Genomic DNA, 59,133 nt, shown 5'->3' on the forward strand with positions numbered 1-59,133 from the left:
CCTGTTCTGAATTTCTTCAGAGTATTTTAATAAAGATTCTGAATGAACACAAATGTCAGATTTGTGCATCAGATGTTGCCAACAAAATTTTTTAAAGGCTTCAAAATGTCCTACATATTCCCAAATTTATTGACAATAGTTTAAGTGAGAATATGGCTAACAGTAGAAAAGTATTCCTGAAACGTTCCTGTTCTTTAGTTTATTAGATTTGAGAGACTCAGACCTGCTATTTGTTGGGGAGTCCTAAGCATTGAGAAGAAAGTAAAAGAATAAGAGTCTGTACCTTGTGAAAAATTGTCCTTTCTGTGGTTAAGAAAAAGATAATATTTTAATTTCATGAAATTAAATCATTTAAATCAATTAAAGAAGTCCAGTTGAAAAAAAAGTCTTCTTTTGTAGAAGATAGTTAAGTCAGATGTTTGATAATGAATAAAATTGTTGAATCCTATCAAGAGAGTATTTTGGGATCTGAAAAACTATGAGCTGAAAATGAAAAATAGACTCATTAGGTCACCAAGAGGAATTTGTTGCTTTCCGTCTTCTAACTAAAGCAATGCTATAAGCAGTAAGGCTCAGAATCTATATGATTAAGCCCTGCCTTTTGAAATTGTTTTAAAATACATTTATGTTTAATGAATTTCAGAGTAGCGTTTTTAATTTCATGAAAACTGACATTGTTTTCATTTTGAAAATGTCCTTGGTTTCCCAGCTATATGAAAATGACAATTAAGGTGGCCAATTCTCAAACATGAAAATGTCAAGCTTCACTTTACATTTGAATGGTATATTGGTACAGAAGTTAGTTATGCCCATAAGATAGCCAGAGCAAAGTGTTGTGAACTTTCATAACACAGACATTTACTTGGAGTTTGTGAGGCCTTCCCCAAATATTAGTCACTTCAACTTCCCAATCTTGATGTTCTAATTGCATCTACACTTAAACTCTTTGAGAGAGATGAGCATTAGGGGACAATTGATCACTTTTGAACCTATGATATCAATTTCCCATAGGGAGCCAAGCAGGAAAAGACTTTATTAAATCAATGATTATAGATTTTTTATTAAAAATAAGCAAAAGTCTCCACAGCCTCTCCTGCAAGCCCCCATTGAAAAATATATATGAAATCAATTTTTTTTATTCTCTGTGATTTTCAATGACTCTTCCTATAGGTTTTACAAAAGGAAATGATCTTCCTAATTTAAATGCTGTATAGGAAAAACTACTTAATTATTATATTAGCTAAAGAGTGAGTTGCTTATGTAAGGGTCCTCTTGCGAGTCAGTACATAATTCAATACCTACAACATAATAAAGGGTGAATATGATGTAGCAAAAAGTAAACAAAGAATTGCTAAGAGGCAATAAATTAATAACTGGCACAGTCCACTCCACCAACAATTCAGCTTCCATATGCACCCTTATACACATGTTAAAACTCCTGAATATCAACAAAAACAACCCTATTTCCACCAAACAAGATACAGCTATCTGTCTTACAGTCCACGTCCTTCCCTCAAAACGAGACAACTGAGATTTCCAACAGTTATTGTATCATCTATGGTTAGGTGAGAACATAGGTACATATTTAGTTTTACACAAAACTGCCAGAATTTGTTCCAAAGTAAACATACAATTCTATACTCCTTCCAATAATGTATGAGAGTTCTAGCTGCTCTATATCCTCACCATCATTTAGTGTTGTCCTCCTGTATAGTATAATCTAAATACAAATATGTGTTTAACAGCTATGCTTAGCCTCAGAACAAGGACCAATTAAAATGAAATGAAATATAATAGTGGGTTTCATTTGCATTCCTTTCACAACTCAGCCCTTTTTAAATAACTTCCTGTATTTCACCCATTTACCGTATGGAGAAATGGTGGCCCAAAAATATATGTAGAGTGGAAGTCAATGGGATTTATTGCTAGAGCCAAGAAGCCATAGTCTCTTGGAATTCATACTCTACAGCCTAATGACTAGGAGATTCTATATAAAATACCTTTATAATGAAGTCTGTGATTTTTCCATATTTTTTTTGTCTTCTGTCAGGTGCTAATGGCTTTTAGGGATATACAAGAGGAGGTGAGATTAAATTTTAATTTTCTAAATTCCCTGACCACATCAATTCCCCTTGCTCCCATTTTTTCTATACTCTACTGTGATGTTGACTCTAATCAAGGTTTCAGTTTCATTTCTTTATCTAATGATTTCTCCCTTTATCTAGTGATTTCATTTCTTTATGTAGTGATTTCTCCCTAAAGAGTAGCACTGACTTGTCAGTCCAGGAAGCTAAGGCAAGAATATGCCTAACAATTCCCTTGTGGACATATGATCATATACAGAGAAAATTGTATCTACTAGAACTTCTCTCAGCAAAAATCTCTATATGGCTATATAAAATGCCGATAAGTTACCAAGTTGGAAGGAGCCCCCAAGTAACATGGTAAACTGCCTTATCAGGCGAGTTTGTCTATTAACAGCGAGGAAGTGCAAATTAGAGGCCAGAGTTCAATTTCTTTGCTAAATGGAAACAACCCTCCTCTTCTGCTCTTTCTCCATGTGGATTTCAGTCTTTCTTCTATACAAATACTGATCAAATATTTAAAAATAGAGTCAAAGTGCACTTTATTGTTAGCCTGCCACAGAGACTGTGTTATTGTATTAGCTTGTTCAAGGTGTTGATATGTCTGTGTTCTACCAAGCCTGCTGTCCCCCCTTAGTTTTTTGAGGTTTGTTACAGCGAAGAGCAGCAGGCACTATCTACACAATTATTTATCGACAGACTATTTAAATAGGCAAACACACATATAAATTAGAACAAGTGTGGCTATAAAACCAGGGCAAATGGGAAACTTCTGCACAGATTTCTTACCTTTTGTTCCTCTGAGTAAAGATGTAGTTTCATTCAAATTAGAATCTAAATATAATATGAGCCCTGTGTGATCTTAAAAACAGTTAGCGCTCTCTTCCTAATTGGAGAGAAGTACTGGGTAGAGAGACAGAGAAGGCATCGAAAATAAACTTCCTCTATTTCACTACCTGGACCATTCTTAGCCTTACAACTAAGCCCCATAGTCCAAGAAGCCATGTCTTTGTATCCTGCTGCAGTGTCTGGGACTCACTCTAGGGGAAATTAGAGCAGTCTTTGCCTACATCTCACTGCAGGTAAAGAGGGCGATGGGTAGAGATGAGAAGCTTCATGTTTTCACCCAAGTTTTGCCTTGAGGTCACGGTGCCTCCACCCTACCCAGAACTTTAGTCCCCTAAGGCATGAGTCTCCCCCAGGAAGGACTTGAACTAGTGACAGGAGGAGGCTTGTGCCTGTGGGACTTGTGTGTGTTGATTCTACCCTCTCAGGGCCTGTGTAGAAGTGACAAGTCCCACCTGACATCCTCTGCGCTGACGCTCTCTCCTAGTGTTTCTTCATGGAGTTCATCAGACACAATCCCTGCCCTCATGGATCCCCCAGGCTGGTGCAGACAAAACAAGACACTCTAGTCCAGCATTTGTACTTAAATCTTGAGAAAAAGAAAGTCAAGCAAAAGATAGCAAGGAAAGGTAGAATTAGAATATACTAGGTTGGTGCAAAAGTAGTTGTGGTTTAAAAGGTTAAAAATAATTGCAAAAACCGCAATTACTTTTGCACCAACCTAATATTTTCTTTCTCATGAGGCAAATGTTAAAACCCAGCCCCAGAGCACTGTTATATAGAAAGACCATCTAGTGGCTCCTAGGGGTTCAGGGGCCCAAAGTATATCATCAGCAGCTATTTACTTTGGGATGAATAAGGAGAATTTTTTTAAAGGTCCTTCACAGATACTTAAAGGTTTACCTCAAAGAACCACTGAAGACTCAATGGGGAGGGTGAAAAGGGCCAGAAAAGGGACAGCAGAAAGGCCAGAAAAAGCAAGAGAAGTCACTGTATAATGAGTAGTTATGACTGTAAGTAATGAATTGTGTGTCTCCCACCCCTAGAGGCACAGCTTCTTCCTACCCTTTTATCCATCATTCAACAAACATTTATTGAGCATATATTATATGCAGAGCATTAAGTTAAGTGGTTTGGTATGAGAGATACGAAAACAACAAAAATTCTGCTTTCAGGAAACAGAATTGAATTCTATTCCCCAAAAGCCCGTATTTCCCACATACACATCCCTATGTTTGACCAAGACTATAGCTGATTTACTGAAGGCTCAGAGAAGAATGGCCCCTGAATCTCTAAATCCTCTGAATTCTCATTATTTTTCAGCTGCAGGAAGATGCCCGGATTCGAGGTAAAAGAGCAGTACTCCAAGATTTGGATAAGCCAAGAGCAGTGGGAGGGAATAAGGATTTCATCCCCAAGTCTCATCATGGGATCTTCCATTTGCTCAGAGCTAGAGTCCAGGTCCACTTTTCCTTTCCCCCTTCAGCCAAATTAGGCATTGGCTTTCCTTGAACTTCCACGAGCACTGCCAGTCTCTCTTCTGTTCAGTCCCATTATGTGGACAGTCTCCCTTGGGATGGCTGTTGGGGGCTTGAGGACATTCTTAGCCCCCAGTCAGACCTGGCCCTCTTCAGTAGAGAAGAGACAGCACACACAGAGGTGAGCAGCTTCCCAGCTGTGCTGTAAGGGCTTAGCAGAGCTGGCATAGGGATTGAATAGTGGGGAGGACAGAACGGAATGATTATTCAAGGTGGCCAAGTTTTAGTTGTCAAATGTCCAAGATGTAAATTCTAGTGTTTTAGGAAAACGCACAAAATGCCTCTGAGCCTAGAACTACAGCACAAAAGCCATATCTGTAACGTCTTCCTTCACCCATCCAAGAACAAACTTACAAATCAGGGCTTTTCAAACTTTTGCATGTATACAAATCACCTGGGTACCTTGTTGAAAAAGCAGATTCTGATGCAGCAGGTCTAGGGAGGGCCTGAGATTCTGACAGTCTATATGGTAACAAGCTCCTCTGTGATGCCAAAGAGGCAGAGCAGACTTTAAGTATCAAAGGTATAAACGATGGAGCTCAGTGGAATATCGTCTAATGTCAGAATGAAATAAGATTTCATTCAGGGACTTCCAAGTCCCATGGAATGACTGAGGAGACTTCAGATGTGGGTACAGGAATCAGAGGAGGGTGTAAATCAAAAGGAGATTCTGACTAGTCAGGGGTCTCTCTGGGAATTGGAACCACTCTGTGCTTTTTCAGCCCCTCCACAAAACGGAGCTCATAGGAGTCTGAACCTTCTTGAGGATTTTAAATAAAGCCAGTCCAGAGAAAATGCTCTCTGATCCTTCTCCAAGCCTGGTCAATCACCTCCACTCGTCTGGAATAAGGAAATATGGCCAGCCAAATCCATCATGAGATACAGAGGACAGTCTTCTTGGCCTCTGATCCCTAAGGATCAACAAGTCAAAAGAGCTGAGCTTACCTCAGCTTGGAGGATGCTCCTCTTTATTGAAGGAAGGATGATGTCTAAAGAGGTCATTGCAGGCCCTGGGTAAACCCATCTGATGACCGAGGATGTAAAAAATGTGGATTTAGGATCCTAGCTGCAGCTATTTCTTTTCCACTTCCTAAAGGAATGGGTGGGGAGAGAGATTCAGGATAAGATGAGGAGAATTCTAGGTTCATTGTATCCATTTTCAATACCCCCAAAAAAAGGAGAAAGCAAGGACCTGCTCCAATGGCAATAACCTGGAATTGAGGCATTTGGCAAATTCCTAATGCCCAGCATTGGTTAAACAGAGGTCTGGTGGCCATGATTCGCTATGCTTTGCAAGTGACCAGATGTCTGGCGCCACATTCTACAACTGCCTCTCTGAGAGGCCTATAGGTTTTCAGCTTCCCCATAAGTTCTGGCCTTTCCTCCTCTGATTGGCTATACTCCAAACTAAAGCTGTGAGCAGGGCTCAGGGCTCTTAGGGAGGCATTTCCAGACTCCTGTAACAGAACGACTCCTTCCTGTGTCCACCCCAGGAATGAGCAACTGCTCCATGACACCCGTCTCATCTGTATCCAAGACTAGGTAAGTGGCCTTCTTCTGATAGTCCCCAAGGGAGATGGCATCTACCCAGATATGGGAGTAGTGGCTAGGAATATAGCTGGCTCTGAGCCTTGAGCCTTCAGGAGCCTATGCTTCCAATATGTCTCTTCGAAAGGGGGAGGAATTGGCCCCCCACCACTCTCAACTAATGATGAACTACAGGGCCAGGGCTTCCTCCTCCATCCTCATCCCCATCAGAAATCCCTGGAATCTCAGGAGCACTCCTAGACCTCACCATAATAGAGTTTGGGAGATTCTCTTCATTCATTTGAGAAAATAAGAGAACATAGAATGATAGATAAGAAAGGAAAGCCGTGAAAAAGGAGTTCAAAATCAGGGACTTAGAAAGACAGGGGCTTAGAAGAAGAAAATCAATAAAAGTTTGAGAGTCCAGTGTCCCAATGTTGGGAGATGTCAATCTCTTTTTCTACCATAAGAAAAAGATTAGGAGAAAAAAGATCAGTCTACAACATCAGAGATTTAATGTAGACGTTAGGAATGACTTTCCAATTAGTGACAACTGAGAAACAAAGGCCTGGGTAGCCTCTAAGAAAGACGGCAGCACCATGTTCTGTGGAGGACTTCCAAAATACTTTGTTAAAAAATCAGGCTGACGCGTTTCAGGTATGGTCCTGCCTGAATCAGGAAATGGAGAAGGTGAACCCCCTGGATCCCTGTTTGAATCAAATTCAATTCTATCTTAAGAGTTGGCCCTACTGACTGAAAACCATTCCTCTTTTTTTTTTTTTTTTTTTTTGCATATTCTATTATTCTTTTTTTTTTTTTTTTTTTTATTAATTAGTTTCAGGTGCACAAGACAAAGCAAAACTTAGACATTTATCATTTATATCCCTCACACTGTGTGAACCCCCCTCCCCCCATCCACTATCCCTCTGTACGTTCCCAAAACCTCTCACCTTCCCCTTATCCCCACCCCCTCCTCTTTTTTTGAGGTAGATCTTTATACTTTAAATCGGTCAGTGCTAAAACCACGAGAAAAACAACTGACAGGTGACGTCATATTTACATAGATTTTAAATGTAATTGTTGTAAACCTCTACATATGAGGAGCACGTTTGATTAGTCAAAACCATATTGGATTTATGCTTTCATTTAATTTTAATATTCCTCTGAGGCAAGCCCGACAAATATTCCTGACTTTCCTAATGAAACCATAGTCTCTGATAAGTCACGACACTACATCTCCTAACGCCCAGCAAGGGCTCTTTCACTTGGGCCACATCACATTCTAGGAATTGCAGCTCCCAGAGCCAGTGACATTGATTCCTGCCGAAGCATGATAACAAGATCCCTAAGGACAGTGGAGGCCAGGAAGAGGAGCCCCAGGGATGGGAGCTCGCTCCCTCATTCACTCACAACCTCATCTTATTCGGTACAGAAGCATCACGCCTCCAGATCCTGGGACAACCCTAAATTTGGGAAGTTTGCTGTCAGGCACTGGAGACCAGGCATCAAGAGCCCAGGCCCACAACCTGAGAAACCGGCACTCTAATGACCCAGCTTGCTCCTCTGGACCCTAACCATTCAATCAAGGAAGAAGGGCTCCTCTGCTTCTGCCAGGTGTTTCACCCCGATGACCTTTCCCCTAAGCTCCACCCTGCCCATCGTGCTATAGTCAGGAACCCAGGCCCCACAGGTCCTCACTCCAACATGGCAGAGTGGCACCCCATCAAGCAGGTAAGGTCCAATACAAGAGACAGTAGGGTGACAGGGGGAAAGGCTGAGGGCAAGGCCAAGCCAGGATCTTTGAGGTCTCTGTGATCAAGATAAAGAGCCAAGCAGAGTATGTCAGGTGTGGATAGTTCTTTATAGGGAGGAGTGTTCAGGAATCAAAGAGAGACAATTATGGGATAGAAAGACGGAAAGGTAGACAGAATAAAAACACACTAAGAAATGTAAAACCCACTATTCCCTTCTGGAAATTGCTCTGGAAACTTACATTACCTTTGGGACTTAATTCAGAATCAAAAGTCAAACACAGTAGATCCCTAACAAACTCCATTGTCAGAATTTTCATCAATAAAGTACTTGAATATGCTGCCCTCAGAGGCACTGCTTAAATGACAGGCCATTTCCTCAACCTTTTCAACTCCCGTACTCCTTTACTTCCTCTGACACCGCATCCCATATGGAGAAGAAGACTGTCTCATATGCTCACCTGTGACATAGACCACACTCTCTCTCTAGCCCTAATTACGGCTTATTGGGAATTCTTTTTAAGACAGTCTGAGTGATGGGTGATGGAGAAAATTGGGCTCATCTGCATCGTCTAAGTATATTGACTCTATGTATTTTCTTGAATAGTCCCTTTTCAAAAATTTTATTCCATTTCCCCCACATATCAGCAAAATACACAAAATGTTTCAATATTTTTGCCATAAGTTTACATCTTTCTGAAAGAACACATATACTCACAAAACCTCATCATCATTTGAAACTCAGTTTGGGTTCAGAAATTAAGGCAGAAAGCTTCCTTTCTCTTCAGTACAACATAAACAACAAGTGCAGGATAACAGAGTGGACACTACATAGAAAATAAAAAGATGGTATACAATCAGTTCACCTCCTCCCTTGGACCATGTTGGAGATCTTGGGATAGGGCCCTGAGGGTAGAAGCATCAGGAGAAGTGTTATAAGGACTGCTTTTACTTTCAGTGCCACCTGCCTAGTAAACTAAATTTCTTTTATTCCCATCCACGTGACTATGACACCTATGGTGCAACTTTGGTGCCTGAAAAAGAGAGGTGATTAGGCAGACATCATCACTGACCCAGAAGAGGGAGTGATACTAATGGACAGATGCCAGGACCTGTGGCTGCAACCGGGAACTCGGAAGCATATCACAATTGCCAAGCAAAGAAACCAGCAAGCAACGGATAAAATAAATGTGATGTGAAAGACATTTACCCTGTGGGCTCTTACTGGGTAGTGGAATGTAGTGATCGAATGTCCAAGTATATTGCATTTAGTCCAGTGCATAGCACTGCAGATTAGGAGAAGATCTGAATTATAAAGTCATAAACCCATTTTGATTTTCCCCAAGTTATGCTGCTTTGTGGGCCTCAGTTTCCTCCCCTTGTAAAGAAGGAGGCATAACTGGAAAATACTGAAGGCTCCTTTCATTTCTTTTTTATTATTAACTATAGTCATCATGCTGTACATTATATCCCCATGACTTATTTATTTTATAACTGAAAGTTTGTACCTTTGATTCCCTTCACCCATATCATCCCCACCCCCATGCCTCTGGCAACCACCAATCTGTTCTCTGTATCTATGAGCATAAAAACACTGTTTTTCAAAGTTTCCCTGCCCTCTTCATGAAGTTATGTCATATGTTCTTAACACAAATCGATTCATTTATCATACTCTGCATTCCATCCTGGGATTGCTGACAACCAGGTTGATTTCTTAAAATTTGCATATAGTAATGTTCCTTCTTGGTGGTGTACCATTCTATGGGTTTTGACAATTATAGAGTCATGTATCCACACCACTATTGTAGAGCCCATTATGTACTCAACCCTTCTCTCACACTCCTTTCAGTTCTAATATCTAGTGATCTAGATGGTCTCATAGTCTGATTCCAACATACCCATCTCCCAGGTTGTGTAAAAGTCACCTAATCCAAAATATTTCCCACAAGAAAGAACTACTCAGGATATTTGTCAAAAAAGGTGACCTTTGCACACATCAATGAACATACATGTCAGGGAAGATTTTTTGTAACTCTTTCCTTTCAAAACAAATGAATATAACATATTAAAAGTTATACAACACAGAATTTAACCGCAGGAGTGAAAATTTGTCACAACACCAGTAAAATAATAAGCAGAATGAATTGTTACAACAAAATAAGTATTAAAAAATCATCACCTCACACCTGTTAGAATGGCTATCATCAACAAGACAAATAATAACAAATGTTGGAGAGGCTGTGGAGAAAAAGGAACCCTCATACACTGTTGGTAGGAATGTAAATTGGAAAACAGTGTGACTATGGAAAACAATGTGAAGGTTTCACAAAAAATTAAGAATAGAATTACCATATGACCCAGCAATCCCTCTCCTGGGTATTTACCCCCAAATCTAAAAACATTTATCTATAAAGATATATGTACTCTGGTGTTCATTGCAGCGTTATTTAATTTTTGGTTATATTGAAAACAGAAACTACACAAGGATGTTTTCTACATACTTTCATGCTAATTCAAAAGTATTAAAAATGCTTTCAGTGGTTTTCCAGTTCCAAAAAGAGCTTAATGTAACATGAAATCCTAGTAAAACATTTTATAGAAGTTGACAAATGGATAGCAAAATTGATCCAGAAGAACACTGTTGAAATGGGAGTTGGCAGATAAGCAAGGGGAGAAGGCTAGAATGATCCATGTGATAATAGATTAGAGTTGGAAACATCAAAATACACTCATGTTTTGCTTAATATAGGTACAGATGGCTATATAGACATATTTGTAGTTATGTGTAGGCACATGGTTAGTATACACACACATGTTTCCCTGCTATCAATTGAGAGGGCCTGAAGCAACAACACATCGGTAACAACAGTTATATCTACCACCCAGATTTTGGTTTCTAACACCATTCTTCAGTAAAAGGAACCAGGGCGTCTTGGAGAAATGGCTGATTCTAGGGCTAGGTCAGGGAATATAAAAGATGAGCTTGAAACATCTTATAACACATACATAGACACACACACACACACACACACACACACAAAATGATGGGTGTAGTCAAAGGAGCACTGGAGTCAACTGAAAGGTCTCAGTGACAAAAGCTGGAACAATTTGAGCAATAAACAAAGTAGTATTGGAGTATAACACAAAATGTAAAATATTTATGAGACCAAAATGATATAAAGGATTGAACAAATAAATGGGGAGAAACAAATCTCCCATGCAGAAGAATTCCAAATAATTTATGTAGATAATCCACTCTCAAAGAGGTGGAGAATAACTCTTTATTCCATAATTGTGAGCTGCACATAGTGACTCCCTTCCAAAGAATATAGTATGAAATAAAAGCCAATTTAGAGGAAAATTAGTAACATATAGTGAATAAATCTGACAAACACTACCTGAGACATGTGACCATGGTAGTGATAAGTTATATCGACAGTATGTATTGTTGATATGATATGATGAAAATGGTACTTCACTTCTGTGGTCTTCTTCCCAAAAACCTATAACCCCAGTCAAATCATGAGAAAAACATCAAACAAGCTCAAATTTAGTGATGTTTTTCAACATATCTGATCTGTACTCTTCAATACTGTCAAGGTCATCACAAACAAGTCTGAGAAACTATCAGTCAAGTGGATCCTATGGCAACATGACAAACTCAGTATAATGTGGTATCTTAGGGTCCTGGAACAACAACAACAAAAAAGACATTAGGTAAAAACTAAAGAAATCTGAATTTAAAAGTATGGAGATTAGTTAATAATATATTAATATTGGTTCATTAATTCGAACAAATATATTAATGTAAGATGTTAATAGGTGGAACTGGATGCAGGGTATATGGAAACTCTCCATACTATCTTTTCAATTTTTCTGTAAAAAACTATTCTAAATAGTTATTTCTAAAATAACTTCTGAAAAATAAAGTTTATTTAAATCCTAAAAGGTTAATAATGGTAAACACATATTGATAGCTAGTTAATAGTTTTCTCACTCTGGTATGGAACAAAAAAAATTTTTTTTTATTAGTTTCAGGTGCACAAGACAAAGTAATACTTAGATGTTTATCTTTTATATCCCTCACATTGTGTGAACCACCTCCCCCCATCCACTATCCCTCTGACATCGCACAGAGCCATTATATTTCCTGTCTCTATTCCTAATGCTGTACTCCGCTTCTTGTAAGTACATACATATATATGTGTATATATATATACATATATATACATATACACATATACATACAAACTTGTAGTTGACATTCATTATTGTTCAGCTTCAGCTTCAGGTGTACAGTGCAGTGATCAGGCATCTACACCATCCCTGAGGTGGTCTCCCTAATGAGACAAGTGTCCATCAGATACCCTACAAAATCTTTACAACATTATTGATTACATTCCCCAAATTAATTTTCAGAACGCTGTTGGGACAAAAATTTTGAAATGTCTATGTATTCTGGAATTTTACGAAGAGTATGGGAACAAATAGGAGCCAGGTTTCTCAGTGTTAGAAAACAGAATACCAAATATGGAAAGATACAAATATGGTAGAAGATACGTCTATGTATTATATAAAGGTGTTTATAATTATACATACACACATTTTTTTCTAGCTCTATCTGGTAAGAGGGGCTAGAGACAATGACATGAAGCTCACCTAGCACCCAGATCTTATTTTCTAAATACTATTTTCCATTTAAAGAAACCAGAATATCTTAGAATAAAGACTGATTCAGGGCTAGTACAAGAAAAGGACAAGATGAGTCTTTTTGTGCCATAAAGGGAAGTGATCAAAGAATAATGGAACATAGCAAAAGGAAAGAGGAGCCAACTTGGAGAGCATCCCACTGGCCACATCTGAGATAACTTGAGCAAAACAATAAATACTGATAGCGATTGATTGCAATCTATTGAATAAAATAAGAATTCATGAGTCTGTACTGAGAGAGAGAGACAGGAGACAGAGAGAGAGAGGCCCTTACTTGTAGAAGAATGTGAACTAATAAAGAAAGAATGAAGGAGTTAGGGAATTATCAAAGGATGCTAAAGCTAAGGGGTAAAAATTTAATGAGGAATAGATATTTGCATAATTTCAAACTACTCTCCACAAATTATTAATTACAAAGGGAAAAATTACAGTGAAGAAACTTGGTGCATAACATATTAAACATTTTTTCAGTCCTATATATACATATCATACTTACACATAGAATATGTATACAATACTTATATATATTTTATACTTATACAAAATTTATATTTTATATAATATATATTTTTAAATTTACACTAAAAATGCTCTTTTAAAAAACAAGCAAGGATATCATGAAGAAAAAAGAATGAATACATTCAGGTGCCTGAAATGAATAAACAAAGTTGATTTCAAGTTATGAAAACTGAGGGGGAAAAAACCATAACTGGTACATAAATTACCTTTTTGTAACTTATCTTTATGGTATACAAGTACTTTTCTCCCATATTTATATTAATTCTATCATAACATTTAAATTATGTATATTCGACAAGGATATCGAGTTATAAATAACATAGATTACATTCTATGCTAATTAGAGAGAATAGAAATAAGACTAATGTGGAAAGCTTGAGGGATCGAGTTTGGGCTCAATATTAGAAAGAATTTTCCAATAACAAAATGCTCTGCTTTACCTAGAAAACCAACAACAAAACACCACAAAAATAAAACATAACTCTACAGAGTGATCTTTCCAAAATTAAACATATTTAAGTAACTTCACAGCTTAAAGCACTTCAGTGACGCTCCATCACGCACATAATAAAGTCCAAATCCCTTTACATGGAATAAAGAACACTTGATTACCTTCTGGTCCATTCTAACTTTCCACCCTCATTATTTTCCACACCACTCTGTCAAAAATTATTCCCACTGCAGGCACACACCAGGCTACTTTCTGTTCTTGAAGTAAGTCACATTTTTCACCTTGAGATGATAGACAGTACTGTTACTTTACCCTCACTTGGAACTCGTCGCAGCTCAATCTGCCAAACCTTTTGCATAACTTTTATTCATCCTTCTAGTCTATCCCACATATCACTCTCTCAATGAAGCTGGTTTGACATTCAAATAGATGGGTCATAGCTGACTTTTTAACTACCGTCTTTATCTGTAACTTCGGCAAACCTATCACAGGTTTACATGTAATCACAGAAATCCCTTTTTCTTTTGGACATCACTCTCAACAAATCAAACCGAATCAGCCCTTTAAAACAAAGAAGTTAAGGTTAGAAGATCATATACAGGTTGATGAGTGTAATAGTTGAAATTGGCTGTGCCCGATGGCCATTTGAGATATTTTGCCTTTAAATAAAAAGTCTCCTTTCATCTGGTTATGCTCCCTTGCTCCATAGCTTGTTCCCAACACATTAATTATCTTTTGTTTGAGCTGAGCAATCAGTTGCTTGCATTATTTTGTTCTGGCCATGTCTGGGATGGGACATGCTATAAAATTGATGCATTTAAGAAGTGGAATTTTCAGAAGATGATAGGGTCCTAAAATGAGTTATTGTTATTTCACATTAGTGAAATAACTCAATTTAACAGGTTACAAACAAAAATAAAGCTGTTTCTCTCTATGCATTTTATTTTTTTAGAATGAAATAAGTACATGTTGCTGAAATAAAATTGCCTCTATTTGCTTAACAAGCCTGCCCCTGCCTCAAGCAGTGAATGCTTATAAACATAAGTAGAAAAAGCTAGTATTTTTATGACATAAAATAAATAATTTATAGCTCATCAGTTCTGTATTGTTGTCCAACACACACACACACACACACACACACACACACACACACACAAAACCCAGATGGATAATTATCTTCATAACTGCAAACGATGGAGGCTATTTTTGTTAAATCTACCTGAATTTGCTCAATATATTAATAATTATGTCATGTAGTCTAAATAATACAGTAATGGTCTTATCATGTTAGTTAATTTTTCGTTTATTTTGAAGAGCTATTGTATTGAGCAAACAAACAATTATTCGGGTAGAGCAACCAAAAGGAAAAAAGAACTACTTGGTCTCTCTGTCTATAGCCTGGCTAACAACTCTAAACATTGCCAATGTCCCCAGCTCTGCCTGATTTTGTGTCCCTTTTAGAGGCTTACATGTTGCACACAAGCATGGGACTTAAAACATTAGATTGAGTATTTTGTTTGGGATGTTTTTCCAAGGGCCTTTGCACAGAGGCATACCAATGAAATACTAGATATTATTTATGTAATGAAGGTGCCTTTTTGAAACAATAATACCCTTTCAGAAATTTCTAATTACTTTGTAACTGCATGACTTAACCTATTAATAAGTACAGTTATTAAAATTCTGCCTTTTCAAAAAAAAAAAGGGGGAAATTTTTTCAGACAAACAACAGCTAAAGACATTTGGCACCAGCATACCTGCATAACTGAAATACTGAAAATATTTTTTTATATAAAGGAAAAATGTTCCTAAATGGAAACATTGAAATAGAAGAATGAATTAAACACATCTGAAAATTTGAACACGTGGGTAATTTCAAATGAATATCAATCTGTATGGTAACATAATAATGTCTTGAGGCATTATACACACACATACATATATATATACACATACACAGAGGGTGCCAAAAATGTATGCATATTTTAAGAAATAAAAACACTGTATTAAAATTATAATACTTAATATATATCAATAACAAAAGATGAATACAAGTCACGTTTGACTTCTGCAATTACAAGAGGTGCTCAAAGTGGTTACCATCAGCGTCCAGACACTTCTGATTACGGCGAACTACTGCTTGAGCAATGTTGACCCAAGTGTCCACTTGTATTTGCTGCACATGCCTTTTCAATTTCTTTACACAGTAACATGCATCTCAAATTTATCAAAAATGAGTGCAATTGTTAGACGTGTTGGAGGTTAGATGTTTGCATATAATGAGCATAATGAAGTTAGAAAAACATGTAAGAAAATATTGTCCTAGCTCTGTTATAAATGACTGTATAACTTAGGGTCAGTCACTTCTTTCTACATCCAAGATATTTACTTGAATAATTTGAACAGGAAGTTGGACTGGATTATCTCTGAAAATGACTACATCAGTATTCCAAAACGTACCTCACAGGTCCTCATGAGCCAGTTCTTCACTGAACAGGCTCAGCCAGACGAGGCCAAGTTCGATCATTTGGAAGTTTCCAGAATCATTAAAGAGAAATAGCCATTTTGCGTAGCTCCCTTTACAAAGGTAGTACCATCTCCAAACTACCATTGCCAAATAATGTAAAATTCACATCAAGGTAGCATTTTTTAAAAAGACCAGGTATAGAAAATTTTTTGAGCTACACATCTCAGTCAATACTACGAGAAAAGTCAGACATTAAAACAGCTGATTTGGACTGAATTTATTAATATTCTCATGAAGAATACATTTTAGACATATAGGTAAGTCTCCTGCCTATATTATAAAATTTTCAGGAGCAAATAGAATAGTATCTTATTTTACTGAGAATGTCCAATTTATTTCTCAGTACTTAGAATTTATCAGGAAGGAAATAAATGTTTCTTTAGCTAACATTTAAACAATCTTCCATTGGTTCTCTTAAGTAATGACAGCCACCTGGTCTTGTGTGTTATTATGTATGAATATAAGTTTGGATCATATCAAATACATTTCTGCCATAAAAACAGTTATGTCAAAAAGTTCTCAAAATGTATTTTGTGCTGCCATGTAGATGGATTTTTTAGGACAATTCATTCCTTAAGATAAAGCTTTCCTTGAAAAGGAGTGTTAGCTTAAGGGCTGGTCTTCACACTAGCCTTTTTCAGTACCATAGTCTAGGCTGAGAGGTCACTGACTCCTCCCAAAAGCTATCCACATTTACAATTTTGTTTTTCCAGCTGCTTTACTCATTTTATCATCAAACTGTTTATGTTAAAAAATGCAGCTCATGTGAACACAGGAAAATAATATGAAAAATAGGAGTAATACACAGCAGCACAACTCCCAGGGAATTTACCCATGAAGTATCCAGCCACTAAGTATGGAATGTGGTGTCAAACTCTGGAAAGGGCTAACAAGGGAATCATGGGGTCTGGGGTTTCTGGACACACGCATCAAAATCCTACTAGCTATAAGCTTGGACTTCTGTGGGGATCAGTCCATCCCCCACTACAGCTGTGAGCTGCCCTCTCTCTTCCCTCTGTCCTGCTCTGATGTCTCCACCAATTTTATTGTTCTTCTCTGTTCCAACCTCCTGCGTGAGCTTGGAACTTATGTCCTAAGTGTTTATTCCCACACTCTCACTTTGCCCACCATCCCAAGCGTCAGCTCCTTCTCAGGTAGAAGAAAGATCTTCTCCACGTATTCCTCCCACCTAACTGTAGTACTCCTGTTTTATGGTGCAGCTTTCCTTAGCTACTTCATACCAAACTCAAGTTCACCATTGGAGTTTATCACCTCTGTACAGGGCAGTGTGGTCATTCCCTTAGTGGACTCCCTTATCTCTACCTTGAAGAGCAATGAAGTGAAAGCAGCTAAGAAAAGGACCTTTAGAAAATATATCCAATATTTCAGGTAGGTGTCCAGAGTCAGAAAATGATGGAGAATTAGTTTACTACAGCAAGATATTCTGGTAAATTAACAGTAAGAGAATTTCCTGATCGCTTCAGACATTGGAAGGAGAAAAGAATCTTAGAAATTCATAGAGCTAGCCAGATGATCAAGAGAGCAATATTAAGAAAGAAAGAAGGGAATTGTTTTTGTAGTGCTGAGTGGTATTCTACTGTGTGGCTGTTCCATGTATGGTTTGTTTATCTGTTACCAGATTAAGAACATTTGGGTTGTTTCCAGTTTATGTCTATTGCAAATAACACTGCTATGAATATTCATGTACAGGTTTTGTGTGAATTTAAGTTTTCAGTTCTTAAGTGTTAATACTCAGGACGGGGGTTGCTGTGGAGTATGTTTAAGTGTCAGTTTAACTTAACAAAAAACAAATTTCCAAGCTGTTTTCCAGAATGGTTGTACAATATTATATTCCCAGCAGAAATGTATGAGGGACTCAGTTAATCTACAACATTGCCTGCAATTGGTGTTGTATTTTTTAATGTATGTACATAATAAAAAAGCTTCAAAGTAATAAAGCAAAAACTGACAGAACTGAAGTATAAAAAGACAAACTCACAATTAGAGATTGAAACCCTCTTCTCTCAATAATGATCAATAGTAAAAGTAGAAAAACAACCTGTAACTTGACTATAGGAAACAAGGACATGAAGAACACTATAAAATAAATTGATCTGGCTGACATTCAGAGAACACAACCCAAAAAACAGCATAATACACATTCTTTTCAAACACACATGGAACAATCTCCAAGATGTTTTATTGTAGGGGAAAAATCAAACTCAGTAAATATAAAAGAAGTCATATAAAGTATGTTTTCTGACCACAACTAGAAATTATAGTTTATTCTAGAAATAAGCTAAACATCAACAACAGAAAGATACCTGGAAAATCCCCCAAATATTTATAAATTGAACCACCCTCTTATAAATAACAAATGGGTCACAGAAGAAATTACAAGAAACATCAGAAAATGTTTTCAATTGAAGGAAATTGAAATGTAGCATATAAAAATACGTGGAGAGAAGCTACAGCAGTGCTTACAAAGAATAGTGTTAAATATTTGTACTAGAAAACAAAAATCATCTAAGATTCAATTGTGAAAACCAAGGAAAAGAAGAACAAATTAAATCAAAAATAAGCAAACAATTGGAAATAATAATGAAAGCAGGAGAGGCATCATCAAAATGGCAACATACGAGTAGGTCGTTCCCAACTTCAGTTCTACTCACAAGAAGACGAACTAGCAACGCTCCATAGACAAGACACCATTATGAAAATTCCAGAATCCAAGGGTGAGGCCAAAGCACCCCTCAGGGCCTCAGAGACTGAGAAGGATAGAAGGGTAAAAGGAGCTACTACCCTCTGACCACATCATCTCTCCACCAGGCCAACACAGTACCACACCGAGAGGGTCCCCCTAGGCCTACAGTTTCTCCAGTGGGAAAAAGAGAGCCCCAGGTGGACATCCAACTCCCCGAGTGTTGTGGCAGGCTTCCTGAGAGGCCTGTCAGGTCTCACCTCCACAGGGTCACTGGGAGAATCTGTGTGGCTTGACCACTTGGGATCAGACAGAGACAAAGAAGAGGGTCAGTGGTATTCACATATTAGCAAAAATTTAAAAGGCTGGAACTACTAAGTGTTGTTGAAGCTACGAAACAATGCCACTGGTAGTGGGGATGTTAACTGGTGTAACTTCATGGGCCTGAGACTACCACACCACAAGTGGGCTGAAGCATTATAGCTTTATCAGTCTGGGATGGGCAAAATTGATTAGTCATATAAAAATATCTTCTCTGTGGGTTGACTCCTTTGATCATCACAATTTGTAACCCTGGTGTTTATATTCCTCAACTCATATGGATGGAGGAAAATAATTTAGAAGTAAACTGTGGAACCCTGCATAGCTTCCTTGTGATTTCCTAAATGAAGCGCCCAGTTCCTTACAGGTCCATACAAAACTGGTACCCAGCCTTCCACCTTTCAGAGTTCCTAGACATCCACCTAAGGGTCAAGGCCCTTGCTTTGATCCATAAATTCTGAACTCACTTAACTGGAGAGAATGTCCCATGGTTTTTACAAATTTCAACTCGTCCAGTTAACTAAAGTTTGGAATTTGGTGGTGACTTCAGGGAATTCAGAAAATGGGCACATTTGTCTTCTGAGTCGCCAAACTCAATTGGTCAATTTACTGAATGCCTTTTTGTTGGATTATATCCAGAAATTGCTTGTTTCACTGAAACTTTAGCCAAGTATTTAGAATCACAAAGGCAACCAAAAGAACAAATGCCCATGTGACTTCATCTGGATCAGATGAGAAGTTTCTCAGATACCTCTTATAAAAATCTGAGTGTTCTCAACATCACTAATCATCAGAGAAATGCAAATAAAAACCACAATGAGATATCACCTCACCCCAGTCAGAATGGCTATCATCAACAAGACAAATAGTAACAAGTGTTGGAGAGGCTGTGGAGAAAAAGGACCCCTCATATACTGTTGGTGGGAATGCAGATTGGTACAGCTGCTATGGAAGGCAGTGTAGAGGTTCCTCAAAAAATTAAGAATAGAATTACTATATGACCCAGCAATCCCTCTCCTGGGTATCTACCCAAAAAATCTGAAAACATTTATCCATAAAGACATATATGCTCCGATGTTCACTGCAGTTTTATTTACAGTGGCCAAGACATGAAAACAACCAAAATGTCCTTCAATAGGTGAATGCATACAGAAGCTGTGGTATATATACACAATGGAATACTATTCGACGGTAAGAAAAGATGAAATAGTACTATTTGCGACAACGTGGATGGATCTTGAGATTATAACGCTAAGCGAAATAAGTCAGACAGAAAAAGAGAACCATATGATTTCACTGATATGTGGTACATAAAACTGAAAACAACAAAAGAACAAGACAAACAAATGATTAAACAAAAAACTCATAGACATAGACAATAGTTTAGTGGTTACCAGAGGGTAAGGGGGTTGGGGGGGGTTCTACAAGAGGGTAAACGGGTCAAATATGTGGTGAAGGAAGGAGAAAAACCAAAAACCAAAGCAAAAAGATGTCTTCTGTGCCAGGAACGTGTAAGGAGCTGGGTTATAGCCTCCCTGATTTCTGTAATGTTCTTCACCACCTGCCACTCCAGGGGGAGACTTCCAGGTTATGTTTGTCTCTTACCTGGCCCTCTACTCCTGGCTCTGAGGCCTCTCTTCTCTACTGTGCCCTCTCATCACTATTTCCTTGTGCTGGAGCTAAGCTCTGGACTCTAAGCACCAACGACATCAGGGCTGTAAGGAGTTTTTCTCCATCAAGGACTCTGTCATCAGCTACTTCTACTATCTACTCAATAACGTCTCTGTATACTTCCACAGTATTGTTGAAAATTGGTTTTGGTGATTTCTTGCATCTTGCTACAATTTTTGCATTAATTGTAAATTTCAGGTTTAAGAGAAGCTGAAACAAGCAGCTGAGAGGTTCCTATTCTGGAGAGGTACGGGGGAAACACATCAGAGTAGATGGAGTGTTCCTGGAGGCCTAGAATCCCCCTCCTCTTCTAAAAGTATAATCACATCTGCTAAAGAGAGTTCACTGTTTTGTTCTTACTATCCTCCCTATCAAGTCTAGCTGCCAATAATATAGGCGGTGAAAGGAGAAAGACGAAAGGACAAAAGAATTTTAGGAGGAAATACTAAGGTATGTGAAGTGTAACTTTCATGAACACTGACTATGTCTCCCCATCCCGGGTACCCCCAAAATACCAGGGGCAGACAAACCCTGCCTCCCAGCACTAGACCTGTCTTTCTTCCTAACCTCATTACTCAGTTTCCTGGCCATTCCTTCAAATTACTAACATTTTCTGTATAATTATACTGGGCAGAAAAAGTGTTACACATGGAGTGGTCCTCAGCTACCTGCAATCTTTAGAAATGATAGGATAAGATTATTGGACATACAGAATTTAAGAAGTTGTAAGGTGTGATAAAAAATATGGTGACTGCTGCTGCCGAGTGCCATCCAACGGAAAGGCAGGGATCTTCAATATGGGAAGCATCGAACCTTAGTAACAGTGTGTAACAAGTTTCAGTTTGTTCGGTGCAGTCAGTCGAGTGAGCTTCGATTGAGAGAAGATGTGTTTTTAAGTGTGTGGTAAGTCATGGATCGTGAACAACGCATTAACATGAAATGGGCAAACAGTTTCATCCTCCATCATGACAACGCTCTGTGTCACACACTGCTTCTGGTATGGCCATTGCTGTCAAATAAAAACATTACAGTGTGTCCTCATCCACCTTATTCACCAGATCTGGCATCATCCGACTTCTGGCTCTTCCCCAAAGTCAAAATGACCATGAAAGGTAAATGTTTTGAATCGATTCAGGACATTGAAGCAGCCGTGACAGCACAACGAAAGATACTCCCAACAGAGAACTTCCAGAACTGCTTCAGAAAGTGGCAAGAACGATGGGATAAGTGTGTTTGAAGTGAGGGGGAGTATTTTCAGGGGGATTAATGGCATGGTGTCTTTTACTGTAAAAAAATTTTTTATTTAAACATTCACCATATTATTTGATCACACCTCAGACATGCAACGGATTATTGTTTGGCCATGAGAAAAGATGAAATACTGCCATTTGGGACAACATGGATGGATCTTGAGATTCTTATGCTGAGTGAAATAAGTCAGACAGAGAAAGTCAAGATCCATATGACTTCACTCATATGTGGGATATAAAACTGAAAGCAACAAAGAAACAAGACAAACAAAGAAACAAAAACTCATAGACACAGACAATAGTTTAGTGGTTACCAGAGGGTAAGGCAGGAGGGAGGTGGTAGAAGAAGGAAAAGGGGATCAAATATATGGTGACGGAAGGAGAACTGATTCTAGTTGGTGAACACACAATGCAATATATAGGTAATATATTATAGAATTATACACTTGAAACATATAATTCTACTAACCAATGTCACCCCAATAAATTTAATTTTTGTTTCAAGGTTTTTAATCTATTTTAGATTTTACTTGAATCGTAATAAATGAAAGAATTAATTTTGGTTGACATGATACATTTTTATTTTCTTTATCATTAAAACATCTTTTCAGTTTTAAAATATCTTCAATATTTTTTTCATTTTCAGTCTCTTATTATTACCTTATTTTTATAATCATAAATATAAATTTAAAACATAAGAAAATGGGAAGGAGGAGGACAGACAGAAAGAGGGAGGGAGGGAATTCCAAGCTTTAGAACCAGGAAACCTTAGAACTCTACATTTTTATCTTTAGAAATATTACTCAGCCATAAAAAAGAAGGAAACCTTGCCATCTGTGACAACACGGATGAACCTAGAGGGTACTGTGCTGAGTGTAATAAGTCAGACCGTGAAAGACAAATGTCATATGATTTCACAAATGTCACATGAATCTAAAGAACAAAACAAACAAACAAAAACAGAAACAAACTCATAGGTACAGAGAACATTTTGATGGTTGCCAGATGGGAGGGGGTTTGGGGGTGGGCAAAAAGGGAAGGGATTAAGAAGTACACATATGTTGTTACACAGTAGTCACGGGGATGTAGGGTATAGCATGAGGATGTAGCATTATTGGCCACCCTGCAGTCCCTCTTGTATGATGCAAGCCACTGAAACAAGAGTAACACATAGGAGAAAGAGTTGGCCCTGGAGAATTCATTCAGATTCAGAGCAGGCCTTCTGCTTAAGGGCCTCTCTCGAGACCTTCCTCACTCTCCAATGTCTAGCTGAGATCAGGTCCCTCTGGCCATTATTTTTGGGAGGCAGAGCCAAGAAGGCTTCCATTTGGACAGAAAAACTATAGGACTATTTCCTTGCTCAGAAGTTCCACCCCTGCCTCTTCTAAAGGAAGGACAAAGTTGAGGCATGCTCCACTGAGATCTCTTTTTGGCCTAGAGAGCCCAGGTGAAGGCAAATCTCTTTCTCATTCAAATCCATCTTCTTCTAAAACTATCCATTCTGGGAACCTGCGAGTGTACAAGCCATGGATAGGAATCATATCCTCATTTATCATCTTCCTGAGTTACCTATTAGGGAGGAGTGACCACTTCACCTTCTTCTGGTTTCAACTAAACCTTATAACTGTCCATTTTACTACGTATTCTGGGTGTTCTTTTATCTTTTGTCTCTCCTTTTTTTTTTTCCCATTTACCATCCCTGGGATGTACAGAAGATGGTTCAAGTTTGACTTGGCTTTTTCCAGATCTCCTGGCACCAACTCAGAGAATGGCCCAGTCTTCATGAACTCTCATATTAAGTCCTGAGATTACAGTGCAAACACATAGTGGACATTATAGATTCACAGAAACCCCTGAATGGGAAAGCCTTAGAATAACTCAGGTGAACAGCCCTCACTTCTCCTTTGAGGATTTCCTCCTGCCTGGCTTCCATGAAACCAGCACCCTGTGTGTCACTTCTGCTTGGGCTGACACAGAAGAGGAAAAGGAGTTTCTACTTATTGCCAACGATACCAGAAGATCATCCTCCAATCTTTAGAATTTCTAAGTGAGAATGAACTTTAGAAAACACAGAGTTTTCCCAATCTATTTTTTTAATAAGACTTTTCGTGTGTTTTTTTTTTTTTTTTTACTCTCAAACTTACAGTGGAAGAGGAAGGTCTTATACCATTATTAGGTATTACATTACTCTTATCAGTCATTCAGACATTCATCATGGTCTGTCAGCCAGATAGTTGCCAAAATGTTTATTGCGTACTCACTATGCCAGTCAGCCCTGCTATGGTTTGAACTCAGTTCCTTTTGAAACTGTAGAACAGCACTGTTCAGTGCTCTGGCGTCTGTTCCCAAGTCTCTTCCTTCCTTCTCTAGTCTGGATAATCTCCGTTCTCTTCTCTTTCCTTTCTAGGTCTAATTCACTACACTCCTCCTTCCCACCTCTCCACCTTGGCCAATAGGTTCCTGGCCTGCGCGGGGAAGGGCTGGTGAGAGCTGACATGCCAGGGGTGCCTCCGCTACATAATCTGTCCTGAGTCCGCCCTGAAGCTCTGCTCACAATGCCTCATCCCCACGCATGTTCTGAGACTGATAACCCGTTTGAGCGTTCATTTCTGTTCTTGTCCCTCTGAAGGAAAACGTAAACGCTCCATGGAAGTTGGCAACATAACCACAGTCACTGAGTTCGTTCTCCTAAGACTCTCCAACAACCCTCAGATCCAGGCTCTGCTCTTTGCACTGTTCCTGGGGATTTACCTCCTGACTCTCACAGGGAACCTGCTGATGCTGCTGGTGATCCGAGCTGATTCCCACCTCCACACCCCCATGTACTTCTTCCTGAGTCACCTCTCCTTCCTGGATGCTTTCTATTCCTCCATCATTGTGCCTAATCTGCTACAGAACCTTCTTTCCAAGTGGAAGACTATATCCTTCCTTCAGTGTTTCACCCAGATCTCCTTGGTCCTATTTTCTGGAGCCACTGAAGCTTGCCTCCTTTCAGTCATGGCCTATGACCGGTTCCAGGCTGTGTGCCACCCGCTGTTGTACATGGTGGCTATGGACAGGAAGGTATGTACTGGCCTGGTGGGAGCATCCTGGGCCATAGGAATAGGGACCAGCCTAGTTAACACCCTCCTCCTGGCTCAGCAGCACTTCTGTGGCCCCAACCTCATCCGCAGTGTCTCCTGTGAGCTTCCCCCAGTGCTCCTGTTGACCTGTTCTGACCCCTATGTGAGCACTGTCTCCATCCTGACCACCATGGTGGTCCTGGGCCTTGGCACCTTTTTCCTATTGCTGAGTTCCTACACCCGTATCATCATGACAGCCCTGAGGATCAAGTCTGCCACGGGTCGGGGCAAGATCTTCTCCACCTGCTCTGCTCATTTTCTTGTGGTCACCATCTTTTATGTTTCAGGAATTTGCAGGTATGTCATATATACTCCTGAATGTAAAGCTAGGATATCCATCACCCTAAAGTGGCCTTGGTCTGTAGAACAAAGCATTGGAAAGTAGCAGGGAAATAATCATACTGGGATTCAGAAGGTCTAGGTTCTAGTTCTGCCTGTGCTGTGGACTAGCTGTGTCAATTATGAAAAATCCATTTTCCTTCTGGGGCCTCAATGGTCTATCAGTGCTCTGAAAAAGGAGACTATACAGGGACTAAAGATTTTCCTACTTTCATTAACCTATGATTTGGGAGTCCTCAAAAGGAAATCACGGAGGCTTTGGTAGAGTTTTATTCAGTGTAAGACAAAAATAAATAAAACACATCATCCTTGAAACAGATACCATCTTTCTTTCCTGCTGGAAGATGATGCCTCCAAAGCCTATTTGTTATAACTATTTATTACCATGTTTCCCCGAAAATAAGACCTAGCTTGACCATCAGCTCTAATGCATCTTTTAAAGCAAAAATAATACAAGACCCGGTATTATATTATATTATATTATATTATATTATATTATATTATATTATATTATATTATATTATGTATTTAAGACTGGGTCTTATATTATAGTAAAATAAGTCCGGGTCTTATATTAATTTTTGCTCCAAAAGGCATGTTAGAGCTGATGGTCCGGCTGGGTCTTATTTTCAGGGAAACACAGTAGCACCTACTAGACACCAGCTGCTTTACGTGATCAATTTTAGTATATATCACACTACAAGAAAAATATTATTAACCCCATTTTCAGGTAAGGAATCTGAGTTTTGGGAGTTTCAGGTAATTTCTCGAAGGTCCCAGAACAAGCTAGTAATGGAGCCATAATTTAAACCAAGTCTCACTGACTTCAAACCTCATGCTCTCTCCTACCATGCTTATCTCAAGCACAAACAACTCTAGCTGGTGAGTCCTCACTTACTAAGAGACACAATAATTAATGGTCTGTCCTCTCTATTAGTAAACTGGAGATGCATTTGCACAAATTGTTCCATACTTTTCTCACCTGCTTGTGACTTGGAGAGAAGTCAGGGGTGGGAAAGGATGATAAGAAATGGTCTAGAAGAGCTCACCTGAGCCTGTGGACAAATCTTCTCATCTCCCTCTGTCTTAGTTTCCTCGTGTGCCCTAAGGGGACAATAATATTTCTCCTACCTACCTCACAGAAATGTTAGGTGAGATAAATTAGATGATGAAGAATGATAATAACTCTTTGCAGAGTCTCTGGGATGGGATGGACTGTCATGGCCATTGTCCTGAGCTCATTTTATTCCTTTGTGCGATTCCCTTGCAGATACATGACTCCACTATCCGACTTAGCCCTGGAGCAAGTGCTCTCCATGCAATACAGTGTGGTGACCCCGCTGTTAAACCCCTTCATCTACAGTCTGAAGAATCAGGAGGTGAAGGCAGCTCTGAGGAGGATGCTGACCAGGAAGCCCAGGCTTACCTTCTAACCCAGGCTCCACCACCTCACCAGGAGGAAGAGCTATGGGAAAGAAGAGGAGGTGGAAAGAGCTGTCACCACTCAGCTATCTCAGCACTCATTCTTTTCCAAAACAGAAGTCTTACTTCTTCTGATCCCAGTGCCCTTCTCCAGGCAAGCGAGATGGGGAAACTTCCACAGACCAGATGACAGTCACCCACAGGGGGCCTAGTCATCACACAGGAGAATCCTCACAGCTTCACTGGCCATTTCTACAGCACAGCTGTTTCCTTTCATTTCTTGTCCTTTCTACCTTACCCCTTTAAGCCTCTCCCTCTCTCTTTTACTTTTGTCCACACCGTGCACAAAGTGTAAATCAACCTCTTCAACCACCACAAAAGATCCTACTGCATTCTGGGAGAGTCCCATCTTGGTACTATGAGACCCAGTTTCTCCATCATTCCCATTTCAAACAATTCCTGGCAAGATCTGCAGCTCCATAATAACTTAGAAAGAAAATAACTGTGTCTTCTTCTGTCTTTGTTTTTAACAAGTAACATCTGAAGTAAAGCCTAGCAAATAACAAGTTCTCTATAACTATTTGTTGACAAATTAAGGAATGAATGAATGATGGATGCACCTGAAGGTCTTTTCTCTTGGATGCTCCTGGAAAATGGGAGGAGGTGAATATCCTCCTCTAAAGTGTAAGTCTTGAGAGCAAAGCCCCTGTCTAATAGCTTCTATATCCCCAGTGTCTAGAATAGTGCTGTAACCTAGCTGGTTTCCAATTAGTGTTAGATAAGTGGGGGAAAAAAAGAATGAATGAGAGACAGAGAAGGGAGAATGAGAGAAGAAACACATGAAAAGGAACATTTGATTTTACCCAGTAAAATTCCTGCATTCATATCAACATAAATGTCAGAGGTAAGTGGCAGGAAATAAAAATCAGGCTAGAAAGAGAGAAAGAGAATCCATATTTGGGGTCATTTTCCTGAGTCCTCCCCACACAGAGCTCTGTGAATGGTGTGCACGCTCATGGTCCCTGCTCACCGCCCACCTTAGCCTGGACCACTTCAGCTCCCTGCCTGGTTCAAGATGTTCCAGTTCTAAAGGAATGAGAAGGAGTTGGAGAAAACAGAACAAATGCTCAGCTGCCATCCCAGCTCCCATTCAGCTCCCAAATAATTTCTCAGGAAGAGAACACCAAAGTTTATTATTGATCTGGAAGAGTCCATAACCTGTCCTCTTTCTACCCAAAGGCCAGGCAAGAGCTAAGCATCAGTCAAGACTACCTCTCCAGCTCCCTGGCTTCCCTCTGTCCTTAATCCTCTGACCCTCAGGCTAAGATCTTCTCCACAAAGAAATGTATCGTCAGTTTCTTTCAGCAAAGACCTCTGAAGATTATAGTCTCGTATATGGTATACCCATAGGTGAAATTTCCTGATCTTCTCTGTAGGATGAAGGCCGTGCTATGGGGCTAAGCAAAACAGCCTCTGCTGTAGTAGCATTCCTGCTCTAGCCACACGATGGAGCTGGTCCCTTATATTTTCCAGAGCAGATGGCTTCATGAGGGCATAACCGAGACAGGGTAATAAGTAAGGATTAGAAAGCACAATCGGTAAGCACAAGATTGCCACAGGCATGCAAAAGTCAATTTGGGGAAGGTAATCAATAATGTTGTAAAGATTTTTTAGGGTATCCGATGGACACTTGTCTCATTAAGGAGACCACCTCAGGGATGATGTAGATGCCTGATCACTGCACTGTACACCTGAAGCTGAAGCTGAACAATAATGAATGTCAACTACAATTATATATATATATATATATATATATATATATATATATATATATATATATTTACAAGAAACGGAGTACAGCATTAGGAATAGAGACAGTGGAAATGTAATGGCTGTATGTGATGTCAGAGGGGTAGTAGATGGGAGGAGAGGGGTTATCACTGTGTGAGGGATACAAATGATAAATGTCTAACTATTACATTGTTTTGTACACCTGAAACTAATTTTTAAAAATGTAAAAAAAAAAAAAAAAAAAAAGATGTATCCCAAAAAAAGAAGTGGATGTGCGAGCTCAGTGGGAGGAACGGACCTCCAACCTGCCCTCCCCCACAACTCATATACAGGGGTTACTCCTAAAACCCTGCAGACTTGGGGAAAAGCCTTGTGTCTCATAATTAGAAAGGGAATAGCATGCAATATCCCTGAGAGATGCATCACGTTGTGTTTAAATTCACACTAAAATCATATGATCAATATCAAGTTATTTCCTGAGACTTTGTTTTAAGTAAGTGTAGAGGAGGGATGGCCTCTCCACCCCTTGCCTGGTCCTGTAGGTCCCTAAACAAGCCATGGCGGCCTTATTTGGGAGCTGCTGGTCTCTGAGACAAGAGAAGTAAGGTCTGACTGCCTGAAGCCCCAGTGGGTCTAGGGAGGTAGGAGGCATCTAATTAGCTGTATTAGACATCTTAGGAAAGCAGGAAGAAGAAGACAGGAATTAGAAGATAACTCAGCTAATTAAGAAATGTGGTAAATTAAACTGGAGTTTTGGAATGCTGAATTGTTAAAGCAGAAGAGATCTCAGGAAAACCATCTAGATCATAACCCTCATTTTAAGAGGAAACTGAGGTACACAGGATGGAGATGACCTGCCCAGGTCCAGACCATCAGTGAGTAGCAGAAACAGACGTTAGGACTCAAATCTCAGCAAGGAGGAGTAATGGAGTGTAGGATCCAAACCAGAAGCCCCCAGGTATCCGGATTCTTTAATTGCTGACCTGACTATAAGGTCCCCTGTTCTTATCTCTGGTTTTCAGACAGAGTTCCTCTCACAGCTTTTTGTGAAAGTTGTTTCCTTATCTCAAAGGTGAAAAAAAAATCCCTACCCCCCTCAAGTGACCCATTTCAGACTCTAGGCGCCCTTGTTGTCCTGTTCCCACCCCACATCTCCACCTGTCAAAATCCCACCCATACTTCAAAACCAACTTAAATGCCACTCCTTTCATGTATCCTTCCTTAATCCCCTCTTCCCCCTCACACACACCTAATATGAATGATCTTTCCTCTTATAAATGCTCAGGGTACATTTCTACCTCTCTCATGATGCTTATGACACTATTCCTTGTTTTATAATTATTTGTTCATGTTTATCTCATCTGTCTTACCAGCCCTTGAGGGAAGAAACCTTTTAGCCACTTTGGATCCCCTCTATAGTTCCTTGATGCTAAGTGATCCCTAAAAGTTTGTTAAATTGAGTTGGTGAAGAAAGTAAATCCAACTTTCTGTTATAAGTTCAGCCTATTTCCTCTTCAATAGACATGGAAGGTGGTTATGACCTATGGCTTCAGTGACTACCTACTCACCCTATTTCCTCCCTCTCCCTCCAGAAAGAAAACACAGCCAGCCTCTCAAAATCAGGCCCTTTATTCAGGACAGAGGTGGAAGCCATTGTTGTAATGAAAGGCTCATCAGGGGCACTGAGTAAGTGTCAAAAGTCCAGGGCACCAGTCACGCACCCCTGGAGAATAGTCCTCAAATGTCCAATGGTGTCACTACAGGGCCCAGATCTCAGAGACAAATTAGCTTCAAGGGAGTAGAAAGATGGGGACTGAGGTAGCGTTGGGGAAGAGGAGTTGCAGGAACATAAAGAGGGCAGATGCTCCAAGGTCAGCAGATGCTCACAACTCCTCGCAGAGCCATTGTTCCAGCTTCTCGGAGCAGAGTGGTTTATGGGCCAACCTGATAATGGAAAGGAGACAGGGCAAGTTGGCTGCCTGGATCTTAGCTCAAATTTCCACCTAGCATCATCCCCATGAGGGCTGAGGTGGAAGAGTGTGGATAAAAATTACAGAAGGACTTCCCTAGCCAGATGGCAAGAGACACGGAGCCACCTAATGGGGCAGAGTCCATTTCTAAAACTCTAAGAAATCTTTAGGGCTAGAAAAGGTGTGCAGTGGTAAGTACCAAGGGCTTGCTTTAGGATCTAGGACTAAACAAGTAGAACTAGATGTCCAAGTCTAGGTGAAAATAAGCTGGGCCTCACTCCACCCTCTATTAGGGAACCCTTATTAGGAAAATTGCCAAACAGGAGTAGAATGAGGGAGGCTTAAAAATTGGAAACCTGAGTCTGCTCAGTGAGTGTCGTTTTTGAGACTGTATTCTAGAGTAAATGAGCAGAAGATAGAGAGGGGAGGGAGTGGTGCTGAAACTAAAGGGGTGAGAAGGAGAAAGGGGAGGGGAAAATAGAAAATAGAATGGGGATTCACCAGTAATCAATTCCTTCATTATCCAGGATCTTCTTGGCACACATCATGTCATCAGTAAGGTCATCATCCAAGAACTCTGACAGGAGTTACAGGGAACAAAATGAGAAAGCTAAGTATTATCCAGACAGGTAATGAGTTTCCCTCTTCCCTGGATCTAGTAGGTCTGGCCCTTCTCTGAACGGGAGGCTGATGCCTGTTGCCTTTCAATATAAAATAGCCAATACGGTAGTGCCTCCCCCTAGATGAGGGGCACCTTGGAGAAATTATCAGCTTCATTAACTAACTGTCTCTAAAAATCACACTTCAAGACTCCCAGACAGCTCAGATCATCTACTTGTGAACTTTAGGGAACTATCTGGTGATTTGGGGATCCTAAAAAATTCTAGCAACCTCTTACTCAGTACTGTCAACTCAAGTCCCACAGTTGAATCCAGGGATGTGTTTGATACCAAAAAAGAGATTATCCCAGGGATAGGTTCCAGAAAAATAGAGAAGCAGGGCAAAAGGCTACTCACTATCACAGGAGATGTCACAGATGTTCCTTGACTGAAGTATCTGATTGTCCCTGCACCAAAGTTTATTACTGATCTGGAAGAGTCCATATTCTGTCCTGTCATTGTTATTGACCATGGTTTGTGTGTCGTAACCACTGCTATGAAATATGGTACAGATCCCTGAGGGAAAGATGAGAAAGGTATCACAGAGATGTCCAGGTATAGCATTAATGAGGACCTGTATTCGCAGGCAGAAAATGGCTCTACAGCAAATCTGCAAATATGACAAAGCACAGAGTATTCTGATGAGATGAAAAGAAGAGTTCCAAAAAGGATCAGACAATGGGAGAAAAGAAAGGAGAATAAGTGCATGAAAAGAGTGAACCGATAGGCAGAGAAGATAAGAGGATTATGAGATAATTGAATGAAAGTGGGGACAGAAAGGGGAGGAAAAGCAGGGTAAAGGAGAGACAAGATGAAGAATGGGACAAAGCAAGGCAGCAGAAAACTCACATTCAGGTAAAGTGATCCCTCCATAGCCATCCATGTCTTTCAGCACCTGGGACAGCTCACATTTTGTAAATTGCTTGGCCTGGCTAACAGGGAACAGAATGCCCACCAGGAGGAGAGAGACGAAGGACATCATTTTGACTGCCCCCAAGAATCTGAAGTGGGGGTACCAGTCAGCTTCACCTCCTTTTATTCATAGAGAAAGCCTCAGGGGCCCTGGCACCAAGCCCTACATCCAGGAAGAGGATGAAGAGAGATTGATTGTGCCACACAGAAATACTGAGCCTGCCAACTTCCTTCCGTAATTTCACCCCCTTTTTCTTCCCCTCCCCTAATCTCTAGTCCATACCAGGTATTGTTTGTTCTCCACCCAGAGACAGTTCCAAGCATGATCCTGTTTCCCATTTGGCTTTGTTTATACCTTTGTTTCTTGTAGGGTTAGTTCTAGGAAGCAGAATGTCCCCAGCCTACTTCAGGAACAAAGGAGGCCTCGGGGGTAATAGTGTGAGGCAATCAGAATATACAATAAAAGTCAATGGCCAACTCCCCTTTCCCCCTAGAGACATACAGAGTAAGTCAAAGGAGTGTATGTCATTACATACCATGGTCCCAGAATCAGAACTGGCTATTGTCCAGTCAACCCAGGCAGGGTACAAAACCCAGGAAGAGTCCCTTGATATGGTGATTCATAGATGAGGGCTCAGGAACAGGGATAGAATGTGGTAACACAGACTTTGAAAGTCAGATATAACTTGAATCCAGATTCTTCCTACTTCAGGAAAACGGAGAACTGGAAAGGTGTGTATGACAGTATCTAGCTCTCCTATGAACTGTTATCAGGTTCCTACTCCCAACCACCACTACCACTAAGTAATCTGCTTCTATAATGGCATTAAGACATTACATAAATCCAAGACTAATAACTTGTAATAGATTTGTTCATGGGTATAGAAACTTGTAGACACCCTCAGAGTTGGCCTCTGCAGGTTCAAAATAGAGTGACCCAAGCCAATGGAAAGACTGGACTTGAAACACTTTAAAACTTTAAAATTAGACTGGGATATATATGGAGCCTATAAAACAAGATTCTGGATCTGAGCTTTAAGATCAGTGCTCCTGAGCAAGTAGAGTTGAGGGTCCTAGTTCTGAATAATTTCTTCAACTTGTTGGCATCAAGCTTCATGCTATGGTACAAATAACTGTTAGGCTCCTTTATGCTGGGGCTCATCCTCTAAACCTCATTTCTTATATTGCAGGGGTGTATCCATCCCAACCAAACCATGTAAGACTTTCAAACTTACAGCATTGCAAACTGTTATATCCTACAACTCTTGGGAATCATGGCAAACTCCTCTCAGCTTCACCCTGTCTTCTATATCATGGATAACCAGTATGTGAGGTAGCACGATTAAAACGAGAATGGGGGGTCCTGGAGTGCCAAGAGATAAACAGAGAGTCCTTATAGCAAAGAGATACATGTTCAGAATCAGAAAAGGTGCTGCCACTGCATTTCTCCTTCATTCCACCCAGAGGTATTGGAGGAGTATGTGAAGGACAGAAATAGGAATTCTATCACACTAAGCAAGTATGGTTGAGAACATGACTGGGAATAACAGGATTACTTTGAACCACGTGGGAGAGGGCAAAGGAAGAAAAGCTAGTCCTGAGGACTAGTGTTTCCAACAGTGGGGTCTGGTGTAAAATGTCTTCTGCCTTGAACTATGAACTAAGTAAGACCTGTGATAGAACAGTGGTCCAGGGTATCAGGAATCACAGGGACTTTCTACACTTCCAGCCAAGTCAAAATTTATGGCAGCAGCCCGCTTGCCTATAATTTGGTTGTACCGCCACCCTTCCCTATAAGCAATAAAAAGCAGTATCCAGACGAGGAATCACAGCTAAGTGCAGAAAAGAAAATACATATATCTTGGAAAAGAGGAACCATTATTTTCCTAGAAATGTTTGTAAAATAGTGCATCGGAGGGTCATCTGAAAAAGAAGATAGAAGATGTCTAATGGGAACAATGACAAACATTCAAAGAAAGATGCAGATTCTTGGAAATAGACCAACAAACAGCAAACAATGATCACAGCAGCACTGGAAGAGGAAGTGTGTGGAAAGATGTGAGCACAGCTAATGGAAAAAAGCTCCTGCCAAAATCACCCTTTCCAGAGGGGTTTAGTTAAGGTGCTCTGTTTACAGGCTGAGATCTGCAACAAGGCAGTGAAGAGGCATTTACAACACACTGGGTTTTTCAGAAATATACTAGGAAGAATGTGCATGCTCTCAGATGCTGTGGTAAAAATCAGGGTTTCTCAAACTAGTCCTATGCAGAGGACTTCTAGAGATTAAGGAATCAGAAGCATGTGCTTCAAAACACATTTGACGATAGCCACCTGAAACTGTAGATCGTAGGTGAGCAGCAGTTTAGAGAGAGAGACCAGGCAACCATTTGGAGAAACACCCTAAAGGCCACAATAATGTGATCATTACTTCTTATAGTTAATATCCTCGCCTTGTTCTACTTCCTCCCATAATTCAGGTAAATTATCACCAGATGAACAATGAAGCTAGATCATGTACTTGAAACCCAAATTTCAGACAAATTCTTAATTGCATTAGAGATTTATTTAAAGCAAATAAGATTTGGAGAGGGCATGCTTTTTATTGGCACTTCCTTTTTTTGGTTGCTTGTGCAAAACTCCTTGCCAAGTCAGTTAGCACTGTGAATTCACATCCTATATACACACTGAAGGCCTGCTCTCAATTTATATAGGATTATTTGGAATTGTTGTATTTGCATTACTATTTCTATAACTGCTATTATGCTTATATGAATGATTGGCTTGTTTTTTTCAACATTTTTATTAATATACTTTTTTTATTAGTTTCAGGTATACAAAACAACATAATAGTTAGACAGTTATCATTTATACCCCTCACAAAGTGGTGACCCCCTTCCCCCAATCTACTACCCCTCTAATAATGCATAAAGCCGTTACATTTCCACTGTCTCTATTCCTAACACTGTACTCCTCTTCTTGTAAATAAATAAATATATATATATATATATATATATATATATATATATATATATATATATAAAACTATAGTTGACATTAATTATTGTTCAGCTTCAGCTTCAGGTGTCCAGTGCAGTGATCAGGCACCTACACCATCCCTGAAGTGGTCTCCCTAATAAGATAAGTGTTCATCAGATACCCTACAAAATCTTTACAACATTATTGATTATGTTCCCCAAACTGACTTTCATATCCCCATGGCAATCTTGTGGTTACTGATTGGGTTTTCTAATCCCCTCACCTTATGATTGGTTTATTTTTGTGAATTAAGAATAGTATCAGGCCGGCCTGGTGGCTCAGGCGGTTGGAGCTCCGTGCTCCTAACTCCGAAGGTTGCCGGTTCGATTCCCAATGGGCCAGTGGGCTCTCATTCACAAGGTTGCCAGTTCAATTCCTCCAGTCCCACAAGGGATGGTGGGCTGCGCCCCCTGCAACTAGAAATGGCAACTGGACCTGGAGCTGAGCTGCGCCCTCCACAACTAAGATTGAAAGGACAACAACTTGACTTGGAAAAAAGTCCTGGAAGTACACACTGTCCCCCAATAAAGTCCTGTCCCCTTCCCCAATAAAATCTTTAAAATAAAAAAAAAGAATAATATCAACAAAAGATTCAAATATACAAATGTAAATCAAAACACAAATTATTTTAAAATATACTAAAATGAATTTTTACCTTTTTAATTTAATATTATTTAAAACAAATTGATATGCATGTAATTTATTATCAAATGTAATAAAATTTCTATGCAAATTTTAATAGATTTTTAATTTTTAATTTATAATATATCTATTTTTAAATAAACATATATTTATGTAACTTTACATCAACACCTGTAATAGAATCTTACATCCTGTTTTTTGTTAATATGGTACATTTTCTTCTTTCCTTTTTGGCTTTCCTCTCTACCTCCTCATTTCTTCCCTGCCACACATTGTTCCCTTAACTCATATTAACAGGCTACCATATATCCATCCATATCCCTTATCAATTATTGTATTTATATACATACATATTGTTTTGATATTTATTTTAAATTTTTTAATCCATCTAAAATTCTATCTGGGTTGCCTCTTCTGTTCAACTTATCATATTTGTCTATTTTGAAACAAATACCTTAGTTTTCATTGTAGTAGCTTTATAATATGTTCTGATATCTAGTATGACACATCTTTTCTGTTATTCTCTTTTTTAATGAAAATTAATCAAAATTTTTATCTACAAAAAGAATTTAAACCTGCAGAAAGTTGTAAAAATATAATAATAAACTCAATATACCCTTTGTATAGATTCACCCACTGTCAATAATTGCCACATTTGTGCTTCTCTCATATTCTTTTTTGCCAGTTTCATCGAGATATAATTGACATATAACATTGTGTAAGTTTAAGATGTATAACGTGACAATCTGATACATGTATATATTGTGAAATGATTAATGATTACCACAATAAGGCTAACACCTCCGTACCCTAACATAATTATCATTTGTTCTGTGTGTGTGTGTGTGTGTGTGTGTGTGTGTGTGTGTGTGTGTGATAACACTTAAGATCTACTCTCATGGCAGAATATAATATAGTATTATTAATTATAGTCACATTGCTGTACATTAGATGCCCAGAACTTGTTTATCTTACAACTGGAGGTTTGTACCCTTGACCAACATCTCTCCATTTCCTCCACCGCCAGCCCATGGCAACCACCATTCAACTCTCTGTTTCTATAAATTTGATGTATTCAGTTTTCACATGAATGAGATCACATGTATTTCACATGAATGAGATCACACAGTAATTCTTTCTCTGTCTGACTTACTTCACTTAGCATAATGCCCTTAAAGTTCACCCATGTTGTTACAAATGGCAGGATTTCCTTCTTTTTTAAGACTGAATGATATTCCATTCTCTCTCTCTGTCTCTCTTTCTGTGTGTGTGTGTGTGTGTGTGTGTGTGTGTGTGTGTATTTCACATTTTCTTTATTCATTCATCCATTGATGGACACTTTTGCTGTTCCCATGTCTTGGCTATTGTGAAAAATGCTGCAATGAACATAGAAATTAAGATTTCTCTTCAAGATTGTGATTTCATTTCCAGCAGTGGGATTACTAGATTACATGGTAGTTCTATTTTAATTTTTTTGAGGACTCTCCATACTCTTTACCATAGTTGGCTGCACCAATTTACATTCCTACCAACAGCGCACAAAGGTTCTCTTTTCTCCACATTCTCACCAACACTTGTTATCTCTTATCTTTTTTATAATAGCCATTCTATCAAATGTTCTATCAAATATCTCACTGTGGGTTTGTTTGTTTTGCTTTTTGTTGTTGTTTTTTTTAAATTTTACTGGGAAATATTGGAGAAGAGTGTGTTTCTCCAGGACCCATCAGCTCCAAGTCATTGTCCTTCAATCTAGTTGTGGAGGGCGCAGCTCAGCTCCAAGTCCTGTTGCCATTTTCAATCTTTAGTTGCAGGGTTGCAGCCCACCATCCCATGCGGGAATTGAACCGGCAACCTTGTTGAGAGTTCGCGCTCTAACCAACTGAGCCATCTGGCTGCCCCTCATTGTGGTTTGATTTGTTTCTCCCCAATGATCAGTGATGTTAAGCACATTTTCATGTTAATCGTTAGTATGTCTTCTTTGGAAAGATGTCTATTTTGGTCTTCTGCCTATTTTTAATTGGATTATTTAGTTGGGTTTGGTTTTTTCTTTGTTTCGTTTGTTTGTTTTTGCTATTAAGTTGTATTGAGTCCCTTTTATATTTTTGACAGAAACCCTTATCAGTATATGGCTTGCAAATATTTTCTCATTTTGTAGGCTGACTTTTTATTTTGTTAATTGTTTCTTTTGCTGTGCAGAAGTTTTTTAGTTTGATATCAATTCACTTGTGTATTTTTGCTTTGCTTGTGCTTTTGGTGTCATATCCAAAAAATCATTGACGAGATCAAAGTCAAGAAACTTTTTCCATTTTCTTCTAGGTGTTTTAACATTTCAGGTCTTACATTTACATCCTTAATCTATTTTGAGTTAATACTTGTGACTGGTATAAGATAGGAGTGCAACTCACATTCTTTTGCATACATCTCGTTTTCCTAACACTAGTTATTGAAGAGACAATCCTTCTCTCATTGAGTATTCTGATGCTATTGTCAAAGATTAGTTGACTGTATATGCATAGGTTTATATCTGGGTTCTCTATTCTGTCCCATTTTTCTATGTGTCTGTTTTATGCCAGTACCATACCATTTTGGTTACTATAGCTTTGTAATAAAGTTTGAATAAGGATGTGTGATGCCTCTAGCTTTGTTCTTTCTCAAGACTGCTTTGGCTATTCAAAGTGTTTTGTTGTTCCATACAAATCTGAGCACCATTTTTTTTCTATTTCTGTGAAAAATGCCATTGGATTATTGATAGAGATTGCATTGAATGTGTAGATAACTTTATGTAGCATGGATATTTTTAACAATATCAATTTTCCAATACATGAACATGTGATATCTTTCCATTTATTTGTGTCTCCAATTTGTGTCTCATCAATGTCTTATAATTTTCAGTGTACAGACCTTTCATCTATTTGGTTAAATTAATTCCTAAGTATGTTATTGTTTTTGATGTTATTGTAAATGAGATTGTTTTCTTATTCCTTTTTAGATAATTTGTTGTTAGTGTGTAGAAACACATTGATTTTTGTATGTTGATTTTATCCTGCAACTTTACTGAATTCATTTATTAGTTCTAACAACATTTGGTGGAGACTTGAAGATTTTCCAAATACACGAATAATATTATACCATCTGCAAACAGAGACAATTTTACGTCATTTTTTTTCTATTTAAATGCCTTTTTTTCCCCTTGCCTAATTGCTCTCGCTAGGACTTCCAGTACTATGTTGAATAAGAGTGGTGAGAGTAGGTACTCTTGTCTTTGTCCCTGATCTGAGAGAAAAAATTGTCAGCCTTTCATCATGGAGTATAATGTTAGCTATGTTTTTTCATATATGGTAGGCTCCTTCTATAGGCTATAGATTCTTATTGTACTATTCTTTTTCAGAATATGCTGACATTCCAATTTATTTTTTCACACAAAGTTTAATATATTTTATCTAATTTCCACAAAAACCTGTTAACATTCAAATTAGAATTACATATGATATACATAATGTTTAGAAAAGTAATGTTTTATGATGTTAAATCATTAATCTCAGAATATATGTATTTTTCTTCAGCTTAGACCTTATTTTACATACTTCAGTTAGACTTTATAGTGCTCTTCATATGGATACCATGCTTTTTTTTAATTAAATGTATTCCTAAGTATATGACACTTTTGTTATTAATGTGAATGAAATATTTTCCTCCTTCAATTTCTAGCTATTTATAAATAGTGCAGAGAAAAGGTACTTTTTTGTAATTATGTTTTCTACATGGCCACTTCACAATCTTATAAATTTCAGTATTTTTTTCAGTAATGTTTCACGGTTTCTAAGTATATAATCATATTATCTCCAAAGTGATGGGTAAGTTCTCTTTTAGTTCTTTGGCTTCTAGCAAAGAGAAACTACCAGGAAAGCTATCTGCCTCTGCCACGGCTGAAGGCATAACATGATTAACAGTAACAACAATAATAATGTTCTCTCATGAGAATATGAAGCCATTGGCTTCACTCAGGTCTGAAGTCATGCAGACATATCCACATCCAGTTGAGGACAGACTATAATAGATAATATGGTGCACAGACCAGCCTTTCTCCACCCCTTACAAGATGAAAGCACTCATTTCCCCAGCTGCTAAGAGGGTTATCTGCAGATAGCATTAAGCTGAATCCCTCTCTGAAAATTACTCTCAGAGGAAGAGAGCCCCTTTGCCTCAAGGGACCATTCTGTAGGGTCATCTCAGCTCCAATTTCCCATGAGGTTGGCTGAGCACTTTGTTGTGACTGAATCACAGGTTCAACTTGTCCTTCTGACCAATCCTACTTTCTTCAGCTTCCCATCTCCCCACACACACATATACATACACACACATACACAGGTGTTGACTCCAAAAGCATCCTTTAACACGCTTTTTGCATACCAATCTCCATCGCAAAATCTGTTTCCTAGGGAACCTGACCTATAACAAAAGATAATAATAACAATGTAGTTTGTAGGGTTAGATATTCAAAACTAAAATTATTGAAAATAGGAGCATATAAGTCAGGCAGTATTTAGAGTACAAGTTTCCTAAGGCCTTCTATTCAATAGGAGAATGGCTATGACATTAACTTTACTTAAAATGTGTTAGTAAAATTTTCAGATGGACTAATAAAAGAATAGAAATGTAATATATAAATTCCAACAAGAATGAAACAGAATAAGAAAATAACATACAAGCGAAAAAATTAGAACTAAAATGTCATAGTCCAGAGTCAAACTAAAAAAACAATAACAGAAAGGCATATGGAAAATCCCCCCAAATACTTTGAAATTAAAGAACACACTGCTAAATAACCAACTGATCAAAGAAGATATCTTAAGGAAAATTTAAAAATATTTTGAACTAAATAAAAACATTAAAATTTGTAAGATGCAGCTAAAGCAGTGCTTAGAAGATAATTTATGCAGTAAATGCTTATATTAGAAGGAATAAAAGAATCAAATCAGTAATTTAAGTTTCTACATACCTTTGAATTTCTTTGGCATCTTTGTAAAAAATCAATCAAACATTTATGTGTTCATCTTATACTCTTACTTTGTGCCATACAGAACATACCCTATGTCAGTACCACATTACTTTGATTACTACAGCTTGCTAATACCTTTGATTACTCTAGCCCTTTAAAAAGAATATGGGAAATACCCACCCAGTCATTCATGGCAGTTTTGTAAAGAATAAAAAACAAGCAGTAATATGTAATATCCTCACTCATGTTAACCTTTACTCTGATGCCTGTGGAAAGGGGGAAGAGTCTGGAAATTCCAGGCTAGGGTCATCAGAGAAGTAAATCAGGAACTATGAAGTTGGAAATGGTGGAGAACAGCAACTGGACCTGAGAACTAACTTCCAAAAGCACAGCTATAGAGGAATGTAAGACAAAACTGCCACCTTCCAACTCTATTCAAGAAGAAACTAAACCTTGAAGCGGGGGGGGGGAACAGGTGAATTCCTATATTGCAAAGAATCAAACTGTGTGAAAACAAGAGCAACCTCCAAGATATGTGACAAGTATTGGGAAATCAGTACCAAGACTCATAAATTGGGTGAGAAATATATGGGTAAGGTGAGATCAAAACCCAGAATAGAGTTAGGGATGAACAACAAGTAATAATAGATTAGAATTCAGGCAGTTGGAAACTGGGCAGCAAAAAAAGGTTGGGAGTTCCAGTAGAATTTACCCTTCAGCATGGCTGGATTAGAGGCACTTTTGGAAACAATAACCTGGGTTTCAATTCTTAGAAGTGATAAAAGCTCCTTTAAGAATAGACAAATCAGGAGTTCTGACAATTCAACCTTTCCTCTACCCAAGATGACCTTACCATAGATTTTTAAATACCTTTGTTGATGGGAAATTTACATATAATTAAATGCATCTATTTTAAGTGTACAGTTTGACAAGTTTTGATAAGTATATATACCCATGTAACACAACAATCAAAATATAGAACATTTCCATCACTCCAAAAAGTTCCCTCATATCATTTAGCAGTCAGTGTCTCCTCCCTGACACCAGGTAACATCTGATCTTATTTCTATAACTATTAATGGGTTTTGCCTGTTCTAGAAATTCACATAAATGGAATCATACAATATTATGTTTTGTGCCTAGCTTCTTTCACTCAGTATAATATTTTTTATATTCATCGATGTTGCTATATGTAACTACAGTTCATTCCTTTTTATTACTGGGTAGTTTTCCATTGTATGAATATACCACAATACACTTATCTATTCACTTGCTAGTGGACATTTATTTCCACCATGGGACTGTTATAAATAAGGCTGGTATGCACATTTGAGTCAAATCCATTATGAATATATGCTTTCATTTCTCTTGGATAAATACCTAGGAATGGAATTGATGTGTCATTGGGAAGTGTATGATTAATCTTATTTTTTAAATGTCAAATTTTTGTCCAAAATGGTTGAATCATTTTTGCATACCATCAACAATGTATGAGAGTTTCCATTGCTTCACATGCTCATCAACACTTGGTATTATCAGTCTCTAATTTTAGCCACGTTAGTGGGTATATAGTGGTATCTCATCACAATCTTAACTTGCTAATGAATATCTCTATATGTAACAATTGACAAATCCTAAATAATCTTTTATGAAGTCCCTGTTTTTTATCTTCTGTCCATTTTTTAATCTGTCTTCTTATTAAGTTGGGAGCGTTCTTTGTATATATACTAGATACAAGTTATTTTTTAGATATATTTATTGCAAATATTTTCTCTCAATCTGTGGCTTGCCTTTTCATTTTCTTAACAGTACTAAAGTTTTGGAGGGTTTTTGTTTTTGTTTTTTGGTAAAGTCCATTTTATCATTTTCATCTTTTACGTTTAGTGTTTTTCATGTCCCAGCTAAGAAATCTTTGCCTACATACTCCAAGTCACTAAGAATTTCTCCTATGTTTTCCTCTAGAAATGCTATTGTTTTATATTTTTCATTTACATCTATAATACATTCTGAGTTAATTTTTGTGTATGGTGTTAGATAGGGGTCAGGGTTTAGTTGAGTTTTCTTCCCTATGTGGATAGTTGTTCTATAAGTTGTTCTATAACTGTCTATATGGATAATTGTTCCAAAATTATATATATATATATGTGTGTATGTGTGTGTGGAGAGAGAGAGAGATCCAGTTGTTCCAGAATATTTACTAAAAAGACTAACTTCCCTTCCCCTATTGAATTACTTTGGCATCTTTGTCAAAAATCAAACATTTATGTGTTCATCTATATCTATACTCTTACTTCGTGCCAAATACAATATATCCTTATGTCAGTATCACAGTTTTGATTGTTATAGCTTGCTAATAAGACTTAAGACAAGTGTAGCTTTTCCAACTTTGTTTTCTTCTTCAAAATTGTTCTAGCTATTCTAGATCCTTTGATTTCCATGTAAATTTTATAATTCTCTTCTAATTTCTACCCCCAAAAAATCCTGATGTAATTTTTTTATTTGAGCTCACATTAAATCTATAGATCAATTTGGGGAGAATTGATATATTAACAATACTGAGTCTTTCTATCTACAAACATAGTATATTTCTCCACTTAGGTGTGCTTTAAATTCAATGTTTTGTCATCTGCATTGTATACATCTTGCCCATATTTTGTTATACTTATCCATGTTTTTATGCTATTTTAAATGGCATCCTAAAATTCATTTTCCAATTGTTTATTCTAGTTAATAGACATAAAGTCAACTTTTGTATATTTACTTTGTATTCTGCAACATTATCAAACTCACTTAGTTCTGGTATTTCTTTGTAGCTTCCTTAGTATTTTCTATACACATGATCATGTCATCTACAAATAAAGACAGTAATGTATTCAAGGTTTTAATTATGACTGGGCGTTGAATTTTTTCAAGTGTTTTTTCTGCATTTATGATTTTTCTCCTCTGTTCTCTAATGTGGTGAATAACATTGATTTTTTTTTTATGTTAAACTAATCTTGCATTCCTGAAATAAACCACACTTTGTCATGGTGAATCAGCATATCTACATATTGCTAGAATTAATTTGCTACAATTTTGTTAAGGATTTTTGTGTCTATGTTCATGAGGTATATTGATCTGTGACTTTCTTTTTCTATAATGTCTGTGTTAGCTTTTGATATTAAGATTATCCTGGTTCCACAAAACAAGTTTAGAAATGCTTCCTCCTCCTCTAATTTCTGAGAGAGTTTCTGAAGGGTCAGTATTATTTCTTACTTAAAATATTATAGAAATTCATCAGTGAAGATATCAGGATCTGGAGTTTTCATAGTTGGAAGGTTTTTAATTGTTAATTCAATATATTTTGTTGATATACAACAGCTATTCAGGTTTTTATTCATTCTTGTCCCAAATTTTGTATTGGTATCTTTTAAATAATTTGTATATTTCATTTAAATTGTCAAATTTATTGGCATAGGTTGTTCATAACATTGCCTTTTTTATTCTATTAATACTTACAGGATCTATAGTGAGTCTCCTCTTTCATTTCTGATATTGATAATTTATACTTAATCTGGGTTTTTAAAATGAATCTAGCTGAAGTTTTTTTCAATTTTATTGATTTTTTTCAAAGAACGAATTTTTGTTTTATTGATTTTCCTCTTTTGTTGGTTCCTTTTGTGTTTCATTGATTTCAACTCTTATCTTTATTTCCTTTGTTCTATTTCTTTGAGTTTATCTGGCTCTTCTTTATCTAGCTCCTTAAAATAAAAACTTAGATTATTTGCTTAAAATTTTTACCTTTCCAATATTAGCATTTAAAGATACAAAGTTATAAGCACTGCTTTAGCTGCATCATACAAATTTTAATATTAACATTAATTATTATCAAAATATTTTCTAATTTCCCCTGTGATTTCTTCCTTTACCCTTGGGTTATTTAAAAGTATGTTGCTGGTGACTATAGTTAATAATTATTGTATGTGTGAAAATTGCTAAGAGAGTAGATCTTAAAAGTTCTCATCACAAGGGAAAAAATGTGAAACTGTGAGGTAATTGGTGTTAACTAGACTTATTATGGTGATCATTTCATAACATATGCAAATATTGAATCATTATTTTTACACCTGAATGTTCACACAGTATGTTGCTTAAATTCCAAATATTTAGAGACTTTCTAGATATTTTATTGCTATTGATTTCTAATTTACGCATCCTGTGGTCAGAGACTGTGCCTCTTTTTATACTGTGTATCCATTAATATAGATTTATAATTATTTTTTATTATTTTGTGTTTTAAATTCTATATTAGATTTCAAAGTGGTTTACACATCCACATTACAATACTATAGTATTCTATATTTGGCTATATATTTACCTTTACCAGAGAGTTTTATATTTTCATATGGTTTTGTGTCGCTCTTTATTATTCTTTTCCTTCAGACTAAAGGACTTTCTTCAGTGTTTCTTGTAGGGCAGGTCTACTGATAACGAACTCATTCAGTTTTGTTTATTTGGGAAAGTCAACTTCTCCTTCATTTTTGAAGGATAGTTTTGCTGAATATAGTATCCTTTGTTGGCAGGGTTCTTTTTTCCTTTCAGCACTTTGAATATATCATCTTGCTCCCTCTATTCTTCAAGATTTCTGCTGAGAATTTTGCTGATAATCTAATAGGAGCTCCCTTATACATGACAAATCACTTTTACTCTTGCTGCTTTCAGAATTCTCTCTTTGTCTGTGACTTCTGACAGGTTGATTATGATGTGTCTTAATGTGGGTCTCTTTAGATTGAACTTAGTTCAAGTTATTTGAGCCTATTAAAATTGTATGTTCATTTCTATCCTCAGATTTGGGGAGTTTCCAGCCATTATTTCTTCAAACAGGCTCTCTGCCACTTTCTCTCTTTTTCTTCCTTCTGTGACTGCCATAATGTATCTGTTGTTCTTCATGATGGTGTCCCTTAAGTTCCTTAGGCTATCTTCATTTTTCTTCTCTCTTTTTTCTTTTAATTACTCTACCTCAGTAATTTCAAAATTCTTGTCTTTAAGTTTGCTCAGTCTTTCTTCTGCCTGGTCAAGTCTGTTGTTGAGTCTCTGTAGTGTATTCTTCCATTCAGTTATTGTGTTATTCACTTCCAGAATTTATGTTTGGTTCTTTTTCATAATTTCTATCTCTTTGTTGATGTTCTTTCTCATTTTGTGCATGCATCATTTTCCTGATTTCATTTAGTTGTTCCTCTGTGTTCTCTTTTTATTCATTGAACATCCTTATGATAGTTATTTTGAGTTCTTCGGTAATTCACATATCATCATTTCTTTAGGGTTGGTTTCTAGAGATTTAATTTGATCCTTTGAATAGGCCATGTTTTCCTGTGTCTTTGTGTGTTGTGTTATTTCCTGTTGGGACTTCAGCATTTGAAAACTCAGCGAACTCTACCAGTCTCTGTGGTCTGGTTTCATACAGGGAGGATTTTTGCTAGTCAGCCCAGCTATCTGGAGACCTCTCAAGCCATTTCTGGGGATGCATCTTCTCTGGGTTTGCACATATAATCTCCTATTAAAGAGGAGTGCCAGTTTCTACTCAAGATCTCCTTGTGTCTATCTGCATTACTTCATTCGCTGTGGTGCTGTAGAGAGTTGTGATACTGGAGTTCCACCTAGTGTCTGTCTGTGGTACTGCAGACTCTGGTGCTAGACCTGGCCACACTGATTGCCTGTGTTCTCAAAAGCCCCCCAACCTGACAGCCCATTCCTGTCAGTAGTTAGATTCAGGCAAGATGGAATCCAGTGCTTTGGCAGCACCCCAAAAAGTCAGAACATTGGATATACATTCTACGCCTTCCTTTTCCAAGGAAGAAGTCAGAAGTTGAGTGTTTCCTCCCAGTCATGTTATGCCATTCCACGCCGAGGGGAAGGTCTCTGGTGAGTGAATGCCAAAAATTCTCCTGCTGGGCTTCAGTAGGGTTGTCTTCATGCTTGAACAACCTTAAACCAATAATAAAAAAAAGTATATACAAAATAGCCTTCATCACTTTTAGGCCAAAAATATAAATGTTTATTTTCTGTTTATCCATGTTTGTGGTCTGCTAGCTTCAAAACATTAGACTGTTCGTAGCCATTTCCAGGAATACACCTAAACAACATAAGCTTTCAAATCTGAGGTGCTCACTTTCACAAAACCACAAATTGATTTACCCCAACAAAAATCCATCATTCTTCTTCTGATATAAGAAATGGAAACTGTAACCATTTTGAGAGCAGGTTGGTGCCACTGGTCTCAGGCTCAGGGCAGCTATCTCCATCTAGTATGGAAGAAGCTGCAGGCTAGTCTCACGGAGTCACCAGCAGGAGAGTTGAAGCAGGATATTTCAGCCACTCACTGAACCTGGGAGTAGCAGGGTCTCCAGTCCCATTGGGTCTTGCCAAATTTTAATGAAGTAAAGCACTAGACTTTCCCTGTTTACATTGTTTCAGATTTGTCCTTTTATTGAGTGGTGAAGAGGGCAGCCAGTTAGTAGCTGAAGCAGAAGAAAGAACCTGAAATCCCAAAATCTACCAGGAAGATCCCAATCCAGGAATCTCTTCACTGGTTTCTGGATTTCTCACAAAGGCACTTGGTTCATATATTATTGTAAATCTTGTCTCTATGTGGGAAGGAGTGTCTGAGCTTTCCTATTCTGCCATCTTGCTGATGTCCTTTATTGCCTCATTTTTCTCTGCCTAGTGGACACATTTCTCTGTTTCTTTGCATTTCTACTAACTGTTTTATTAGCTTCTGGACATTATGGAGGTTCTGTTGTTGTGTCTGAATTTTGTTGTCTTCCTTATAGGAGTTTTGGCTTTGTAATGGTAAGCAAGATACTTGAGGCTCCATTTAATCTTTTCAAGCCTTTTTTCAAGCTTTGTTAGAGCAGGTCTAGATTAGCCTTTATTCTTGGACAAGTTTAATCCTGTTCCTAAAGTGTAGCTTTTCTGAGGCATCTACTGAAGGCTCCCAGTTTTCAATGAGATTTCTCCACTCTAGTGGATTGGAACTCAAATACCTCCCACTCTGAATAAATTCCAGTAGTTACTCAATTTATAGCACTTAGTAATGTTCAGCTAAAGTCTTGTAGGGATCCATATACAGGTTTCCGGAATTCTTTCTCTGCATACCTCCCACCTGCTCTGCCCCACAAATTCAAACAACGTCTGCCTCCCCAAACTGATCTCAGTCTCCTCAACTCAGTAAGATAACCATGCTCTGCCCCTCCTAGATCCCAAATCTCAAACATGTGTCAAGGCAAAAAGCTGAAGTGATGGTAGGACGCGCCTAATTGTTTCCCTTCTTTCAGGGATTACAGTCCTGTACTCATGTTTTCCAATAGCTAAAAACAGATATTTCATATAGTTTATCCATTATGTAGTTGTTTATATCAGGCGTTGTTTAATATCTGGGACCAGTTACTCCTTCATATGTGGAAGCTGAAGACACTTACCCTCATTTTTAAGTTTCTAAAAAAAACAAAAAAACTTTGCTACCCTTTAAATTCCAGTTCATATTTCACTCTCTCCATTAATTTCCCCTACCCCCTTCTCTGTAATTTCAAACGGTAGCTCTTTTATGGCAGTTTTTACATTACATATTGTATCATAGTTATCTTCAGGAAGATCTTATGTCTTGATCCAATAATACCTAACATGGGGTTCAAAAACATAGATTTGTTGAATTAATGATACCCAAAAATATATTGTCTTATCATCAGTGGAAATATATAAGAAAAGGATAAATGACCCTCCCACTTAGTGGAAGGATGGAATATATATAGTCATTTCCCACTTAACAATAGGGACAGGTCTGAGAAACGCATTGTGAGGTACCTTTGTCATTGTGTGGAGATCACAGGCGGCACCTACACAAACCTAGATGGTATCACCTGCTACTGTAATTGTATGCGCTGTACTTTTATACAATTTGCAGCACAGTAGGTTTGTTTATATCAGATCAGCATCGATACAAACACGTGAGTAATGCGCTGTGCTGACATTATGATGGCTATAACATCACTAGGTGATAGGAATTTTCAGCTGCATTATAATCTTATGTTACCACCACTGTATATGTGGTCCATCATTAACCAAAACGCATTGTAGTACATGACTGTAGAAGAGCTAGGGTCTCTCCCAACTCAAAGTTTCAATGGAAAAATGGTTAGGCAAATTGTGCTACATCTACATAATGAATATTATATGATTATCTTGAATGGAGGGATATATAAAATGCTTATAATAAAATTTAGGTAAAATTGCAGGATTAAAATTGTATATATGACAATAATTATAACTGTAGAAATGCATACAAAAAACCTGAAGGACATATATTTTTAAATAATGGAGTGATTTTAATGAGTAGGTGGTATTCACATGTTTTCATTGTCATGATCTAAAAATTAGTCTTGAAAGACAATTGGCCTGGCTACCTGATTACATGCATGAAGAATGATTTAGGATGCTTAGTTATTCCGAAAGCCAAACTATTTTTATTAAATATGCTCCAACATCTTACTAGATTTAACAGCCTTAATGAGTATATTAACTCATTTGGTTATCTGCAAGCGCTTTTGTAACAGGTTTATCCTGCCGGGTTCACCAGGAAGTTTTACTGTGCACAGTGAGAAATTATAATCTTATGAGTGTTTTATTGAGACTTGGTTAATGACTGAGGCCATTGTTTGATAACATCCACTTCATATTTTTTCCAGGATGAAACTTTGAGAATCAAACAGTGCCAAGTTAGGGTATATTTTATGTATGTCTGCACACCTGTGTGTCCGTTCCACAATATTTAGGAGGTAGCAAGCATCTGAAGACAGTTTTTATGGGCCAACTTAATCATATTTCCAGACAAGCCCATTGGAGTTTTCTTCTTTTCCTTAACAGTTTCTATTTACCCTTCTCTTTATTAGCCACAGGCAAAATTGTGTGGAATGTCAGATTAGAATTCTGATTCCACCAGTTTTTTTTCTGACTCTGCCACTTAATAACTGTATGAGCCTGGAAAATGTATTTGACCTTTCTGTGCTGTAGCTCCTGATATATATAAATTGTAGATTATGATAACAACTACCTCCTAGGATTCTGGTGAGGCTTCAGTGACATAAGACTCTTGTCAGAGTGCCTGGCACATAACAACTATTCAATAAACGGTCTCTTAGTATCATTATTTTGCTATCTTGGTTTTACCATAACCTCTTCTTGATATTCTCTCCATTAATTCTTGATGATTATTTGTATCGGGGAGTTAGGATGAGGGATACAAGAAGCTAGTCTTACTGTTATGAAGGTGAATTTTTCCCCAGGCAGGATTTTTGCCGCGGGCTCTGGATGAAGGGGCTGTTTGATCAGGGTAATATGGGCCCATCATCAAGATAAGAGTAACTGAAAATAGTAAATAGATAACTCTATTAACCAAATTTTATTTTGTTCACTACTATATAGAGAGTCTAGAACAGTGTCTGCCAGGTCATAAATACTCAAAAAATATTCCTTGAATTAATTAAGGTAATGACACTTTTCATATAAAAACATAATCTAATACCTATGAAACAGTACTAGATCTTTCATTTCTACTTTAAATTCTACCTCACACAAAGAGCTGAAATTAAAACTAACTTTTAAGCACAAGTTGGATATTTTTATTACTAGTATCATAAACTCTAAGTAAATAAACACTAGGTTTTCTTTCTACCTAGAAAAAAAGCTCTCATTCTTCTCTTTCTCACTTGGCATCTCCCTCAGGCTCTTTGCACAACGCAAGACCTAGGCAGCCATATTTCATTCTCTACTATTCCCTCAAAGAAAATATGCTAATTACTTCCTTGTAGATCATCATTTCCTCATCCAAGTTTTCCACTCTGCCTTTCACCTGTCAAGGTAAAACACTTGTCCATTTCTTCCAGGAAGGACCATCCCAGTCTGCTACTAGGGAAACCCCTGCCGTGACCCTGTGCTGCCCTCTTCCTGGCCTAGATCTGTTCCCTACTTTCATTGGAAGGCACTCAGTGCTATATTTCTGCAGCAGATTTCCTTCTTCGCATTTGTCAGTCAGCTGCATTTCACTATCTGCCTCCACTATCTTGAAGAGGCCTGACCTGGTATTATGTTTAATCTGTGATGTTAAACTATCAAACTAAACGGAACAAAGTATCTACAGAATTATACTACAGTTTTCTCCTGCCTCCTCCCTGCTAAGAGATTAAAGCAGGTCCCCAGCTCTTAACCCATGCCAGAATAGAAAGACTGCTAATCTATTACTTAGAGGTCTCACTCTAGATAATCAATCCATACGAATCTACAAGGACAAATCACAGTGTACTCACATTCCACCTTGGGCTTCATTCTGAGCATTGGATATATATTACGTAAGTTAATATTTCCTTTGTGAATTATAAAGTATTAGATAAATATTGGTTTTAATTGTAGCTATTCTTATGTCTTTTCAGTCTTTCCCTACCTCATAAGGAAGAGGTCACTGGATTTTAGTGAAACAGCTAGCTGTAGTCCCTGATGGACCAGAACATTCCCCTGGAACCAAAACATAGATGCAGCTGCTCTAGTTGGCTCCAAGCTCCATCTCCTCCCCAGGGAGGCTCTTCTTCAAGCCCCACAAGGGAAGGAGGTTGTCCTGGTCTAGAAAAAGCAATAGTGACCATAGCAGCACATATAGAATAGGGACAACAATCTTCTGTGGGCACCCTGAAGTGGGGAGAAGCCAGTAATATGGAGCTTCCACAGGAGAGCAGAAAGTCCACAGAGCTGTCATCTGGCAGAATAATTTAGTCCAGGAGTAAGATGACCAGGACAGAAGGGCTGGACTCCAAGCCCAAAGCAAGTCAGGTCCCCTCTCCACTGACTCTAAGTATCTAGAGTTAATCTGGGTTGACACTAACCTCTGCCTGCAGAGAGGACCACCTCTGACCCAACCTAAACAAATTCAGAAGAAAGGTTGCCATATGTTTTAAATGTCTTGTGTTTGTTCCAGGAGGTTCCAATGAATGGGGCCTATATTTGCCAACAAACTTCTGGAGGCTCTAGGGAGAAACTTTATTTCCCCCACTCTCACCCTGTCAAGCGAGTTTCACCTCATTTTCATACCTCCAAATCCTGCTATATCCTAACAGTTGTTACCCCATAAGAATCACCTCTATGAAACCAGCACAAGTAGGTAGGTATGGGTTTTCCATCACCAACCCCTTGGTCCTTGTTCTGCTGTCTGAGCCTCTGTGGGCTAACTATAACCCCACTTCATAAGAATTCCTCCAATATTGAAAACAGCTATTATATTCTTCCATTAATTTATCTTTTCCAGATTAAACATTTCCTCATTCTTCATGTGTTCCTCATACTTGACAGTTCCCAAGTCCCAATTCATGATAATCAACAAAATCTCAATCATTTTCACATAAATGGCTACTAAGTCAGGTCTTAACTGTATTTTTCCAACTGGAGGTTAAAACCGATGTGTAGATATTATATGTGCCCCTGTTAAGTTTCATTTGTCTTTAGTCTAGAATTCCAAAAGACATGATTATTTTGAATTGCAATTCTATCAGCTATAATATTGGTTTCCCCTCTTTTTTTCATGTCATCTGAAGTTTGATGCATATTTGCTATGTCTACTGGTCACTGCTAAAATAGGTGAAGAAAACAAGATCTACAAAACCTTCTCCTTTTCACTAGATATCTTTCTCCACATTTTCAGAGAGTCATTCATGAATAGTTTTGGTATACAGCAGCCACACTAAGAGCATTAACTTTAAGCTCACAATCATCTTTTCTATGAAGCTTTACTGAAATTAATATGTCCTTTTCTTACTCCTTTCTCCTAATCTATTCAATTATTAATACTATAAATAAAGGACATTATATGAGGTTTCACACTGTAATTAGCATTACAGAGCTCCTGATGATGTTTCCTTATGAGCCTTCCAAATGTTCTATGAAACATCTGTTTAAAAATTTTACCAGGAACCAAGGTCAAATTCACTGGTTAGCAGGAGCAACAATAACTTTTTGATCATAAGCATTAATTCACAGTCCAGACTTGGAAAGTTTTGGGTTGGTTGACTGGTTGATTGGTTTGGTTAGTTTTACCTAGTTTCTTCCCTTGCTCCATCTCTCTGCTAAACCTGGGGTCCTAAGTCTCAATTTAAGTCTCTTCCCTGACTCTTTAAGAAGTCACTGGTATAGACAAGACAAAATATTTTCAAATACATCTGAACATATTCTATTCACTCTTTGTCTATACCTCCCATGTGACCAAATGTCTATCTGCAAACTGTAAGCCCAAAACCAGAGGGAAGGGGAAGGAACACAAAACCCTATGTTCTCACTGCGATCTGCTAATGTTGAATGTCATCTTTCTTAGCTTCAAAAATGAGAAAACTCTTTATCATGTTGGGCTTTCTGGTTTCTTCCCCCTACCACACACACACACACACACACACACACACACACACCTCTTTGATTTCCATCTCCAATCTCAATCATGGTTCCATCTCAAGCGCTGAGTGGCAATGTTCCAATATTCCCTCAGTTAGGGGAGAACCCAGTGTTTTCTTTTCTCTTTAAGTAATCATTTAAATGCCTCTTTCTCTAGCCCAAGATTAACTGTCAGATGCTGTAGTTTTTCTATGGCAATTTCCTATTGGAAAATTATTATAACTAACTCATTCATTCATTCATTCATTCATTCATTCCATAAGTACTTATCAAGGCCTTCCTGTGTGCTTGGTGTTAGGGTAGTATTGCAATAACTGAAAGAAAGCATCTTGTACCAGGGTAGAAATTGCTAAAGACTCCACAGTTAGGCAAGATAAGTTGAGCTTTTGACTTGTATGGGGAACACAGAGCAAGAGAACCAAGAAAAGAAAGCATTCCCAGCTTCCAATAAACTGCTCAGAGATTAAGCAAAGTTTGAAAATGGCTTTACCAATGGTCACCAGTCCACTTTTCCAAGGGAAAAGAATGGCTTCCTGGGAGAGTGGGGTCTGAGTTAATTCAAATCTTTCTATATGGCCTCTTTCATAGAGTTCATAATATATATATTGCTTATTGGGATTTCCAAGTCTCATTTTTTTAGAAAGGGAAAATAGTCTGAGATGAGTAGCTGCTTCAGGAATGTGCAAGAATTCAAAGTAGACCACCTCCCCAAGAGGTCACGGGTACTTCTCTCACCCTTCCAGAACAGTCCACCAGGTGTGGTTCTCCTATTGATGATTGGAAGAGCCCTATGCTGCTCTCTGATACTGACATTTCCATCATGGAAAGGATTTGGGCAAGCACCGTATGATAGTAGATACAGGAGTTTTGGAGTCAAGCAAACTTGGGTCCAAAACATAACTCCACTCCAATGACCTTGAATAACTGACTTAAACTCACTGGGTCTCAGTTTCTTTTCTATAAACAGAAGACAGGAAGGCCTGTCTCTAGTGCTTGCTGTGCTGAATAAATGAATAAGCGAAGCACAGCATGTGGTCATAATGGAATCTTGGTTAATATTACCTTCCTGTCTTCTCTTGGATCCAGATCTAGAAGAGGAAGCAGTCCAGTAGTAACAGTGAGAAGCAGACCACCTGGCTGATCTTAGTGGGCTGAGGGGAGAGGGGAGCTGCAACGCCGCGCTTCCTCCCCTTCACCTCTTCCTGGCCATCTATGTGGTAACATTGGGGGGCAACACCCTCATCGTGCTGGCTGTGGCCTCCAGTTAGAGTCTCCACACACCCATGTCCTTCTTCCTCTGCCACTTCTCCCTGCTCGAGGTTGACTAGACCTCCAACGTCGTGCCTCCGTTGTTGCAGAGCTTTCTGGAACGGAGGGAAGCCATCTCGCTGGTCAGCTGTCTCGCCCAATTCTACGTGTTTGCCTCACTGGCTGCAGCTGAGTGCCTCCCGCTCTCGGCCATGTTTTATAACTGTTACTTGGCCACATGCTGCCCCCCTCACTACCCTGCCATGACGAATACCCGGTTGTGCGTCTGCCTAGCCGCTGGAGCCTGGCTCAGTAGCTTCTCCTTCTCCACCTTCACTCTGCCCTTGGCAGGCCCTCTGACCCACTGCCCTGGCAGCAGGGGGATCCCCACTACTGCTGTGAGTTTCCTCCAGTTGTAAGACTGTTCTGTGAGGATGTGGGGGTCATGTCGGGAGCTGGAGTGAGCGTCTCAGGCTTCCTGACACTGGCCCCCTTCCTGCTGATTGTGACCTCCTATGCCTTCATCCTGAGAACTGTGCTGCCAATACCTTCGGTCACAGGAAGCAGAAAGCCTTCTGTCCCTATTCCTCCCACCTCAGTGTGGTCAAGGTGTTTCATGGCATCCTCACTGTGGTCTATGTAGCCCCCACACACCGCATGGTCCTGTTGTTCTGAAAGGCCTTCTCTGTCCTCTACACAGCTCACCCCTATGTCCAAACCCACAGTCTGCAGCCTCAAGAACCAAGAGGTAAAGGGGCACTTTCATAGGCTCTGGGGACAGCTCATCCCAGGACAGCTATTGACTTCTTCCTAGATTCCAGCTTAGCCCCTTCCTCAATGTCTAAAGGACTCAAGATCACTGCCATGAAAAGATGGAGACTGGGATTGAAAACAGGTGTCTAACAAAATGAAGTAACTTCATTTTTCCAGTTGAAATGGGGGGTAGGGATCAAAAATCTCAAGCCTGGCATAGGGCCTAAACACTATAGACATTCCAAAAATATTCGTTGGGAAAAACATGAACTAAGTAATTAATACTGAAAAGAATGCAAGAGGGAGCAGAGCCTAACACCAAGTGGGGAGCACTTGCACATTAGTCATCTAAGGTGGCAGGACAAAGGTTGGCAGAAAGAGAAAGGAGGGTTCGGGATATGGTAATAAGAAGCATTAAGAATTAAGACCTTATGACATGCTTCAAATGAAATCTCAGAAATAGAGAAACAAAATTCTTGGGGCTGAAGTCTGTAAAGCAGTGATGCAGGTAGTGACGGGATGAGAACCATTTCCACTGCATACTGGCAGCTCCTCCTGGGGACATGAAGGGTCAGTGAGAGGCCAGGAAGGAGCTCTAGTCATGCCTGTAGCCCAGGAGGTCAATGAGGCCCCTGCTCTGGGAGTTCCCACTAGTCCTCCTGTCATTGATGTTGGACAGATAAATAGTAGGGGAAAGGAAGGAGGCAGCTAAATGAGAAAAGAAGGAAATAAATTAAACCCAATGAGAGGATTCTCAAATTCTGCCTCTATCAGAGAATCTTTGAAGGCTTTTTAAAATGACACAAAACCATTTCTCTCTCTTTTTTTTTTTAATACATCAACATGTTTCTCAAGGTATGGTATGTAGGCTGCCTATATCAGAATGATCTGGAGTAATTGTTTACAAATGCAGATTTCTAGACTTCTCGCCATACCTACAAAATCAGAATCTCCAGAAATGGGGCCCAGGACTCTGCATTTAACAAATGCCGCAACTGATTTTCGGTGTCGGGAGAGGGCATGGTTTCCAGGGGTGAGAGGAATGATAGCAGGAAAACAGAGCAAGAAAAAAATAAAATATAATTACTCATAAATATAAAGAGATGTAACCCTGCACAGTGGGAATAAGACAGTCATACAAAAAGGGCCAGTGAAGGGACATGGAAAAAAGTAAAAAAGTCTGTAATAGATAACTGTCCCGACTGGGTGGTGTGGGAACATAGAACAAGAAAAAAGAGAAGAAAAGTTCCCTGTCTGGCATGTTGCTCAGGAAATGGTTAGGACCTAGGCTGCATCTGAGTTTTTAAAATGTCTCTATGATGTTTTTTCTTTTCATTAAAGTCAAAAGTGAAATCCTGTGTTGTGTGGGACAGTGTCCTGGACAGAGGACCAGGGTAGAGGGAACAGAAAGCACATCAGGTTCCCAAACCTTCAGGATGCATGACTCACACCATGCCCAGAGGACTCTGTTTACTCTCTGTGTGGGGGGCATTGAGAACACAGTCTAGAGATAGGTAGGGAATTGTCCAGGAGGCACTGGAGGTATGGGCCCCAAGCCCTGCACAAGGCATGTGGCTGCCTTTATCATATCTTTGCAAGAGTATTGAGAAAGCTCCAAGCCCTTCCCCTCACCCCCACCATCACCTGACGCCCATAAGCAGTCCCCTGCCTACTCCCAAAACCAGAAAGTCCAACTTAAAATGTCTTTTTTTTTTTTTAATCATTGGTCAAAGGTACATGGTTTTGTAGTCTAGAGGAAAGAAGCAAACTTCTCTATGTTTTGATCCCTGTTCTGCCACGTAATAGCTTGGGCAAATTAACCTCTTTGAGTCTCAGATTCCTCATCTGTATAATATGGAAGGAATAAAATGATAATAATAATTCTTCAGAGGATTGTTGTAAAAATTAAATGAAAGACATATAATAAATCTCTCTATCTCTGTGTTTTGATTGGCTGATGATATATTTTAATAAATATTAGCTTCCCTCACCCTACTTCTCCTCAAGGAACACTGGGAGACACTCTGTCCCTTTGGTCACAGCATCACTGAAGGCCAGCCCTTTCCTGCAGCGGAACCCTGATTGCATATAACCACGTGGCACATCTGCTCCTTCCTGTTACCTGGCATTAAAGGACTGAGACAAGCCTGGCAGGGTGGCAGACCATCAGAAAATGGGACCTAAATAGAGGGGAAATCCTGGGGGAAAGAGTCAGAGAAGGAAAGCAAAAGGGAGGAAAGGGAAGAGAGGAAGGGGGACAGGGAACAGGGAAAAGAAAAAGGGAAGCAGTGAGATAATGGAACGGAAAAGAAGAAAATAATAAATGGAAGCGATAAGAAAGGAAAGCAGTAGGAGAAGGAAAAAGAGAAAAGAAAGATTTGGGAAGCCTTTCCCAGATACCTCCACTTAGACCACATGGTGTATTTTCCTAGTGAAAAGGAAACTGGCTGGATTTTTAAAGGATTGCATTAAAAGTTTTAGGTTATGAAAAGGAGTTCTGTTCAATATTGCTTTGTAAGTCCATGCTTTGAGATACCCTATGTATAGCAAGCACATACCAATAATTGAAAATATGCAAAAAGAGAATATTAAAAAGGCATACAGTAGTTCAAAAGCAAGATAAATATCTCCATGGGCCACAAATGTAAAAAAACTATTAGTAAAAGTGTGAGTACTTGCAGGGCTGAAGCTGAGGACTTGTAGGGTTCCAAGTTTAAGCAGGTACAGGCAGCTATGCGTTCAGCTCCTGCAGGTTAAGAGACTAAAAGGTTTCCAACTTCAGCAAAACTAGAACTAGAGTCACTCTACAAATGAGGATCTAGGATCCAGGCTTCTTTTTCATTAAAGAGAAAAAAACAAAAACAAAACCTGCTGCCTGCTTCGTGTGAGGCAAAAACTTATACAGAGCATTTCTAGGGAGGCAAGAGAGTGCATAGCTTCAAAATCAGGAATTAAGAGAGGAAGGGAGGGAGGGAAAGAGGGAGAGAGAAAGAGAGAAAGCTCTCCCATTCAAAATAAGTCTGAGATCAAACATAAAATACTTTGAAAAAACCCTACCCTATAAAAGGTAGCCAAAAAATCAACAGTTGGAAGATAAATTTACAGTAGAAAAAACTGAAACACTGAAAGTCTGGAAATCCTTTAAAATAAATGTTTACGATCCTTAAAAAGACAGTGAATAAATAATTTACATATAACACAGGGGAGAAAATCATGAAACACATAGGCAAAATTAAAATGAGCCCACATAGGAGGGATCCAAGATGGCGGAGTAGACACTGTGCCTGCGTCCTTCCGTGAACACATTAAATTACACATAAATTATAGAACAACCAACCTGGAGAACCATCTAAAGTCTAGCCAAACAGAAGTCCTATAACTCAAAATATAAAGGAGAAGCCACGTCAACACGAGTACAAGGGGCAGAGACTCAGAACAAGCCCCAAACCGCCCTGTTGCTGTTGAAAATCAAGAGGGATATTTCGGCCACGGAAGTTCCCCCTTAGGAGTGAGGGACCCCAGCCCCCCACACCAGGCTCCCCAGCCTGGAGTACTGGTGCCGGGAAGAGGAGCCCCCACAACATCTGACTGTGAAATACAGTGGGGATTCCGACCATTCAGGTGGGACAGAAGGCTGTGGGAAACCAAGATGTCCTCTTAAACGGCCCAAGCACAGAGTCACTCGCTCACAGGCACTCACCTTGGGCTCCAGCAGAGGGACAGTGACTCGGGAGGCCTCAGAGACATACGGGCAAAGACTGAGGTGTATGGCTTCGGGGGAAGGACTAGAGTACAGTTGGCATTTTTCCAGTGAGGAGTCCTTCACCCCTGCAGCCAGCAGGCGGGCGCCATCTTTCCTATGTTGAGCCCGCCCCACAGGCCAAA

The 59,133-nt window shown here is 38.7% G+C and overlaps 2 protein-coding genes across 2 annotated transcripts; one reads left to right on the forward strand and one right to left on the reverse strand.

Annotated features, from left to right (window-relative positions):
- Positions 1-24,266: 24,266 nt before the first annotated feature.
- Positions 24,267-26,840, forward strand: OR5BS1 (olfactory receptor family 5 subfamily BS member 1). The gene is made up of 2 exons (XM_019724359.3): positions 24,267-25,315; positions 26,628-26,840. The coding sequence occupies exons 1-2, from the start codon at positions 24,543-24,545 to the stop codon at positions 26,788-26,790; spliced, it is 936 nt and encodes a 311-aa protein (XP_019579918.2). The 5' UTR covers positions 24,267-24,542; the 3' UTR covers positions 26,791-26,840.
- A 3,379-nt stretch (positions 26,841-30,219) lies between these two features.
- Positions 30,220-34,945, reverse strand: LALBA (lactalbumin alpha). Its single transcript, XM_019724382.3, has 4 exons — positions 32,049-34,945; positions 31,557-31,715; positions 31,042-31,117; positions 30,220-30,514 (listed from the first exon to the last, which is right to left on the reverse strand). The coding sequence occupies exons 1-4, from the start codon at positions 32,179-32,181 to the stop codon at positions 30,454-30,456; spliced, it is 429 nt and encodes a 142-aa protein (XP_019579941.3). The 5' UTR covers positions 32,182-34,945; the 3' UTR covers positions 30,220-30,453.
- Between the last annotated feature and the right edge of the window lie 24,188 nt (positions 34,946-59,133).

Source organism: Rhinolophus sinicus, chromosome 1 (genome assembly GCF_057876585.1).
Source record: "Rhinolophus sinicus isolate RSI-liver-muscle chromosome 1, RSI-T2T, whole genome shotgun sequence".
In the NCBI taxonomy this organism is placed as follows: domain Eukaryota; kingdom Metazoa; phylum Chordata; class Mammalia; order Chiroptera; family Rhinolophidae; genus Rhinolophus; species Rhinolophus sinicus.

What these genes read in the sequence shown, in the direction of transcription:
- OR5BS1 (XM_019724359.3), top strand. Translation starts at nt 24,543, where the DNA reads ATGGAAGTTGGCAACATAACCACAGTCACTGAGTTCGTTCTCCTAAGA. An exon ending in TATGTTTCAGGAATTTGCAG is followed by an intron (nt 25,316 to 26,627) that starts GTATGTCATATA and finishes ATTCCCTTGCAG; the next exon opens with ATACATGACTCCACTATCCG.
- LALBA (XM_019724382.3), bottom strand. Translation starts at nt 32,181, where the DNA reads ATGATGTCCTTCGTCTCTCTCCTCCTGGTGGGCATTCTGTTCCCTGTT. An exon ending in CTGTGACATCTCCTGTGATA is followed by an intron (nt 31,118 to 31,556) that starts GTGAGTAGCCTT and finishes AACTCCTGTCAG; the next exon opens with AGTTCTTGGATGATGACCTT. An exon ending in AATGAAGGAATTGATTACTG is followed by an intron (nt 30,515 to 31,041) that starts GTGAATCCCCAT and finishes TTCCATTATCAG; the next exon opens with GTTGGCCCATAAACCACTCT.